The sequence below is a fragment of the Phodopus roborovskii genome, unplaced genomic scaffold (assembly GCF_943737965.1).
Source record: "Phodopus roborovskii unplaced genomic scaffold, PHOROB, whole genome shotgun sequence".
In the NCBI taxonomy this organism is placed as follows: Eukaryota; Metazoa; Chordata; class Mammalia; order Rodentia; family Cricetidae; genus Phodopus; species Phodopus roborovskii.
In genome coordinates, this window is record NW_026126514.1 from 17,393,825 (window position 1) to 17,463,322 (window position 69,498).

The 69,498-nt window shown below is 43.5% G+C and overlaps 5 protein-coding genes across 5 annotated transcripts; 2 read left to right on the forward strand and 3 right to left on the reverse strand.

Annotated features, from left to right (window-relative positions):
• Window positions 1-5,867: 5,867 nt before the first annotated feature.
• On the forward strand, window positions 5,868-12,492 carry Lrr1 (leucine rich repeat protein 1). Its single transcript, XM_051195924.1, has 4 exons — window positions 5,868-6,099; window positions 8,090-8,188; window positions 9,174-9,895; window positions 12,252-12,492. The coding sequence occupies exons 1-4, from the start codon at window positions 5,893-5,895 to the stop codon at window positions 12,490-12,492; spliced, it is 1,269 nt and encodes a 422-aa protein (XP_051051881.1). The 5' UTR covers window positions 5,868-5,892.
• Window positions 12,493-14,316: 1,824 nt separating this feature from the next.
• Rpl36al (ribosomal protein L36a like) lies at window positions 14,317-14,759 on the reverse strand. Its single transcript, XM_051195922.1, has one exon. It carries the CDS (start codon window positions 14,716-14,718, stop codon window positions 14,398-14,400), a length of 321 nt encoding a protein of 106 aa, XP_051051879.1. The 5' UTR covers window positions 14,719-14,759; the 3' UTR covers window positions 14,317-14,397.
• Window positions 14,760-15,989: 1,230 nt separating this feature from the next.
• Window positions 15,990-17,915, forward strand: Mgat2 (alpha-1,6-mannosyl-glycoprotein 2-beta-N-acetylglucosaminyltransferase). Its single transcript, XM_051195919.1, has one exon. The coding sequence runs from the start codon at window positions 16,402-16,404 to the stop codon at window positions 17,728-17,730; it is 1,329 nt and encodes a 442-aa protein (XP_051051876.1). The 5' UTR covers window positions 15,990-16,401; the 3' UTR covers window positions 17,731-17,915.
• A 3,153-nt stretch (window positions 17,916-21,068) lies between these two features.
• On the reverse strand, window positions 21,069-28,580 carry Dnaaf2 (dynein axonemal assembly factor 2). Its single transcript, XM_051195918.1, has 3 exons — window positions 26,701-28,580; window positions 23,988-24,134; window positions 21,069-21,620 (listed from the first exon to the last, which is right to left on the reverse strand). Exons 1-3 carry the CDS (start codon window positions 28,507-28,509, stop codon window positions 21,114-21,116), a joined length of 2,463 nt encoding a protein of 820 aa, XP_051051875.1. The 5' UTR covers window positions 28,510-28,580; the 3' UTR covers window positions 21,069-21,113.
• A 3,953-nt stretch (window positions 28,581-32,533) lies between these two features.
• On the reverse strand, window positions 32,534-60,133 carry Pole2 (DNA polymerase epsilon 2, accessory subunit). The gene is made up of 19 exons (XM_051195923.1): window positions 60,049-60,133; window positions 58,219-58,319; window positions 56,532-56,607; window positions 55,895-55,972; window positions 55,387-55,480; window positions 48,921-48,995; window positions 46,229-46,312; window positions 45,614-45,670; window positions 44,099-44,147; window positions 43,414-43,486; window positions 42,071-42,243; window positions 41,644-41,733; window positions 41,272-41,326; window positions 40,445-40,504; window positions 40,274-40,351; window positions 38,742-38,850; window positions 36,196-36,372; window positions 33,852-33,919; window positions 32,534-32,638 (listed from the first exon to the last, which is right to left on the reverse strand). Exons 1-19 carry the CDS (start codon window positions 60,114-60,116, stop codon window positions 32,620-32,622), a joined length of 1,584 nt encoding a protein of 527 aa, XP_051051880.1. The 5' UTR covers window positions 60,117-60,133; the 3' UTR covers window positions 32,534-32,619.
• Between the last annotated feature and the right edge of the window lie 9,365 nt (window positions 60,134-69,498).

Genomic DNA, 69,498 nt, shown 5'->3' on the forward strand with positions numbered 1-69,498 from the left:
GTTTAAGTGCCTGAATTTGAATAAAGAAGTAATATGGAATAAAGATTGCTTTGATGAGGTAATTTGATAAAACAGCAAACAGCCAATTTCAGAATGTAAGTAAATTTGTGACCAAAAAAAAAAAAATTGAAATGCCATGTTTCCACAGAAACCTAAAATTGTACATAGTCCTGAAATAAAAATTTTAACCATAACCAGATCTACAGTGTGCAACAATAAAGAAGAAAAAAGAACCCAAAGCCCTTTGAATAATAGCTCTTAGGAGAACTTAAAGAAAAAAACCTTAAAAGTATGCTACTTTGGGATTTTGGTAGACAATTCTTACGCAATTATTTCATGACGAAAGAATGAGTCACAGATGTCACAGATTTAAAGACCAGATGTAACCATTCTGTCATCAAACTCTTCAAACACACACAGAGAATTATCTTAACCCTTCCAATTCTATTTTCTTTTTTAGCTTTGATGACATGTAATACAACTAAGCAAGCATATGGGAGTCCCATATGAACTCAGTGACAGTGCTTGGCTAGCAAATATAAGACCCTAGTATCCATGCTAGACAAAGAAAATAAGAAAACAGTGCCAAAAGCATACAAGATTATGGTGTCTTATTTTTGTTTCATTTGTTTCTTTTGTTGCTATTAGTGGGGTCACTGGCTTTGCAAAAGCAAGTAGCATACCCTTCCTAGCTAGTGGACCTTTCCTGAAGAATTTGGCAGATCTGTTTATCAGCTCTCTTGGGATCCAAAGAGTATTTGTGTTGAGAGATTGGCTAGCATTATGGCAATAAATTCGTGCCAAATCTGGATAATGTATGCATGCAGGTTTGAGTGTACACACCTACCTGCCAATTTGCTGATAGCTGCCAAACTTTGAACTATTATATTGGCTAGACTTCATCATTCTAGGGCTGGAGAGCTCGGTCAGTGATTAAGAGCATTGACTACTCTTGCAGAGGACCCTGGTTCAATTCCTAGCCACCACATGGTGGTTCACAGCTGTCTGTAACTCCAGTTCAAGGAGACCTGACCTGACACCTCATACAGACACACATGCAGGCAAAACACCAAAGCACATAAAATAGAAATAAATCATTAAAAAGTTATGGTCCCTTTTTTGAGGGGTCTTGTATATGCTAGCCAAGCACTATCACGGAGTTCAAACTTTTACTTTCAGCAACAATCAGTGTTATCTGTGCTCTTAGATGGCATAGTAGTTTAGATAAAATCAGATCCAAAACCAATTCCTGCTGGTCATGGAATTAATCCCAGCACTTGAGAGGCAGAAGCTGGCAGATCTCTGACTTGGAGGCCAGCCTGGTCTACATACCAAGTTCCAGCCAGCCAGGGCTACATAATGAGACCCGATCTCAAAAATTAATTAAATTTAAAAATAAAATTTCAGAAATGTCAAAAATGATGCTCATAGTAAAATCCTGTTTCTTGGCCAGGTATAGTGGTATATGGCTGCCTAGTGAGATGCTGTCCAAGAAAAAATTCTTCCTCAAGTCAGGTGTGGTAGTACATTTGGGTAAGGCTAGAGGATCAAATTCAAATTTGAGTTCAAAGACAGCTGAGCTTTATACATAGTACAGGGTAGCCTGAGCTACATAGCAAGACCCTGTCTTTAATGATAATGATGATGATTTACACTTTCTAGAACTACTGACTATAGAATTAGTATTACTCAAGGTTCTCCAAAGGTGTATAGCTGGATAGTTAGATAAATGTTTGACATCCATATTAGTAAGGGAATCTATTATAAAAATGGGCTCACATACTACCTGCAAGTAAGAAACCCTAAGATGCCAGTAGCATGGCTCAGGCCATGTCCAAAGGCCTCAGAACCTGAAGGCTGGAGACTGAGGGTTTACTGTTGAAGGTTTACCCACAGTGAGTGTGAATCTTCTCCACTAGTTTACTCTCTTATCAGTCTTGTCTGGAAAAGCCCTCAGAAATACCCTCAAGAATAGTCATGTGATTTGTTTTGTTTTGTTGGCTTTTCAATACAAGGGTTTTCTATATAACCCTGACTGTCCTGGAACTCACTGAGTAAACCATGCTAACCTTGAACCCACAGAGATACACCTGCCTCTGACTCCCAAGTGCAGGGATTAAAGGCGTGGGCCACTACACCCCAGCAGTATTCCTTAATCCCGTCAATTGACATCCAAAATTAACCATCTCACATTTTTTCATGCAAAAAAATTTTTAAGAATTCCATTTAGTTACAGTGAGGAATCATGTACATGCTAATGTACAGTATCAATTTTAAATTAATTTTTTATATCATTCCTCCCTTCTCTCTCCTCCCTCAAACCTCTCTTGTGCCTCCCTACTTCCCAAATTCATGGCCTATTTTCTTTATTACTGTCACATGTATGTGTAAATAAATACATGAATGCAACTGCTGAATCCATCTACTGTTGCCTATACATATACGTTTTCAGAGAAGACCACTTGGGATTAGATAACCATTTAGAGGATGCATGCCAGAGGAAGACTGATTCTCCCTCAGCCGTCCTCATTACCTCGTAGCTCTTCCTCTAATGATTCCTTGTAAGATTTCCTTCATTCACATTGACATGTAAACTGTTGTGGCCTTTGTTTAGGTCTTGTTAAGGCAGCTATATTGCTTCGATTTCATGAGTGTAGTTTTCCTGACATATTTAGAAGACACAATCTGGAAGCAGATGTACTTGTCCTCTGGCTCTTAACATCTGTCTACCTCCCTCTTCTATAATGTTCCCTAAGTGTTAGGTGTTAGTGGTTGTGTTGTAGATGTATTAGGTGGGGTCAGTGGCTATCTTCATTTTGTCCAGCTGTGGCTTTCTCCAAAGATCTCTGTCTGTTGTGAAGAACATCCTTGATGAAGGGGAAGAGTTATGCTTGTCTTTGGGCATGCAGATAAGTGTTAGAATGAAGTTAGGAATTACACGGGTTTAGGACGAGGGCAGTAGTAGGTTGTCCTCTAAGATACATGACCTCACTAGCCTCAAGGAGTTGACTAAGTGTCCAGTACCAGGCAAGATTTCCCTCCAGTTGAATGGGACTTAACTTGTGTCCAATTAGATAGCTGTTGGTTATCCCCAAGATATAAGTACCACTATTACACTTTAGGGATATCTTGCTAGATATGGGGGGAAACTAAAAAAGCTTCTTTAATTTTTTCCAATTTTTAAATTACTGCTTTTATGTATTTTAAAATTCTTGTGTATCTGTGTGTTTGTGTGCGCATGTGTGTGAAGAGAAAAATCCTTCTTAATGACAGAGTACATGTCTAGCTGCCTCGAAGCCCTGGGCTCAATTCCTTTCACTGATTTCGTTTTGTTTTGTTTTGGTGGTTGTCATTGCTATTCAAAATAAATTATTTCCCATATGTTTTCACATAATATTTTAAAACTGGAATCCATTTAAAGTTTACTTTTCTGCCACACCCCCAAAGTGGAGGAAGACTGAATCAGACAGCAGAGACTAAATGGCTATCTACTTTTATAAGGAATATGAATTTAAGATGAGCCTGCTTTGATAGTTATTGATGTTTAATTGGGAGGGTTGTTTGTTGTTTGTTTTTGAGACTGGGTTTCTCTGGGTAGCTTTGGAACCTATCCTAGAACTCACCAGTAGACCAGGCTGGCCTCACACTCAGAGATCCCCCTGCCTCTGCCTCCTGGGTGCTGTGATTAAAGTTGTGCGCTACCACTGCCTGGTGTATAATTTAAATAGAATATCTAAATGTATTATTGATTTATCCTTTCTACAAATATGTTGTGCGCCTTAGTAAAAACACTAAGTCTTGTAGAAAACACTGATGACTCACAACCCAGGAAGCTCATAGTCCAGACGTTAAGACACACATGAATAACCATAGCCAGGTCTATTAGGATTCAAGGAGTTCATGTTCCAAGACAAAGGACTGCCCCAATGGTACACATAATTGGAAATAAGAATAAACACAATTTATTGAGAAAGATAAAGCACTATATTCCTGAGAATGTGGGTGGGCCAAGAAGGTGAGAAAAAAAGGCTTGGTTGTCATGGGCTTTTTACATGGGTACTGCCTGTCCCCAGTTTGAACCACCGGGGCTTTTTTTTTTTGCACTTTTCTGTTAGATCCATGAAGCCCAGGAGAAGGCCTTCCAGTCTTTCTTGGCAAACTGGTCATGCTCCATTTGCCTATGAAGCTCAAGTGGGGAAGGGCTCCCAGTCTTTGTTAACTGGCTTCCATCTTACCACAATCTAAACTAACCACCCCATCACAGTGAAGAATGCTGATTATGGATGCCGATGAGAACAGTCAGAGAAGGTGTCTGTTATCAACTGAATACCTAGGATATGCCAGAAACTCGGGAAAATAAATGAAAGGAAGTTTTAGGTGTAACTGGAGTTTTTAAGAAGGAAAACCGGTGCCAGTCATGATGGTGACAATACTGGGTGAAAAAAGGGTTAAGCAATCAAAACTATGAATGCATGAGGGAATACTACGTGAGTGTAGGGTGGGGGTGAGAATATATTATCTTTGCCTAATGTGTGGTTTTCAGGATTCGAAACCAACGTGTAGGTGCCCATAAAGATGGCTGCACTCTATCTTGGCACAAGGTCAGAGTTCAAAGCTGTCAGCAAGTCACAAGACCTAAAGGTCAAAGGTGTGGCTACAGAAGGACGTTTCAGCCATCTTAGTATAAATAACAACAGACCTGAATCTGAGGTGTGGCTATTCCTGACTGTCAAGGCTAAGGGAGAAGTTGAATCTCAGGTATGGCTACTCCTGAACTCAAGGCTAGGGAACAAGAAGCTTAGAGCTAAGGTGTGGTTATTGAACCCTTGGAATAAGTGAGGAAGAAAAGTCTGTTCCATATACATGATACTGTGTTCCACTTTTTGGATATGGTATATATGGTATATAAAAGTGGCGAAAAATAAACTCGTGGCATTTCAGTATTGACTGATCTGCCCTCCTGATCTTTATTCTGCCCCCCTGTCTTTATTGTCTATAGCTAGCCTTTCCCTCATCCACTCTCCCCCACTCAGGTACGGACTTGGGGCCGCTAGGCTGGCTCTGATTGCAGCCCCGCAGAGACGGCTCCCGACACAGAATTCAACACGCTATATGTAAACAGGGATGTTCATTGAAGGCTAAATCATAATTTTGCCACGGTTAGATTCAATTTCTGCACGCCATCCCACAATTTCAAAAGTGCAACTCAGATAAAATGTTAACTACGATGCCACCACTAAGGCAAGAGGGGTTTCTCAGGCGCCACTCCACCTCGAGAGCAAGCACCTGCCTAGCCCGGGATGGGTAAATAAAAAAGGGGGATGAGAAGTGAAGGTGGTCTCCACCGTCTTTCCAGGGCTGGGCAGCAGACCATAGCTACAAACTGAAGTTTGCTCCACGGGAATCGCTTTGCCGCTTGCGTCACCTAAAGCTCGGCTCCGCTCTGACTGAGGGTGCTGGCGACAGCACGTCCCCACTGGCGTGTGTCCCGAACGCGTGTCCCCATGACAGGTGTCCCCAGGCTTCTGTCGGAGCCCAGGGTGTGACCAGGGAACTGCAATAGTCACCCAAACAGGGACCAGGGCACACCGCCACGGCCGCGCCACCTGCCACGGGAGGCATGGTGCCCTCGGCGGCCGCCTGTCCGAAGACTGAGGGAAGGCCCTCCGGTGCGCACCGAGCACGCTGGGGTCCAGGCAGGCAACATTACGTAATGCCAAGACTGTGCATTCCACTCGTCCCACGGGGAACCTGGAGTGGAACTCTGGCGAATCACAAAGCCGGCAGACTCAGGCGAGACTTGGGCAGCCCCGGCGTGAGGACCCCGGAGGCCCCGCCCTGCGGGAAGCGCCAAGTTTCAAAGGCTGGCGGCCCGCGGGTCGGCCTGCAGAGATGAGGCTGCAGTGTGAGGTGGAAGTCCTTAGCCGGCACTTGCCGGTCTTGGGGCTCAAGAGCCGAGGCAAGGGTGTGCGAGCGGTGGTGAGCCTGTGTCAGCCGCCGCGGAGGGGTGGGCTGCAGCCCCTGGCAATGGCCGAGCCCGCCCGCTGCGCCTGCCTGCTGGTCTCCACCATGAAGGACAAGCACGGAACTCGCTACGAAGTAAGCGCCTTGAGCATTCACCCACTCCTTATTTCGCTGCGGGGTGACTTGGTAGACAGCCACACCGCCCGTGTACAAGTTTCTGACACGGCTGCAAAGCAGCTGATTTGAGGGTACAGAAAAGTGACCCCGCGTCATCATCTAATCAAGCATGCTTCCACAATATTTTTTCAGAGCTCTTTGTTTTTTTCCTTTAAAAATAGATGTCTTCAAGAGATGACGAAAAGAGGTTGGGGCTGTTGCTCATTTATGGAGAACTTGCCAATAAATAAATGAGGTTCTGGGTTCAGTCTGCAGCACACACACACACACACACACACACACACACACACACAGGATGCATTTACCAATGAATACCATCAAAACTTGAGTTTGAGTTAAATCTGACTTGTTGTTAGAGTTGTTTAGCTTTCTTTATGTCATAAATGCTTGGCCCAAGGTCCGGAGACTGTGTGTGCCTGTAGAGTGGAAAACTCTATAAAGTCTGTTCGATACTGAACCAGAGGCTTGAAAACAAGATGTATGCAATCCGTTTTCCTTCATTACCACACACTGCTATTTGCTGGAAAACAAGACATCTTTGTGTCCACTATGGAGATGAAGGAACGATTCATTACCCACCCACCCAGCTGATTTTTTAGTGCATAAGTTTTCTAGGCTTTCCCCCTTATATTAATAGTTCATGGCAAATACTTGAGGGAAGAGAGTTTTTTCAAGCTACCACTATGTAGCTAAGAATGGCCTTGATTTTCAGATCCCCTGCCTCTACCTCTCAAGTGCTGGGGTTACACCTGGTTTGTAGTGCTATGGTTCCTGGTAGGCATTCTACCATCTGTACTACATTTCCTTCCAGTGAAATGGTAAAGTGTCGTCTAGATTCTCCCCTCCTGTCTGGCCTGGTAAGAAGTCTGCTTCTGCTGTTGCCCCTCTTTTACCCTGTCCTCTCCTTCGGCCTTTAACCCCTGCACTTGAGAGGCAGAGGCAGGGGGATCTCTATGAGTACAGGGTCAGCCTGATCTACAAAGTGAGCTCCAGGACAGCAGCCAGGGCTGTTACACAGAGAACCCCTGTGGAGAGAGAGAGAGAGAGAGAGAGAGAGAGAGAGAGAGAGAGAGAGGGAGGGAGGGAGGGAGGGAGGGAGGGAGGGAGAGAGATTTTCAGCACCAGCACCAGTGCTATCAGTCAGCAGTCAGTGGTCTAGCTCAGAGGTTACCATAGCAATGAGACAAGCTTTCTGCTCTCATGGAGTTGCATATAATCTAGCTGAAGGCATGTCACCTGGAATAAGGGACTGAGGCTGTGAGCCACTGCTGGCACTTGTTACTGTAGCCATGTAATGGGGTTGGAAGAAAGGGAACATTCTCTTAAAATGAAGGAAAGACAGAGTAGTAACTATTCATCTGCTTTAAAAAAAAGAAAGAAAGCCAAGCTGGAGAGATAGCTCAGAGGATAAGAGCACTAGCTGTTCTTCCATAGTTCAATTCCTGAGTTCAATTCCCAGCAACCACATGGTGGCTCACAACCATCTATAAAGAGATCTGATACCCTCTTCTGGCAGAGCTTAGGTGTAAGTTTTGGGAAAAGAGGTAAAGAGACACAAAGACAGAGAGGACAGAAGAGAAGAGGAAGACAGAAAATGTCCTGTCTGCTCCAGGAGGACATCGGGAAAGAAAAGGGAGTATAAACGGGCAAGGGTCTTTCTTTAAAATGGGTCCTGCTGACTACAAAACCATGGAACCCTGGGCTGACCAGGATACTGCCTGAGTGAATTCTGCCAGGGGACAGGGGAGGTCAGCATAATGCCTGAATCCTTAGAGGATTCATAATTAAAAAAAAAGAAGCCAACCGAACAAAAGCTTCATAAAGCACTTAGGCTTTGGGGCTGAAAGCTGAACTAAAACCTGGAAGAAGACTGGCACGTTCTAGTTGCAGTGAGTGTTACTGAATAGTAATGACTATTTTTGTCCTCCCATGACTTTTGATTAATCAGCTGAAAGAGAACATTGAGCAGCTCTTCACCAGATTTGTAGATGAGGGGAAAGCCACTGTCCGGTTAAAGGAGCCTTCTGTGGACATCTGTCTGAGTAAGGTAGGATATTGTAAACAGTAAAATTAGGTATAGCTTCCAATGCTTGTAATCCCAGCACTCAGCAAGTGAAGGCAGGGGGATCTCCATAAGCCCAGGTCTAGTGTGATCTACATGTTAAGTTCTTGGCCATCCAGGGGTACACAGGGAGACTATATCCAAAAACAAAAAATAAAGACAAAGATTGGCACTTAAAACGCATCTTGATAGCCCACATAGCAATTAGAGACAGATTCTTGCAAGTGTATTTGTTTGTTTGAGATAGGGTCTTCGGTAGCCCAAGCCAAACTGAATGGCAACCCTGCCTCAACTTCTAGTGCTGGGATAACAGGCCTGAGCCACCACTCACAGCTTTCCAGTATGTCATTATTGCTGCTATTATTAATACATTGTCTTAGTCAGTGTTCTGCTGCTGTGAAGAGGCAACTCATAAACATTTCACTGGAAGCTGGTTTACAGTTTTAGAGTTTAGTTCCTTAACATCATGGCAGAGAGGATGGTGGAATGTCGATGTGTACTGCCACCGTATCTGAAGCCTTTACATCCTGATCACTGATATATAGTCAGAGAGACTGGTACTGAGACCATTGTGAGCTGCCTCATGGGTGCTGGGAACTGCACTGGGTCCTCAGGAGGAGCAGCAAGTGCTCTTAACTGCGGAGCCATCTCTCTCTCCAGCCCCACACTTATTTACTCTAGTATGTCTGTCCATGGGTGGAGATTCTGCCCTTCTACTATGTGGGTTTCAGGGATTAACTCGGGATGTCATGCTGAACAACAATCACCTTTCCCCACTGGCCTTCTCACTGCCCCCCAAAACTTTGAAAGTTAAATTTTAGACCAAGTACTAAAATATTTTTTAAAGCTGATTTCAAAAAACAATTACATAGCCTGTGCATGCAACTCTAGGATTTTTTAAGGGAAGAACTAACAAGCATGAAGTGCCTAAAATAGGATTTATAATTATGTAACTTTTAATGTTTTGCAGGCCAGTCCTGGCAATTTAAAGAGTTTCCTTTCAGCTGTGAGAATGGCTCATAGAGGCTGTGACGTCAGCATACCACTTTCAACACTCACACCAGTGAAGACTTCAGAATTTGAAAAATTTAAAACCAAAATGGTTATCACATCCAAAAAGGATTATCCTCTAAGCAAGAACTTTCCATATTCTCTGGAACATCTTCAGACTTCTCATTGTAGGCTTGCCCGAGTCGATATGCGGATGCTCTGCTTAAAAAACCTTAGGAAATTAGACCTCAGTCACAATTGTATAAAAAAGCTTCCAGCTACAATTGGAGACCTCACCCACCTTCAAGAGCTTAACCTTCATGACAATCTCTTGGAGTCATTTGCTGTGTCTTTTTGTCAGTCCACGCTCCAGAAGTCACTTCGGAGTTTGGATCTCAGCAAGAACAAAATCAAGGCACTCCCTGTCGAGTTTTGCCATCTCCAGGAACTTACAAATTTAAACCTTAGTGATAATGAATTGATTCATCTTCCTTTCAAGATAGGACAACTAACAAACCTTCGCTTTCTGTCAGCAGCTCGAAATAAACTTACAAATCTACCTTATGCATTTAAAATGCTATCCCTAGAGTATTTGGATCTTTTTGGAAATACTTTTGAAAAACCAGGAGCACTTCCAATTATAAAGCTTCAAGTACCATTAACTTTACTGGAGTCTTGCGCACAAACCATACTATCCAACAGGTAAGCCTTTGGTCATAAAATATAGGACTTTGGTGGCATCCAAATACTCTGATGAAACTCAGTCTTTTGGGGCTATTTAACTTTTAGATTTTTGGAGAAGTAAGGGAATAATGAGGGCATTTATGATGCTACAGCATTTGGAAGTCAGAGAAACTTGTGGGAGTGAGTGGGCTCTTGCCTTCCATGTTAGTTCCAGGAATTGAACTCGGGTCAACTGAACAAGCACATTCACCCACTGAGCCATCTCACCTGCCCCAACAGTCAAGTCTTGGTTTGTTGTTGTTGGTGTGTGTGCATGTGTGTGTGTGTGTTTTGTTTTATAAATTTATTTTTATTTCATATACAGTGTTCTGTCTGCATGTATGCCTGCAGGCCAGAAGAGGGCACCAGATTTCATTATAGTCAATTGTGAGCCACCACTATGTGGTTGCTGGGAATTGAACTCAGAACCTCTAAAAGAGCAGCCAGTGATCTTAACTGTTGAGTCATCTCACCAGCTCCAGTCAAGTCTTAACTCCTAATGTTAAATAATCCCAGGGTGGTGGCCCACACCTTTACTCCCAGCACTCAGGAGGCTGCCCAGCACTCAGGAGGCCGAGGCAGGAGGATCTCTACAGTCTGATCTACAAAGTGAGTTCCAGGACAGCCACACTGTTACACTGAGAAACCCTGTCTTGAAAAAACAAAAACAACCACCAAAAAAACCTCCTAACATTGTACACAGTCTGACCCCTTACTATAATGGCCTTCATGTTCTTATCTCTTCTTGGAGTCTCATAGCTCATTCTCTTACTTGGGTCTCTACATTCATGTTTTCTAGAAAGATCTTACTTGCCCAGCCTGTTGTGAGTTTTATTCTCTATTTTATTTATATGGCTTAATTATTTGTTGCTATTATAGTATAATAGTCCTTTTTACTTGCCATTTTATGTTTTCTTTAACATTTATTTGCTATCAGTTTCCCCACAAGAATGTAAGATTGGCAAGGGTATGAATTTTTTTTCCTCTATGTCTCCTACTTGTGTATTTAAATGTTTTACCTTTAGGCTGCAGAGATGAAAGGATGGTTCAGTGGTCAGAGAGCACTGACTGCTTTTGCAGAGGTCTCAGGTTTCCAGCACCCAATAGGAAAGCTCATAGTCACCTGTAGCTCTAGTTCCAGAGGATCTGATCCACTGTACACATGCTCGTGAGCATTCATGCACATACACGCATGCACATGTCTCCACGGGCACACATATATTGTAAATTCATATATTCCGGCAAAAACATATACATAAAATAAGTAAATCTTATTTTAAATATGCTATAAATATGCTATTTTAAATATGCTATATTCTTGTCTTATTAGACATCAATAGCTGGATGACTATGTAGCACCATTTCTCAAGATACAGTGCCCTGAACAGATAAAACAGCATCAGGTAGATCAGGTGAGGGAACTTATTAAGAGTTGCAAGTTCTTGGTGTATAACCAAAACCTAATGAATTTTCAGAGTGGGGGCCAGCTCTCTGTTTATCACCCAGAAGAAGTTTGAGGATTCCAATCTAGCACAATGGTGAAGTGTGGTTTGCTAAGCCACTCTTGAATTGGACTACTGGCTTCGCCCATTTGTATGACTTAAGCACATTGGTTAACTTCTTAATCTCATCTGAACTTGGAATAATAACAGCCGCTTTACAGAATTTTGAGGCTAAATGAGCTAATATTATTATCAGAACATTTTGCACATGAGGAACTCAGTAACTAATGGCTCTTTTAAAAACTCTTAACTCTAAACACTAACTGCAGTTGGTTTCATGAGAATGAACTCCATTGAATTGGCTTTTGTTTGATTGGCTCTTGTTTTTTGTTAGGCCTTGAGTTTAGGATCTTTCTCTTCCAGGCTCTAGGGAAATTGAGATTACAGCCTGTCCACCAAGCCTTGCTTTTTAAGATCAGGTCTCTTGCATTCAGGTTGACCTCAGCATGTTTTCCTTAGAGATGCTTCTGTGTGTAGGCCTGTCTGACCTGAGCTCCAATCTGCCTCAGCCTCCAGAGTAATACCTAGGAAAATCTAGCGATGTTTTGTTGTTGTCTTTGTCCTATTTCTTTTTTAGTTTTTTGAGACAGGGTTTCTCTGTGGCTTTGGAGTTTGTCCTGGAACTTGCTCAGTAGACCAGGCTGGCCTTGAACTCACAGAGATCCACCAGCCTCTACCTCCTGAGTGCTGGGACTGAAGGCATGTGCCATCACCACTGGGCTTTCTCCTATTCTTCAGATGGGAAAATAAAATAGTTGTACTGAGTCCTTTTTATTTCATTATAGTGTTCTAATGAAATCCAGAACATAGTAACGTTTGTTTTTCCCCATTAGGATTCCATATGGCCCTCATATCATCCCTTTCCATGTCTGTCGAGATTTGGATACTGCCAAAACCTGTGTTTGTGGAAGATTTTGTCTAGAGTCTTTCATTCAAGGAATTACTACAGTTAACCTACACTCCATTGCCCACACTGTGGTCTTGGTTGATAATGTGGATAGAATGGAAGCTCCTATTATCTCTTACTTTTGTTCTCTAACTTGTTATGTAAATTCCTCTGATATGTTAAAATAATTAGTGGTATAAAAAGAGTTCCTTAAATGTAGATGGTTGAGTATCTGTGATTTAACAGTAACAAAATGGAAATGGAAGCTTTTTGTATGTTTGCAAGGGGAAGAAAATGTATATTAGCATTTTCAACCATTTGACTCTGAATTTAATTAAAGCTGAACTTAATTTTTTGGAATGGATCAATAATCAGCAGTTAAGAACACATACCTAGCTGGGCAGTGGTGATGCACACCTTTAGTCCCAGCCCCAACACTCCAGGATTTCTGTCAGTTTGAGGCCAGCCTGGTCTGAGTTCCAGGACAGGCTCCAAAGAAAGCTAGGGAAGCAGTCTCCAAAAAGAAAAAAAAAAAAAAAAAAAAAAAAAAATACAAAACAAAAAACCCCCACATACCCTCTGACATTCTGTTCCCAGCATTCATATTATGGCTCACAATTGTATGTACTCTAGTTCCAGGGAATTTATTGCCCTCTCTGACCTCAAGTTTGGAGGAAGGCTACTGGAAATAATCCTGCCTAGTGTCGGCATTTTGCTATATGGCTTGGGAAGAATTTCTAGGTCAGTGGTTCTTGTTCTGTGGGACGGCCGTGACCATCTGGGGGTCCAACAACCTTTTCACAGGGGTTGAGTATTAGATACTTACATTATGGTTCACAGCAATAGTAAAATTGCAGTTATGAAGTAGCAATAAAATTTTATGGTTGAGCCCCGCGGTGGTGGCACTCACCTTTAGTCCCAGCACTCCAGAGACAGAGGCAGGCAGATCTCTGAGTTCTAGACCAGTCTGGTCTACAAGGTCTAGTTCCAGGACAGCCTCCAAAACCACAGAAGAAAAAAAAAAAAAAATTATGATTGAGTCACCAAAAGGAGTAACTGTATTAGAGTCAAAGCCTTAGGAAGGTTGAGAACCAGGGCTCTAGATTCTAAGTAATTCATCTTAAAATTCTCTCATTTGAAACTTTTTTCCTAGATTCAAACAATCATCATTATAACTTTTATAGGTACAAGCATGGTGGCTAACCCTTTAAGGAGACAGATATATACAGTCTGATATATATTTCCAGGACAGCAGAGGGTATGTATGGGTCAGTAGGAGAGCACTTATTATAATCAATGCCCTAGGTTTGACTCAGCAGCACCACCACCACCAATAAAAAGCTTTGAGATACATTGTGCCAATTATTTACTTTATTCTAAAGGGTATCTTGTTTATATGTGTCTGTGCATGTGCTTACTGTCAGCAAAGGGTGTTTGTTGAATCTCCTGTGACTATAGATACAATTGTGAGCCACCATGTGGATTCTAGACTCCAATCTGTTACAAGCAGCCAGGACTTAGTTACTGAGCAATTTCTTGAGCTCTAATTGTATCCCCCACCCCCAATAATTCTTTGATTGAGTTCAGGTTTTTATTCTTAGTTATTAACTTTCACTAAGGTAATTTTTTGAATGAGTTATTTAACATGTAACTATCCATGTTTGTCAGTCAACCAAGATCAACAAGTCTGAAAAATAATTAAAACAATTACACATTAGCTTGCAAGCTATTCTGAGAATGATAAAATCTTTACCACCTGTTCTGGGAAATGAATTACACATCCACAATATGTTTGGTGACCATTTAACTTCTTGTGGGATGCCTAACCTGGCATGCAGGAAGCCATGGGTTCAAACCTAGGGAGCACCACAAACATAGGGTATGGTGCAATTCTGTACTCCTAATGCCCTGAGGTAGACGCAGACCATCACTAAACACCACATTTGAAAACAGAAAAGCAAAAAAACACTATAAATATGCGATTCCACTTAGAATCAAATGGCACAAGGCTCAGGTATCAGGAACAATAACTTTATTTTCTAACAAGTCATTTTCCTACTGCTTCAGCATTTTCCTCTAGGAAGACACAAGTTTTAGAACTGGATCACTTGGCCCTTTCTCTTCTTGTCTCCTCCCAGTTCAAAATGCTTGCACCTCTTAATGGCCAGCATCCTCTTCGACCTGCAGTTGGGCTCCACACACTCAAGCCTCAGCACAATCTTCTTTGTGGTTTTGGCCTTCTTTCGGAAAATTGGCTTTGTCTGCCCACCGTAACCACTCTGCTTCCGATCGTAGCGCCGCTTTCCTTGAGCATACAGGGAATCCTTGCCCTTCTTATACTGGGTCACTTTGTGAGGCTGATGCTTGCCACATTTCTTACAGAAAGTCCTTCGGGTTTTAGGTACGTTGACCATCTTTGCAGTGGCGGTATCTGCGCGATGAAAACTGTAATACAGTTTCAGACATTGATTTCAAATCGCTAGAAGTTTTAAAGGATACAATTTCTAGGAATATATAAAAAGCAGTAATAAATGTGTAACCATGTGGGGCAGTGGTGGTGCACGCCTTTAATATCAGCGCTTGGGAGGCAGACTTATGCCTGAGAGTTTGGTCTACAGCGGAACCCGGGAAAGGCAGGGTCCAAAGCTACAGAGAAACCGTCTCGAAACACCAAAATAAAAAATAATGTGTAAACCCACACGAATAAACGGCAGTGCAAGTGCACACCAGTTTGAATACCTCAAGTATGGGCTTGACATGCAGCTCGGTGGTTGAGCACTTGCCTAGCGTACACTTTAATCCCCACCACTGCAAGCCTATGGGAAAACTATAGATTCTGAGACATAAAACTGTTACAAAAGCAGACATGACAACTTAATGTTAAGGGAGGCTGAGGTAGGAGATTGCTAGTTCGAGGTCGGCCTAAGCTCCATAAAGAAACCCTGTCTCCAGAGAAAAAAAGGAAACTGACACTTGGAGTAGCCGATACAGTTAGTCCAAGACAGACGCCGTTAGCGCTAGTAGCAGGCGGCGGCCGAGAAGCCGGCTTCTTTCGGGCTCCATTTTCTGGCTCGGGGCAATCTGTGACTGGCGCAATAAGGGATGCACCAGTTCCTAGGACCCGTCTCATTCCTTCTCCCGCACCACGTCGGGTTTAACCCTCTACTCCTCTAAAGAAAGCACCGTCACCCGCCAGCGGCCCAGAAGGCTGACGCGTCGTTACAGCCTGCGCGCGTGCCGTGCGGCCCAGTTCGCCGCCATGCCGGAGCGCCTCTTCTGGGGGCGCCGCACGGTGCTGACCCACGTCGTGCCGGGCAGCATCTGCCCCACTTCCCGCTCCTCAAAGAGGCCGGCCGCCCCGGCTCCGGAGGAAGCAGTTTGCCGCTTCGCACCACACTTACCGAGAGACCCGGCGTCCGAGACCACCGCCTCCAGCGCACGAGCCGAACAGGAAGAGGCCGGGCCGAGCGGAAGTCGGAACTGAACCTGAGCGACGGGACCATCAGCCAGTAGGCAGCGGCCTCGTCTGGCGTGCCGCCTCCGGACGCTTGTGGGAAGCGCCAACCACCGGCCGGCGGGGCGGGGCGGGGCGGGGCGGGGTGGAGGGTGTGGGCCGCGGGGCCTGGGCGCTCGCAGGCCAGTCGCGGCTTGTCAGGACGGTCGCCGCCGAGCGGGACGCGGCAGCGGCGCTCGGTGTCTGCATCCGGCCATGCGAGCAAGGATGAGAGCGCAGAGGACGCAGGGCCAGGCGCAACGCAGGTAACGGAGCCGGGCTGCGGCGACCGCGGCTGGCTCTCTTCCGGGATCCGGCGTGCTGAATGGGGAGGACCGAGGCGACGCTGAGCCGCGGCTCGTAGCGGCGGGGCGGCTGCTTGAGCTGCAACTGCCAGAGAGGATGTGCGGAGCCCGGGCGGCGCGAGGCAGTTGAGAGCCTTCGGGCCCCAGGACGCCGGGGCCCGGGATGAGTTAGCGAGGGCCACCGCGGGGGCCAGTTCCGAGGGCTGCAGGCCGAGGCGACGGCGCCGCCCGCCTGCCCGCCCCTTCCGTGCAGAGGCCGCCAGCTCCTTTCCGCGCCCGCGCTCCCGGCCCCGGAGACCATGAGGTTCCGCATCTACAAACGGAAGGTGCTAATCCTGACGCTCGTGGTGGCCGCCTGCGGCTTCGTCCTGTGGAGCAGCAATGGGCGACAAAGGAAGAACGACGGCCTCGCCCCGCCGCTGCTGGACGCGGAGCCCCCGCGGGGTGCGGGCCATCTCGCCGTGTCCGTAGGCATCCGCAGGGCTTCCAACGACTCGGCGGCTCCTCCGGTCCCCGCGGCCCCGCGCCCGGAGGTGGACAACCTAACGCTGCGGTACCGGTCCCTGGTGTACCAGCTGAACTTTGACCAGATGCTGAGGAATGTCGATAATGACGGTACCTGGAGCCCCGGAGAACTGGTGCTGGTTGTTCAGGTGCATAACCGGCCCGAATACCTCAAGCTGCTGCTAGACTCGCTTCGGAAAGCCCAGGGCATTAATGAAGTCCTCGTCATCTTTAGCCATGACTTCTGGTCCGCAGAGATCAACCAAATGATAACTAAGGTGAATTTCTGCCCGGTTCTGCAAGTGTTCTTTCCATTCAGCATTCAGCTGTACCCGAGTGAGTTTCCCGGCAGTGACCCCAGAGACTGCCCCAGAGACCTAAAGAAGAACGAAGCTCTGAAGTTGGGGTGCATCAATGCCGAATACCCTGACTCTTTCGGCCATTACAGAGAGGCCAAATTCTCGCAAACCAAACATCATTGGTGGTGGAAGCTGCATTTTGTATGGGAGAGAGTCAAAGTTCTTCAAGATTACACTGGCCTTATACTCTTCCTGGAAGAGGATCACTACTTAGCCCCAGACTTTTACCATGTCTTCAAAAAGATGTGGAAGTTGAAGCAGCAGGAGTGTCCTGAGTGTGATGTCCTCTCCCTTGGGACCTACACTACCAGTCGGAGTTTTTATGGCATTGCTGACAAGGTAGATGTGAAAACTTGGAAATCCACAGAGCACAATATGGGGTTAGCCATGACCCGAGATGCGTATCAGAAGTTGATCGAGTGCACAGACACTTTCTGTACTTACGATGATTATAACTGGGACTGGACTCTTCAATATTTGACTGTATCTTGTCTTCCTGAATTCTGGAAAGTCTTAGTTCCTCAAGCTCCGAGGATTTTTCATGCTGGAGACTGTGGTATGCATCACAAGAAAATATGTAGGCCATCCACCCAGAGTGCCCAGATCGAGTCCTTCTTAGTTAATAACCAACAGTACATGTTTCCAGAAACTATAGTTATTAGTGAGAAGTTTTCTACTGCAGCCATTTCCCCACCCAGGAAAAATGGAGGGTGGGGAGATATTAGGGACCATGAACTCTGTAAAAGTTATAGAAGACTGCAGTGAAAAAAAGAATCACAATTGCAAAAATGACAGTCTTCTGGTTTTTATATTTCTTTCAGTGGAATATACAATTGAATAAAGGGTATAGGAACTGGTTTCTGCTTTAATACACAGATTTTTCTTGTAAAAGGTATCCAAATATGTAGTAATCCTCTTCAGTTATGTCTGATTAAAATTTCAAACTGAAATTTTCATTTTGGGTCTTGGGTTTTAAAATTCAGTTTATCTGCTTAAAGGTAATAATTCGATTATTATTGATTAAAAAGAAATTTTATTTAAATTGCACCTGTTAATCTTTCTATCTAAAACTTTGTATACTTTTCCACTTTCAGAACTTATTTTAAGTACAGCAAGACTTATTTAAAACTGTCACAACAGTAAAAAGTATTACAATTAGACTATTAGAGTATTGCTGGAACAAACCCAGTGTCACTATTGACGTTTATTTGGAGGAGTTGTCTGTCTGGTTTAATCACTGAGAAGTTCCGTTTGTTGAACACCCTGTCAGAAGAGTCATTTCAGTATTAATGATTCCTGTGCTACTGTGTTAAGATTTGCCTGTGCTTTCAGCCTTCATATTACATGACTTATGTTGGAATGTATTTGGTTAATAAGAAAGTTTAAACACTGTTTTCACCTCAATGTAGAAATGCAGTGTTTTTGAATATTTTTTTTTAATTTTAGTGCTGCCAAAATAAAATACTCATGTTTTTCATAAAAAAGTTCCCTAATCATTTTGCCAAATGTTCTGTTTGTACCAGTAAAGGCATTCTAGGAGTTTTGAGCATTATATCTTAATATTTACTAGCTGTACACTGTATGAGTTTAAAATGAAGCTGGCTCATGACAGTGCATTCTCTTAGGAAGCAATAGTTTGGCTTTCAAATTAGCCAGGCATAGCTAATGAATAAGGAAAGCTGCTGAATAAGGGAAATACTGCCTAAATTGTTTCTGAAGGCCAGAAATGATACAAAGTTCAGTCTTGCCAAGGTGCAGCCTGTCTGTGCCAGCTTGACTGAGATGCTTTTAAAAGAACAGGCACAGTAGTAGGAAGCAAGGTTTAGATTACTCATATTTTGCATTACTTTTCTATAATATAATTGTATTCAGCCTTAAGTTACAGAGGTCATTTCTGTGTAAAGATGACTATTGGTCATTTGGACCAAAGCCTCAAAACTTACTGTTTTTATCAGTTTCGTACTGGAAATGTGGTTTTCTGTTACCTTCACATCTCAGTCTGGCACTGTATTGACTTCTTAAAGGTTTTACCATATTTGTTAACGGTGTGTACATCTATGGGTGTACACGTGTGGTACATGCTGAAGGTCAGAGGGTGTTGGTCCCAGGGTCAGGACACCAGGCACTCGTCAGGTACTTTTACCCACTGAGCTGTCTTAGTAACCCTCCCAGTTCTGCCTTTAACTGGGATTACAGAGCCTCATGCATGCAAGGCCAGGGTATACCTCAAGGTATAATTTCAGTACCCAGTACATAGTGCCTCAGTTGTATAGGGAGAAATGTAATCTGACTACTATCTGTCACCAGTTCAAAGGACTAAGGAAGTAGGTGTTTCCAGGAGTGTTCAAAACCTAGTCGTAATTAGAAGCCTTGTCTGAAACAGGAATACTTAGCTCATTCATGCCCTTGGGGCTAGTGATGACATCAGAGATTTTATGTTTTCTTTCATAATGTTCTAAAATACTTTTTGTGGGGGAAACCTAGGGTTTCCTCTACATTTTTTGTTGTTCCTGTTTTTTGTTTTTTTGAGACAGGGTTTCTCTGTATAGCTTTGGAGGCTATCCTGAAACTCACTGTGTGGACCAGGCTGGGCTCGAACTCTGCCTATTGAGCACAGGAATTAAAGGTGTGCACCACCCACTCCTGACTCCTATACCACATTTTAAGAGTTATAAATGGATTCCAAAATAATGGTTTTTCATGTAAAAGACAATTTCTCTGTCAGAACAAATGGCCAGAAGCTTTTTTGTTTTGTTTTAATTTCTGTTCTAGGGATTTTTTAAAGTCATTTTTATGTTTATGGGTATTTTGTCCTGCATGTGGAGCCCAGAGGAGGACATTGGGTCCTCTGGGATTAGAGCTACAGATGGTTGTGAGCTAACATATAGGTGCTAGAAATTGAACCAGGAGCCTCTGGAAGAGCAGCCAGTGTTCTTAACCACTGAGCCGTCTCTCCAGCCTCTCTAAAAACCTTAAATGTGTTATTTAAAACCAAAAGATGGATTTAATACATTAGCTTCTAAGAAATTATGTAAACTTGATTTTGAAAACGATTGCTTAAAAATGTCTAAAGTTTATCCCTGTGTGTTGTTTTGCCTGCATGTATATATGTTCAGCACATGTGTGCCTGGTGCCCACAGAGGTAGAATAGGGCATCAGATCCTCTAAACCTGGAGTTAGGATGGTTGTGAACTCTGATGTGTGTGGGAGGAATCGAACCTCTGTCCTCTGCAAAAGCAAGTGCTCCAGATTTCTCCAGCCTCCAAAGGGTTACTTTTATTTAAAAAAAAAAAAAAAATTGTTCTGAGACAGGGTCTCTCTGTAGCTCTAGCTGCCCTGAGGCACACCTTGTCCTCTAACCTCCATTTTCATAATGTGGTCCCCCACCCACCCTGAGCCAAAATAAAATAAAATGTGGGGTTTTGTTTATTATGTATACAGTCTGGGCCAGAAGAGGGCACCAGATCTCATTAATGATTGTAAGTTACTTTGTGGTTGTTGGGAATTGAAGTAGTCAGTGCTCTCAACCTCTGAGCCATCTCTCCAGTCCATTTTTTAACTGTTTTACTCTCCTTGAGAAAAATATTACTATTAAAAAAAAAATCACAAAGCTTATCACTATAATTAAGGAAACTGTTCAAAAAGTATCTCCTGTTTCTGTTTTGGTTTTTCGAAAGTGTTCTGGAACTCATTCTGTAGAATAGCCTGTCCTCAATTTACAGACTGTCTCTGCCTCATGATTGCAAGGGTTAAAAGTGTGCATCACCACTGCCTCCCAGTTTTGTTTTGAAGACAAGATCTCATGTATGGCTTTTAATTCAATATGTAGCTGGGCCTAACCTGAACTGGCCATGATTTCTTTGCTCAGTGCTCCCAGTTGGGATCATAGGGACCTCCTGGCTGCTATCCTCCCCACCATCATCAACTGTAAATGTTTATTTACACATCTATCTTTAAGTACCCATTTTCTGGTTTTTGGTTTTGAGGCAGGGTTTCACTGTGTAGCCCTGGCTGGCCTGAAAGTCACCAGGTAGGCCTCGAACTTACAGAGGTCTGCCTGCTTCTGCCTTTTTTATAGTTAAAAACACGAAGCTATTTTAGGTCCCAATTTTTATTACTCAACAGTTAAATTTCAAAATTATACACAATTAATCCAAGTCATACAGCAAAGAGTTCTGAAAACTGAATGCACAATGAGTTGTGTGATCTTTAATAATCTGCACACTACCATCCTGCATATTGGTTTCTCTGATGCTCTCAAAGTCAGCTCTGTTTTGAACTACCGTTTTGTCCAGTAATGAAGACAGGTGATCTCCATTTAATTGGTTTTCCTTGGTAATGACTGGCTCTTTTATATTTTCCTTTTCCTCTGCCGAGTAGGTATCACCGTTTTCTTTTATAAACTCAGGATTCGTTTTTGCCTCAGGTTGCTGAGGTTTTCCAGACAGCATAAGAGAAAGATCAGGACAGTTGTGTTGAGGGCTCACAGCTGAGCCACAAGAGTTTGTTTTTAGTGCTTCAACTGCTGCAGATGAATCAGAATCAGTTGTAGAGGTGGTAAAATGTTCTATGTCTCCCTTTTCACTTAGAGGATATCCTTCACTGACTCCTTTTTCCTCTTCTTGAAGCCCATCAGAACTACTACATTCTTGCAACTGTACCAAGAGAAATAGCAAGTTAGTAATTCTTTGAAATAACAGAAATTGAATCATAGTACTCTGAAATCATTTTTAAAAGTTTTATTTTGTGTATGCATGTGTATTCATGCATGATACAGCACACACAGAGAGGTCAGGGAGCATCTTGTAGGAGTTTGTTCTCACCGTCTATCACATAGGTGCTGGGACCAAAGTCCTCAAGCTTGCCAGTGAGTGCCTTTATTGCGTGTGTACACGATCAGGGTACACGGTAAGGGTGTTTCAAAGGAGAAGGACATTTTCTGGAGATTTTCCCCTTTCACCTGTATAATTTCAAATTCAGTTCACCAGGATTGCACAGGAAGCACCTGTATCTACAGAGCCATCTTAACTACAAACTAGCTTCAATTTTCTTTTTCTGTTAATATTTTGAGATAGAGTCTGGCTTGGAACTCAAGAGATCTGCCTGCTTCTGCCTCCCGAGTGCTGGGATTAAGCCACAATGATTTGTGGCTTTAATTTTCTGATTAAATCATTTCAATTAGGGATGGGGAGATGGCTCAGCAGTTAAAAACACTTGGGAGGGCCAGATTCAGTTCCCAGTATTCATATGGCAGGCAGGGAGCTCCCCTCTGGCCTTGGCAGGTACCACATCAAGATACAGACAAAACACCCACCCATATCTCCTCCCTCTCTTCTCCCCACCAACCTCTCTAAGGTTTCTCTATAGATCCCTGGCTGTCCTGGAACTCGCTGAGTCGATCAGGCCTCTGCCTTCCAAGTGCTGAGATTAAAGGCCTGTGCCACCACCTCCACTAGCTAAATTTCAGGCCTTTAATCCCAGCACCTGGGAGGCAGAGGCAGGCAGATCTCCGAGAGGCCAGCCTGGTCTACAAAGTTTCAGGACAGTCAATACTACACAAAGAAACCCTGTCTTGGGGTTGGGGGTTGCTCCTTAAAAAATCCTTTCAATTATTATTCTTATTCATCTCCTTCATGATAAAAGGATCAACCTTTTAAACATGTCCTGCAAATGTCTTTTAAGTCATTACTACAAGGGCATTGTTGAATTTTGTGACTTTCCTTAGTCAGGTCAGGAATACTAGTTCCTAAGTTGTTTTTGTCCATTATTGAAGAAGACCAGCAACATACCAAACTTAAGGTTCAGCAAAAAAAAAAAAAAAAAAAAAAAAAAACCCAAGGTAAATTCTATGATGTAATTTTTATGACTTGTGAGTCTCTATAAATCCAAGGGATCTGATGCTCTCTTCTGACCTCCATGGGCACCAGGAACACATATGGCAAGCAGACAAACTTGCAGCAAAACACTCATACACATTAGATAAAAATTTTTACTGTTTGTGTGTTCACATGTGTGACACAGTGCATATGCAGAAGTTGCTCCCCTATAAATATTTTTCTTGGATTAGCTAACAAACTAATTTTTTTAAACTGTCCCATTAAATTGTCTTTGGTGTATTTTTTTTAGCAGTAAGGCCATGATGAGTATCTCTTTGAGATTTGTGAGCCTTAAAATGCTTTTGATGTGGTGTTTCTATAAATATTATCCAGAATCAACAATTCTGTGGGGCTCAAGAGATGGCTCAGTGGTTAAGAGCACTGGCTGTTCTTCCACAAGAGCCGGGTTCAATTCCTAGAACCCACATGGCAGATCACAACTGTATGACTCCAGCTCCAAGGGATTTGGCACCCTCATACAGATAAACAGCGACCAAAACACCAATGCACCTGAGATAAGCAAATCTTTTTATGTTTGTTTTCCAAGATAGGGTTTCTCTGTGTAATAGCCCTGGCCCAACTGGCTTTGTAGACCAGGCTGGCCTTGAACTCCCAGAGATCCACCAGTCTCTGCCTCCCAAGTGCTGGGATTAAAGTCATGCATCACTAGTGCAGGCTAAAAATAAATAAATCTTAAGAAAAAGAAAAAAGATTCTGGGTTTCAAGTAACAGCAAGACAAATTGCTAAATTTGTTTAAGTGTAAAATTCTGAATCCAAGGTTCACTGTTCTACTGTTTAGTAGAATATTAAATTTATCTGATTTTTATCCCTTGTTTGTTAATTACAGTAAAATGAACACTTTAAAAATAATACAAAAATAAAAGAGTGTAGTTTTTTTGTTTTGTTTTGTTTTGTTTTCCACAGTGAACAAGTAGACAAGTATTACTATCAGCCAAGCATGGTGGTACATGCCTTTAACCCCAGCACTCAGGAGGCAGAGGCAGGCCAGGTCTACATAATGAGTTCTAGGATTAGAAAACTGGAAGAAGAAAAAAAAAAGTCAAGAATTGAAGTCACTGGGCCAACAGTCACTTTACATAATCTTGCCATTAGTCACTGTCCTTTAAACCCCACTGAAATATTACCTTTGCATGAATCTGAATCTTCTCATCTGTAACCTGAAGAACTTCAATCAGTGGCGAGGGCGCTGGGGACCTTGCCTGTGACAATGGGGAGTGCAGGATCTCTTCAAGAAACTCATTAACATTTTCTTCATCAAGAAACAATCTTTCCTAAAGTAGAAAGAGAAAAATATTCTACTTTACAGGTCACTGTAAGAGTTCTTACATAGTCCATTGTTTTACAGTTTTTAGTTTATCTCAGCAACTCTAAGTGCTATCTTGAAAAGAGGAACTCTCGTATTGTCCCAAATATAATAATATATAAGACATATTATATTCATGAGATCCACCTAAAAAGACAAAAATAAAAGTCTTGATTTTTTTTCTAAGTTTACTAAAGTAGAAGTGTTTGTGTGTTTTCCCTACCAAGATTATCTTACTTACAAACAGCATTTCTTTTTTTTCCCCAAATATACAGTGTACGAGGTAGCCCAGGCTGACCTCTGTGCACCTGCAGGTGACCTTGAACTTCTGATCCTCCTGCTTCTACCTCCTAAGTGATAGGGTTATGCATATATCATCATATCTGGTGCCCCTGGTATTTCTTAGGAACATTCCCTTCAAGGCTATAAATGCAATCCTATTTAGCTTCTAATAATTTCTAATGAACCAGCTAAGAAATATACAGAATATGCCTTTTAAATTCTTAACTATGCAAACTGAATGCAGTGGCACAAAACTGTATTTCCAGCACTTGGGAAGCAAAGGCAGGAAGATCAGATGTTCAGGGTCACCTTCAGCTACACAGGAATTCAAGGCTACCTTGGGCTACCTCAGACCCCATGTCTCAAACAAAATACAGAAAAAGTTCTTGGCCACTTAAGAACCAATTACAAAATTTATTTAAAAGAAGCATATTTGCCAGGCATTGGTGGAGCACACTTTTAATCATCCCAGCACTTGGGAGGCAAAGGCAAGCGGATCTCTGTGAGTTCAAGACCAGCCTGGCTTACAGAGCAAGTTCCTGGACAGGCTCCAAAACAATACAGAGAACCCTGTCTCAAAAAAACAAAAATAAATAAGACGCACATTCTATTTATTTTTAAATTTCTGAAGCAATGTCAGGGTCTAACAAATCATTCAATGATGACTTTAAGAAAAACTACAGCGCTCATTGCTAAGCATAGCATCACACACTTCTACTACTAGTAATCAGGTAGCAGAAGCAAATGGATTCTGTGAGTTCTAGGCTAACCAGCCCAGCCAAGACTACATAGAGAAACACACGTCTCAGAGGAAAACAGAGAAAGAAAGACACTCAAAAAGCCAAACACACATGAAAATGTGAGCGCAGGCTTTTCAAAGAAGTCACCATATGTTTTAAGCATTGATATAGTGTGCTACTCAATGTATATAGTTATTTATATTTTTGTGAGCCTATCCTTTAACGGCTGAGCCATCTTTCCAGCCCTAGTTATTTAAAAGGAAGTAGATTTTAAGACAGTAACAGATTTCTTAACTATTACTAGAAAATTTAAGCCTTATCGCCCAAATCTAAACACAATATAGTTTGTTTATATACATGTCAAGCGAGGAATAGCCATTTAACAATATTTAAAATTATTTATTTCATAAGATCAGTTTACTGTTACCCCAAATAAGACTATCCTCTGTGGTTTTATATAAGTCACTATTATAGTTAAAAAGTAAAGATTATTATGTGGTCTCTTTGCTTAAACAATATTTTATTTTGCAAGTGAACCACTGAATTGGAAGAATTTTACATTTATAACAATTACCTTCTTATTACTTGAAGATTCAGAATCTTATATTCTAGAAATTATTACTGAAGCACCAATTAAAAGCATTTTTAAGCTGGGTGGTGATGGCATATGCCTTTAATCCCAGCACTCAGGAGGCAGAAGCAGGTGCATCTTTGTTCGAGGCCAGCCTGGTCTACAGATGGAGTTCCAGGACAACCATGGCTACACAGAGAAACCCTGTATCAAAAAAGAAAAGAAAAACCACTGTAGCTGGACATGGTGACACACGCCTTTAATGTCAGCTCTTGGGATGCAAAAGAAAGTGGATCTCTGTGAGTTCAAGTCCAGCCTGCTTGGTCCACATAGTTTCAGGATAGCCAGGGCTATGTAGTGAAAGGCACACTTTAATCAAACGCCAGCCATGGGCTAAATACTTAGGGGTCCTAACGACAACTGAAACAGAATTTTTCTGTGTAATTCACAGCACCCACTAGAAGGCAACCTCACTGAAATTAAACAGCTTCAATAGGAAGTAAGGAAGGAGGAGATTAAGGCCTTGGGCTAACCCTCTGAGCTTAATCTCCAACCGCGGCATAGGATGTAAATTATTTCCTCTCCATAAGTATTTTTATCATTACCTGCCCAAATTCCTAAACTCAGAAGAAAGTGATTTTCGACATAAATCCTTTTGAGAACGGAAAGACAGGACCCTCAACTTTTGCATATAATGCCAGAGGTCTAGGAAACACTGCGCTTTCTAGCCAGTCGATGGACCCCTAGAAAACGGCTGCATTACGGACAACCCCGAAGACATGAGGTTCATCCTTCGGATATGTGCAAACTTCGCTTTGAGAACGGACTTAGCACGCACCATCTTTCATAATATGAAAAGATGAAAACATTCCTTTAGGTGCCTGTAACAAAATAATAATAATTACGTAAGATAGAGTATTTCAAATAGTGAAAACGGTTACCTCCAAAGAATCGGTGTTGACGCCACAATACCATTCTCGCCAGTGTCCACGGCTCTCCGGAGATTTTGCCAGTACTATCACTGCATTGTTTAAAGAAATGCTAACCGCGGGTTCTTTGGTACTCAACTTATTCTCTGGAGCAAACTGCAAAGTGAAGGAATAACCCGAGTCTTGTGTGGAGAAGCACAATTTGTACCGGAGGGGGCTCAGGTCCCCGTGAAGACTTTGCGGCTGAATCCGAGGCACTTGAATGAGCAAAGTCAAGGAGTCTTCGTCCTGATTACACTGCAAAGGAGGGCACAACGGTTCGGTGCTCTCGGTTCCGGGGCCACCCATGGCTGAGCCCGAGGCGTCGTGGCGGGTCCCCTCGTGCTGCTCCCTCGTCTGGGCACTGAGGTCTCCGCACAGTCCCGGTCTTCCCGCACGGGACCCGGTGTCGCAGCCCGGGAACGTGGTGCACGCAGGAGGAGGCCCTTCCCCGAGGCCTAGGGACGCCACCGAGTCCCCACCGAGGTCTCGCTGCCGCTCGGGAGCCAGCTGCCCTTCGGCGTCTGCAGCCCCGAAGCCTGGGGCTCCCACAGCGCTCTTGTCCCCGCAGTCAGCTCGGGTCCCACCCGCCGAATCTTCCCGCGCCGCAGCAAGGTCGCCCTCGGAAGCGCTGGCTGCGCCGTCAGTTCCGGCCTCGGCCGCGGACACTTCCGGCGGCGGCGCAGCGAGGTCCCGGCGCGCGGTCGCCAGCGCCACCGGCAGCGTGACCACCAGCTGCCGCCGCGCCTTGTTGAACTGCGCCTTGCCGCGGCCGTCGTCCACCGGGTAGGGCAGCGAGAGGCGCAGCCGGTAGTCGGGGCTCCTGGAGTCCAGGCACAGCAGCTTCCCCTTCACCTCCAGTTCCGCCTTCTCGGCCGAGCGCAGCAGCGGCAGCTCGATGGTGACCACCAGCTCGCGCGGCACCGGGCTCGGGGCGGCGTCGCGCGAGCAGCGGTAATCCTGGAGGTCCACGTGGTGGCGCTGCACCACCGTGCAGCGCGGCTCGGTGGGCTCCGGCCGCTGCTGGGCCTGGGGTGCCTGGGGAGCCAGGGCTGCCGGTGTGCGAGCCGTGCTCTCCGCCGCCGCGGGGTAGCGGTACGGGTACGGGTACTGCAGGTCCGGGAGAAGCCCGGGAGGCTCCCCGTCGGGCCCGGCAGGGGCGCCCCCGGGAAGGGGCGTGCGGAGCACTGCGGCCTCGGGCAGCCCCTTGTACTTGATCTTGAGGGTCTTGGCATTCCTGCGGTCCAGCTTGACGCCGAACTGCTGCTCCACCGCCTCCAGGGCGGTGGCGTCCAGCATTTCGCGGAATCGCCCGTGCCTCCCGGCTAGCGCTAGGGCGTCCGGGTGGAAGACCACGTCGTAGACCGTGTAGCAGGAGCCGCTGCGCCCCGCATACTTGCGGCCCGGCGCCAGGCTGTAGGGCAGGGACCAGTGGCTGCCGGCTGCCGTGCCGCCGCTCCCCGGGCCCGGCCGGCTGCTGGGCGCGCCTACCAGCGAGTTGCTGCACACGTTCACGAAGCAGCGGTGCTCCCCGTCCAGGCTGGTTCGCAGCACGTGGCCCGGCTGTGGGTGCACGAACCGCACCTCCACCCCGCGCTCCCGCTCCAGCGCTGTGATCTCCTCCTCGTAGCGCCTCCGGTTCTCAGGGTCTGTGATCTCCGAGGCGTACTCGGAGAACATTCGGCGGAACTCTGGGTCCTGAAAGGCGGAGGTGAGCCGCTGCACCTCCTCTCCGCTCAGATCCAAGTCCTCCAGCGCTGAGGAGGCCTTCGTCTTGGCCATGGTGCCCACTCAGCCCCTCACCCGGGCCTGGTGAAGGATCAGCCCGAACCGGAGTGTTAAGACTAGCTTCCAAGTCTTGTACCTGCAGAAGTGACCAGCCTAGGAAGGTAACGGCCTAATAGCCCGGCAGCGCGTGCTTTGTTGCCATAGTGACACCTGGGAGGAGGGGCGGTGATCTCCTGGAAAGGCTAGAAATGGGCTGCTTCTTCAACCAAGCAGCCTTTCTAACTGCTGCCGGTTTTAGTCTGCTGTGCCAAGATACACGTACTTTGCAGTCTATCATGATTAGCTGTCCTCATTTTCAGCACTGTCTTCATCTTACTAATTGTTCACTTTCACAGACAAATGAGAAGTTTCCTAGCCAAGGCTACAATTCACAAACCTTTTATCTGGCCCTTCACACTTTGTGAAACTGACGTTTAAACCCTAATTTTTGTTCTTTCCATTTCAGGTATCCCACCTTATAATTAGCCCATAAGGACTTTTTGGGGGCAAAAGATGGACTCTCCAAAAAACAATACTAAAGCCCAGTAAAAAAAAAAAGTTACTCACACTTCATAATGTAAATATAAGGGCCCATAAATCACTTAGCAAAATCTCGGACTTTGTTCTGATCAGTTTCCTTGGGTTGAGAATAGAATTAAAATTGAACATCTTTTTAAAGCCACATATCCTTAGATTAATTCAGCAGTTTTTGTGACTCTGTAAGAAAGAATATAAGCTCTACAAGGAATTAATGCAACAGGTGTGGTAGTAATACAATGGAATCCTATGCCACTCGACTTCATAGCAATTTCTTTTGTTATGGGGCTAGGGACAGGAGCCAGGACCTCATACCTGTAGCATGAGCTCTGCCACCGAGGCACACCCCCCTCCCCCAAGTCCAGAGAAAGGTTATGGATTGATTCCCGGATCGCTTTTGTGTGTGCAGCATTTAGCACAGTTTACATTGGCATACTGTAGTCACACGATCTTTGCCAGGTTTTTCTCTTAACTCATCCTTTTTTGTGTGTGGGGAGAATATCCTAGGACTGAACCCAGGGTGTGCCACAGAGGGTACAAGCACTCCTTCACTGAGCTGCATCCCAAGCCTTCCGTCTGTTCTTTTAGTTGTTTCTGCACAAGTCTGCTGTTACATGTCCCAAGACTAGGGTAGTACCTTGTCCCCATTATGCAGTCTCTTTCACAAATACATTAATATTATATGTACTCATGGACATGGGGGCACACAACTCTAATACCAGCAGAGGAAGGCAGATCTGAGTTCAAGGCCAAACTTCAATCTAAAAAAAAAAAAAAAAAAAAAAAAAAAAAAAAAGAATTGAGATGCCTTCATAGATCTTACTTTGGGGTGAAACCATTAACTTCAAAATTAGGCCTTCATTCCTACCTGGAGCCTCTCCAGGGACACAGCCCCTGGAGAACCACATATTCTATCTCTCCACCTGAATGCTTGATAAGTACCTCGGCAGATTGAGAACAGTAAATACCACCACCTCCCCAGCTTTCAGGCCTAAACCCTGATGTTATCCTTGATTCCTCTTTACCCATCCTTCACGGCCACTCAGCTGCCAGTCCTGCCCTGTCCCACTGTAACCCCAATTATCTGCTGTTTTCCATGTCTGGTCTGAGTCACTGTGTCCATCACAGCCCCCTGTAATAAACTGCTTCCCAGCTGCTCTCGGGCCATTTCCTACAGCCTATCTTCACACGGTTGTCTTGGTGTCTCTTTAAAGTTGCCTTTGCATTTGTTTATTGTGAAGACCAGTGGAGGTCAGAGAATAACTTAGGGAAGTCCATTTTCTCCTTCTACAATGTGTGATCCCCAGCAGGTTATCAGGTTCCACCCACAGCAAGGGTTTAAGCCACTAAACCACCTCACAGACCCTTCCCTGCCTTGTATCTTTAAGCCAAACCCATTTCTGTCACTGCAGTTCTCTGTGGCGATTTAACACCCAAGTCTCTCTCCTGTGTTCTTAACTCTCTCACTACTCTGTAGTCACCGTCTGTCTCCCTCTGGTTTAGACTAATGGCAGAACACCCTTGACTCCCAGAATTTAAATGTCAGCTTAACTCCCACTGACATGTTTCTCCCACCTCCAGACACCCCATCAAAAATTATCCTATTTAAAAGTTTTTCACTACAGGTCCTACTTGGTACTGTTTTAGAGAGTGGCTTTCCTCATTAAAGGTAAGTTTCATGAAACCTAGAACTCTGCTGTTCTGATGAGGAACTGGATTCCCTGGTACCTAGAATGCATTAGCTCTGTATATAATGCATGCCTATACAGAGGGAGGAAAAGAGCAAGTTTAACATGTAAAGGCTGATCCCAAAGTACTTCTGCGGGAGAATGAACACAGAAGAAAATGGGGTGTGTACCCAAATAGTAACAACCATTTCTTTTTTAGAAGATTTATTTTCCTGCCTTTGATCCTAGCACTTGGGAGGCAAAGGCAAGCAGATCTCTGAATCTGAGGCTAGCCTGGTCTACAGATAGAGTTCCAGGACAGCCAGGGCTAAACAGAGAAGCCCCGTTTGAAAAAATAAAGATTTATTTTCTCTTTTATTTATGGGTTTGTGTGTGTCTATGTGTATGTCTACACACTTGTATGTGGTACCCATGGAAGCCATAAGAATGTCAGAGCCCAGGAGCTAGGATTACAATTGTGAGCCTCTGATGTGGGTGCTGGGAAATGAACTCTGATCCCCTTGTAAGAGCAGCAAGTACTCTCAGCCACTGAGCCCTCTCTCCAGCCTCTAAAGATTACTTATGGTGAAATTGCAGGTTATAAAACATTTTTAAATTTATGCTTATTTGTATTTTCTGCTTTTGCTATGGATTTATTTGAAAGTTTTTTGTGTGTGGGTGGGGGGAAGGAGGGTGTTGGAACAAGGTGTCACTATGTAACTCTAACAGGCCTGGAACTTGCTACATAGTCCAGCTGGCTTCAAAGTCACATACATTCACTGGCCATTGCCTCCTGAGAGCTGAGGTTAAGGGTGTGTGCCACCATCTCCAGCTGAGATAAAGTTTTTAAATACCTTCTAATTTGAGTTTTCAAACTCCAAGTCATCACTGACTGAGGCAGATAGGTAAGTCTTGGGAGGTCTTTAAGGCATGTGACAGGATGCGTAAATATCCTCAAGAATTCATAATGTATTGTAAGTCACCCTTATACCTTATACCTTTAAATTTCACCCTTGGACTTCCCTCTCCCAAACCCAGTATTTTTTTGTTTGTTTGTTTGTTTATTGTAAATTATTCTGTCTTTGGAATTATTATAGCAGCACAGAAAAGTGAGGCACATGATTCAAAGTAAACTTTGTAGTTCCAGGTGTAGCTCAGTGGTAGAGTGCTTGGCTTAGCAGTGTGTGAGGTCCTGGGTTTGATTCCCAGCATAGCAAAACACTGAACAACAAAATCCTTATGCTTTGTAAGTATAAAAACAGGCTGGAGGGATGGCTCAGTGGTTAAGAGCGCTGATTGCTCTTCCAGAGGTCCTGAGTTCAATTCCCAGAAACCACATAGTGGCTCACAACTATCGATGATGACATCTGGTGCCCTATTCTGGCTTTCAGGCATACATGCAGGGAAAACAAATAAATAAAGACCTAAATAAAGAAAAACTATGGGAATGACAGTTAAAATTTTCCATTGCTAAAAGGATGGATAATTATGTAGTAAATATATAATACCCCAAAGCAGAGTTTTCTCAACTTTGTAAAAAAGAAATTTGTGAAGAAACAATTCAAAAATCTGTTAATATACGATTAGAGTTACTATGGTGTCAATAACCCAGGTTAGAGTAAAAAGATTCACAAATTTTAAATACTGATTTTTTAAAAATGAACTGAATTGTGCCTAGCAAAAAAAAAAAAGGAAGCAAATGCAAATTTGTAATTACATTATATTTTAAACATACCTGCATGCTTTTAACACTGCAGAGAAGATACTTTGTCTATAAAACTTTCTGAAATGTATCATAACATCAAATTTTCATAAAATACAACTTGTGCAGAACATTTTAAGGTTTACTATAACTTTATTACAATTTAATATACATATTACACAAGATAAAAATAAGAAATTTCATTTATCCTCTTGAGTTTCAAAATCCCTGAAGTTTGCTGAAATAGAAAAGTAAAATAAAATTATGCATTATTATTTTTATAAATACACGCGCATTGTTGCAAATTCAAGAGGAAACCCAAATTATGTCTCACACCCAACTTGTTCTCCTAAAAGGATACATCTTTATAAAGGTAGTCTAATAAAAAAATAGCAAGACTTGTTGCAACTTCCAAGGCCAGCTTGGGCTACACAATAAGTTCCAGTCCAGCTAAGACTGGCTCAAACAAAAACACAAGAAATGAAAGCTGAGTGTGATATGACACACTTATAATTCCAACATTCCAGAGGCTGAGGTGGGACTGCAAGTTCAGGCCAGCCTGTGCTACCCTCAAAAAACATGGGGTGGAGACATAACTAATTGGTAAGACACTTGCCTAGTATGTCCAAGACCCTGAGTTCAAACTACAGCACAATACATTGGTGGGTGGGAGGGATGCATGATTTAAAAATGCACTCAAAAAACTGAGTGTGGTGGTACATGCCTTTAATCCTATTAGAGCTAATAGCTACATAATGATTCTCTCTCTCTCTCTCTCTCTCTTTTCCCCTTGGTTTCTCTGTAAGCTTTGGAGCCTGTCCTGGAACTCGCTCTGTAGACCAGGCTGACCAAAATCTCAGAGAATCTGCCTACCTCTGCCTTCCTAGTGTTGAGATTAAAGGCATTAGCCACCACTGCCTGGCAAAACTGTCCTTTGGAAAAAAAAATGTGGCTAGGGAGTTGGAAAGGTGGCTTAGAATACTTGATGTTCTTGGAGTAGACAGTTCAGTTCCCAGCACCCACATCAGGCAGCACACAAATATCTATAATTCCAGGCCCAGGAGACCTGATGCCCTCTTGTGATCAGGTGTTCTTTCCTAAGATCTTTGAACCCCATCACTACACATATCTAGCTTCTGTCTACTTTGCTGCCAGTGTGGTTTGCAGAGGCTTTGAGAAACAGCCATGTAGAGGATAGGACTGACCTATGGGAAGAATAGGAAGCATCCTCAGGTGTCAACATTTGTGGAAGCTAGCCCACCTATACAGCCAACTCAAGAAGCCACTGGAAAAGTTCTTATCAACAGAAAGAAACCAAGCAAGAACTTAGCATTAACTACTGTTCAGTCCGAAGCATTCCCAGTGGGCTACTGCAGACATGCAAGGAAAATATAAGCTATCTATCACATATGACTTCCAGCAATAGCAAAGCAAGAGAAAGCCATGCTCACCTGTCTTCCACTGTCTTGCTGGAAGGGTAAAAAACTTTGAATGCAAATCCACTTCTTGGAAAAGAGCCCTTTGGAGACAAAAAATGTCCATAAGTGACTATTTGGCTTGTAAAAAAAGAATCTCATTTCTTAGTCGAGATTTGAGACAGATGTTAGCACAGTTTTTTTTAGAGGTTACTATAAAATGTCACAATCTAGTAGCCTTTTAAGTTGACCAGTTTTATTCCAACAAAATGTCTCTGGAAATGCTTTGGCATGGTTCCAGTCAACACGGAAACAAGTAATACTATAAAATATTAAACGTGTAGAAGACAGACCTTGTGTCCAAGGAATTTTCCCTGCCTTTCCCCTTAGTGAGGGGTTGACAGGATCCCAGTATGCCCCCAGCACCACTGAGCAGGAACCACAAGCAGCTGTCTATGATGAAGTCCCAATGTTACCACAAACACTTGAGCTTTTCAGTCTGTCTGAAGCCATGAATCAATGCCTGGCCTACAGCAAGCAAGATAAAGAACAGAATGGGGCGGGGGGGGGGAGTTGGCTCAGCAGTTAAGCACATACACTGTTCTTTGAGAGGATGCAAGTTCAATTCCCAGCACCCACTTCAGGTGGCTCACAACCATTTCCCCTTCAGGAGCATCCAACACCCCTGGTGTCTGTGGGCACCTGCACTCAAATGCACATAGCCACACAGACACCATACGAATAACTTAAAAATTAAGAATTATCTTTTTTAATAAAAAACAATGAAGCAATATCAAAACCAAGTTTTGAACCTGACCAAAAGGACTGAATAATATAAAAAGGGAATGATGATAGAGGGGGTTGTTCATACAGTTCAAGGTCAAAGAGTAGGAAAACACATTGGTAAGGTACGTTTTAAAAGTGTCAACTAAGAAAATGTCCAAAGATGTAGCAACTATCTAAAGAGAATAACCAATGAGGAAATAGCCTCAGTGTGAAAGGATATTTGAATGTAATGAAGACAGAGGGGCTGGAGAGATGGCAGAGCTGTTAAGAGAACTGCCTGCTCGTGCAGAGGACCCAGATTCGGTTCCCAGCACACATGGCAGCTCACAGTCATCCACAACTCCAGTTCTAGGGGATCCAGTACCCTCTTTGGACAACCTCAGTCACCAGTCACACACATTGTGTACATGCACACACAGAAGCAAAACATTTATACATATAAAATAAATCTAAAACAAGAAAAAGACTGAAAACTGAACCACAAATTGATGCAGTGAAGCCAGTGAGTTAACCTGAGAGAAGGCTGATCTTTAGAGAGTAATTCTCAATCAGAGACATTCAGCAAATATCTAGGGGTACTTAAGACTGTCACAAGTGAAAGATGTAAGCAGCATCCAAGGGGGGTAGAGGCTGCTGCTGAGCTTCCCACAGTGCACATGAAAGCTCCGACAACCAAGAATTACTTGGTCCAAGATGCAAAAATGCCAAGGGTGATGATTAGCCCTGTGTAGAGAAAACCACACAAATGCACATTTGACAAAAGTAACCAACCCAAGTCATAATGCTTCTAGATGTGACCCAAATGAAATAAAGAAGTATTAAGATTTAAAATCCACAAGAATCAGTTGCTGGTACTGGTGGTACACACCTTTAATCTCAGCACTGGGGAGGCAGAGGCGGGTGGATCTCTGAGTTCAAGACCATCCTGATAACAGAGTAAGATCCAGGACAGCCAGAACTATACAGAGATACCCTATCTGGAAAAAAACAATGAAAGAAACTACAATACTTGATAGTTACATCGCATACTGAGAATTTAGGAATCTACTATGTATACCAAATTATATCAGTGTTTGACTATTTTATCATGATGATTTTATTCTCTATAGAAATGTGCTATAGGGCACAAAGTGGCTCCACAGATAAGGTACTTGCTGCTGAGCCTGACAACCTTGGTTCCATCTTTGGGACCCACATGGTGGAAGGAGAGAACTGACTCCCACCATAGCATACAGCCCACACACACTCACACGCACACATGCACAAACACATACACACCCACCAACACACACACACACATGCGCGCGCACACATACACACACAGACACACACACACATACCCTGCCCCCCTACAGACACACAGGCATACACATAAAGACACACAGAGACACACAAACACACACCCTGCCACACACACACATACCCTGCCCCCCTACAGACACACAGGCATACACATAAAGACACACAGAGACACATACACACTGCCACACATAGACTCTCTCTCACACACACACACAGAGAAATAAAGAAGTAACTTTTAAAGTTAGAGAAAAGAAAAATGTGCTGCACTCTACACCATCCATGGCATACTTACAGGGTTTATGCAGAGGCAATCAGTGTTGGTCACCGTGAAAGGATCATACTTGTCTGCAATGACCAGCAGATCTGGCACAGGGTACACTCTCAAGGCGTAATCATATGCCCAGTGGACGGGGCACACATAGAGAGGCAGAGGAGTCAGGTGTCCCTGAGATAAGACTGTCTTCACGAACTAGAACAACACAAACAAAGCAAAAACAGTTCGTCAGTGAAAGCAAGAATAGTGAAACAAGTAGTTTTAAATGGTTTCCGTGAAGACCTGGAATATTTACAAAACAAGGGAATCACAGAGCACCAACAAACACTGCTTTTAGAATGAAAGTATCACACAATCTAGGGGAAGAACAATTTAAGTTTTCATCTAACACCACTTATCGTATCACCGACCCTCCCTTTAGTCATTATGAATTAACCATACATATAATAAAGTTACTTCCTAATTCAGTTCATTAAGGAAAAAAAAAGGGGGAGGGGAAGTGAGGTAATCTGTACTCCCACTAATTAGGAGGCTGAGTATTGCCATGAATTTGAGTCTAGCCTAAGCTTCAGGAGGAGACCTTGTCTCAAAAAAATCTAAAATTACAGTAACAACAACTTGATAGTGGTGGACGTGTTAGCCTGTTGTCCCAGCTATAGAGGAGGTTAAGAGAAGTTATTTGAGCCTATGAGTTTAGGCCAACCAGGGTAACTCATTAAGACCCATCTCTTTAAAAAGGGAAAAGAAAAGAAAGGAAGGGAGGAATGGAGGGAGGGAGGGAGGAAGGGAGGGAGGGAGGGAGGGAGGGAGGGAGGGAGGGATAGAGGGAGGGAGGGAGGGAAAACCGGGCTGGAGAGATGGCTCAGTGGTTAAGAATAAACACATGGTGGCTCACAACCATCTATAATGAGATCTGATACCCTCCAGCCATGCAGGCACATATGCAAGCAGAACACTGTATATATAATAAATAAAATAATAAATAAATCTTTTTTTAAAAAGTCATGCTAATGTATGAGCCAAGAAAACATATTTATTAAAAAGAAAAATCACAACTGCAACAATTTTGCAGGGCTGCTAGGATTTCTCAGTGGATACAGGGCTTGCCACCCACAATGTAAGCCTGGTGGCCTGAGCTGGGTCCACTGAGCATGGGAAGGACAAAGAACTGATGTCACAGACTCTTCTCTGGCCACCACATGCGTGCCATGGCATGTGCATACTCCTCTCCCCCTTCACCACACACACACACAAGTACAAATAAAAATAATACCCTCATAAGTCATGAGTCAGCAGCAAACACCCTGGGCTACACACACACACACACACACACATACACACACACACACAACAACAACAACAACAACAACAACCTTCTTGTAACAATAAAAAACCTTCTTGTAACAATAAAAGTGATTTAATTCCATACCTCCCAATGACAACTGTATATTTGGGAACTTTGAATTTACAACATAAACACTGCATGTCCTCCTAATATGGACACACCATATGAAATATATAATAAACATGAGAAATATGAATATTTAATAAAAATAATACTATGAAGTAAACCTAAGAGTTTCTTTTTTGAAGGGGAAGGGGGTTATGGCAGGGTTTCTCTGTCCTGGCTGTCCTGGATTTTGCTCTGTAGACCAGTCTGGCCTCCAACTCACAAGATCCTCCTGCCTCTGTCCCCCACCCCTGCCCTGCCGAATGGTGGGATTAAAGTTGTGCACCACCACTGCCCAGCCAAACCTAAGAGTTCTAAAGGGAAATGAGAAGCTTCAAACAAAGTCCCCACTTGCTCTGGCCTTCCAGTTCTGTCCCTAGGCTCTTCAGTAGACAGCCACAAGCACTCATGTAAGAACAGGGTTCCATTACTACCTTAACCACAAGGATACATCAAAAGCAAAAAGTAAGTAGCTCAACAAAGTTTATAAAATGTAACATTTCAAATAGCTCAATAAAAGCTGGGAAGAGGGGGTGTGGCACATGCCTTAAATTCCAGCACTCAGGAGGATCTCTGTGAGTTCCAGGCCACCCTGATCTACAGAGTGAGTTCCAGGACATCCAGAGTTATGAAGAAAAGCTGTCTTGAAAAGCAAACAAACAAAACAAAACAAAACCAAAAAAGCCCACAATAGTTGAAGAGAAGGCTCAGTGCTTAAGCAATCATGAAGAACCAAGTTCAGACCCCAGCGCCCATGTCAGACTGCTTGCTAACACCTGTAACTCAGCTCCAAGGGACCCATAGTCTACTCTCAAAGATACACACACATAAATGACAAAATTAAAAAACACTTCTTTTAAAACAACCAAGGATTGGAGTGCTGACTCAGTGGTTAAGAGCACTGTGGCTCTTCCCAGAACCAGGGTTCAATTCCCAACTCGCACACGGAGGCTCACAGCCCTCTGTAACTCCAGGCTCAAGGGAGCCAATGCCCTCTCCATTGATATCAGGCACAAACATGGCACACACATATACATGCAGGTAAAACTCCCACATACATAAATTAACAAATAAATATAAAACAAGAGGTAGTTTATCAAAGAAGACTACTTACATGAGTAGGAATATCCAAATTGCTACTAGGAAAACGGACACAGTTTCTACACATTTTATTCACTAAGTCTTCACGAAAGATAATAATTTCTTGTGTACAGTACTGAATTCTGAAATAAAGCAGTAGTTGACTTCCTCAGAAAAAAAAAATAGCTTTAAATGTCTTTTAATATCAATATTCCCCCACTGTACTTCTCAATGGTCACCACAGGAGAAATTCACCCAGTCTATCTCATCTGTTCTCCAGTTTAATAATTTAGAGCCGTCCCCGTGTATGTATGCGTGTGTGCACACTCTCACATGCACACTGCTATGGTTTGAACCAAGCCCTTTACATTTCCCATGAAAGCACTCTTCCACTGAGACACGCTCCCCATCCTCTAAGCTCTTATTATGTGCCCAACACTATGCAAAAGATAAGTGAACAGAACAGAAGAAAAAGATACCAACCTTATACACTTTACATTCTTATGGGGAAAGAGGACGAAGAAATTAAACAGACATGATAATGATGTGTGTTGGAAAGGAGAGAAAAGTGAAGAGGGATCATACTTGGGAGGAGAGGGTTTAGGAGGCTAGGGTATTAGGACAGGGTTAAAGCTGAGAGGCTCCTCAGGCACAATGACCTAAGACATCCGGAAGAGAGGCACTGTAGGCAGGGGAAGAGGCATACCACAGCACCTAAGACTGCAGTGCGCCTTGCATGCTTGGGGTGCAGAGACTGGTGGGAGAGGAAATCAAAGTGGAAACAGGGCATGTCATGCAGGGAGGGCAGGACTACCTCTGCAAGCATACGGGCTGTTGGAATAGCAGGAGAGACCCTATTTTTCAAGACAGGAGGGCAGCATGATAGGGTTTCTTGTGTTAAGGGCAGATGTTATGAATCTCCTCCTACATCTCCCAGAATCCTTTTTGTCTCCTAGTCCTGCCTATCTTGCCTTCCTATTTGCCAAAAGTGCTTTATTCATTAACCAATAAGAGAAACACATTTACAGAATGACATCTCCCATCAGGCAGACTACACAGGGGAAGGAATAGAAGCCAGAGACCAATTCAGAGGCTATTGATCCAGATTAGAGAAGACACCCAGTCGTAGAGGTCAGAGGTGACCCTTGAAGTTGCTAGGGCTAACTCAAAAGTGTGTAAGAGGAACTTCTATGGTTATGGACTGAGCAACTGGAAAGTAGGGTACCCCAAAATGAGACAGAAAAGACCCCAAAGAAGGCAGGAGATGATAGCTTGGGGCAAGATCAGAGTTGTCATTTATCTACCAGACACCCAGAAAAAGATGACAGTGGACATCTGGATCCACAAGGATAGGGTTCATGAGAAAGCAGAAAATACTGTTGCCAACACAGAGACCATAAATTTCACTATTAGTTAAGTATCTGATTATAGTTAAAATACTTTTTCAGACCTTGAGGCATCTGAAGTCGAATTTTCTTTTTAGATTTACTCAACTTTCAGAAATAAATTAGAAAAATAATTTTTAAGTGAAGCAAAAGAAGTTTAACACAGAATGCTAGTATTTACCTGCAAGGGTTAGTGGTGAAAACTGAAAATGGTACCCTTTGTCTGAATTCCTGTGTGATGCTCTCAGCAAGCGGGGGCCTATAAAAACAATGTGATAGAGGGTGGATTTATCAATGTTACACAAGTCTCTTAACTACCAAAAAAAAAAAAAAAAATGTGAATCAAGATTACCTTGGTAAGATGGAACCAAATCCAGGGTCCTCTGGACCAGGTACAAATACAAACCGGCTACTGCAGGAAAATCCAACATCAGCCATTAGAAACAAGAACTCGAGACACCGCCAGGAATCAAAATTAAGTCACTGCCTTCAGCTGAATCACAGACTGTTTTAATAGTGTAGCCTGCCCTGAATCTGCAATCCTCTTGCCTCAGTAGTTGCCATTGTGTCTACCTACTTTTTAAAAATTTTATGCATTTTAATAAATTGCTACAAGTGTCCAATCCAAAACTATTATTAATAGTGTAGAATCCAGTGTTGTACATTTGCACTGTGGCTGGTGTAGCTGGTGTTCTGAATCTCACTTGGATGTGAGTGTGTGTACATGTATGTATGTATGTATGGGTCTGTGTCTGCTATGGCATACATGGGTCTCGGGAATCAAACTCATTTACTAGGTTTGGCAAGCCCCTCTACTCACTAAGCCTTCTTACTAGCCCACCCACATTAACTTATCTTTACAGAGGCACATGGGGCCATGGACAATCATACTGAAGGTCCATCTTGAGGCAACAACGTCACCAAAGCTACAAGTAAACTTGCCACTCTCCCTTCTGAGTTTCGTTTCACTATAAATCCAGAGAGTAGAGTAACACACATGATGATGTGAGGATTTTATCCCAGGATCTCTCAACATTCTCAACTTTTTCTTTCTACGGGTAATTTCTTTATAATCACTGATATAAACTTCATAATTCTTCTTTAAAAAAAAAAAAACAAAAAACAAAAACAAGACTATTTTGGATTAAAAACAAAAAAGGTAGCCACAGAGAACTTTACCTTTGGTGGATACTTGGGTATTCACATATTATGTCTGCCAAAGACTTTAGAGAGTCTAAAAAAATTTAAAGATATTTAATTTGTATATAACCATAATGTTAAAGTTGATTTAATATAACCCTGTTTCTTTAATTAAAATATTATGCATAATTTATCATTATAGTTTATATAAAATAGAAACACTTAATTTCTTTTTGGTTTTTAAAGACAGGGTTTCTCTGGGTAGCTCTGGCTATCTTGGAACTCACTCTGTAGACCAGGCTGATTTCAAACTCACAGGGATGGACCTGCCTCTGCCTCCTAATTGCTGGGATTAACAGTGTGCCCCATCGCCCATCTTAGAAACACTCTTATAAACAAGATCTTCAATACCTTTCAAAGCCTGAACTTGATTTTTTCCATATGGTGCAGATGAAAAATTACCACACAGAATAAAGCAGGTTGGAGGTGCTGGCGAATAACCTAGAGAATAAAAGAACATACCTTTTCAAGGCTGAAAGTTTCATTTTATTCATTTAATTATTTTTGACACAGGATCTCACTAGCTAGCCTGGAATTCCCGGAGACCCACCTGCCCCCCCCCCACGTGACTAGATTAAAGGTATATGCCACCACATCTGGCTGGCTTTAACAATGAAAGCTTGGGGGTTGCCCAGACTGATCTCTAATCATGGCTCAAACCCACACCTCAGGCTCCCATGTAACAAGCCCACAGATGCACTCTCCCACACAGAGTGACAAACATTTAGTTCCAGGACACAATCCCTCGGAACAAGAGAGAATACAGAAATGTATGTACCAGAGAACATTATGTGAAGCTTCTCCAGCACCCGCACTTGGTCCAACCACACATCAGACACAAACACAAACATGGCGTCCTTGTTCTCATCTTCCAGCTGTCTCAGTTTTGCAGAAGTCTTCACAGATGCATTAGAAGGCCCTCCAAAAAAATTAATATTTCCATAGTACGCCCTATATAATTACAACACAGTTATCTTCTATAACATGTCTGTTCACCGAGAAAGTAAAAATTCCAGATACAATAATTGTGCAACACAGTATTCCAGAGATGAAGTATGTTGCCTGCAAATTATTTCAAACACTCACATACGTGGAAACAGGTTATAAAGGAATATCCAGGATGCATGCTTCAAAAGCTGTCCTCAGAGCAGAGGCAACTTCCATTTTAATCAGATCAGCTGCTATTAGCTAGTGTAAGAGACTGTCAAGAGACCCACAAGGCAGGGTATACTGGCAGTCTTCACAGGAGGGGGTGGGGCCAGTAAACAGAACCCAGCTGAGATGCCAGACACTCTGCTCACAGCTGTAATAACCCTGCTGCAGTTACAGTGAGAGGTGTAAAGTTAACCGGGAAGAATGGGGAGAAAGGACTCCATCTATCAGTTATGGGGAAGTCACCTTCATACTGCAATGAAGCTTTTCAGCAGGTCATCCTCTCCTGGTTAACCTCCAGGAGAGGTTAAAGCCACAGTGCACTTCAGCGCCTTCAGTGTTGAGGGAGCAATTTGAGTCTCCTCTCAGTTGCTCCCCTAGCTGCCCCCACCCCCACTGGAGCTCCCTGCAGCTCCCTGCACCACCCCTCTGTGTGAAACAGGAGGAAGGTGTTACCTTCTACCTTGGCTTCCCAAATGCCTGGCAACTCATTTCGTTTCATTGTCCTGTACACACTGAGCCACACTCTGCACATTGACAGAGATTTGGACTAGATAATGAGGATTATTTATACAGGCAATTTATATAGATTATATAAATAATAGCATCAAGTATAGGCTCATTAAATTCACTTTTCTTTTTATGCCCTTATAGTCTATTTTTTCTTTATTTTCACTTTAAAATTTTTATTTATTAGTATTTGTGTGTGTGTGTGTGTGTGTGTGTGTGAGAGAGAGAGAGAGAGAGAGAGAGAGAGAGAGAGAGAGAGTGCATGCCACATGAGTAGAGTGTACCTGAGGGGACCAAAAGAGGGCATCGGATCTCCTAGAGCTAGCACAGGTGGGTTTCCATTGCTTTTTCCCTATCAACCCAAAGTCTGACACCTTCCAGTAACTGAGATAAACTAAGTTACATTCACTGTTGCCAGTCTACAAATTCCTGTGGTGTAGAAATCAAACACTTTAATACCTTGTGGTACTAGAGGGCTCGGTGGGTGGAAATCCAAAGGCATTGACATGAAACACTTGATCTTCAAACCAACCTTAAAAAAAAAAAAAAAAAAAAAAAAAAAAAAAGGTAACAAATCACTTTTATCTGTTCAGTTACACTATTTTAAAAAGACAGATTCATGCCACATAAAGCAATGGATTAAACTACAGAAGTCACCAATCTTACAGAGATATCCAGCTCCAGAGCCGCGGGCAGTCCAAATTTTATAAGTAAAACTACATTAAACAAGCATGACTCATCCCAATAGGCTCATCTTTTAGGGTGGGGTGCTGGGGAAGTCCCACCACAGGTTGGAGCACAGATCGAGCAGCCAGAAAGATGAGAAATGACTGAGTGTGTTATCCTATAAGAAGCGCCAAAGAGTCAGTTTTACCAGCGGTGACTCACGCACGCATCACACGTGTGCGCATCAGTGGTTTTCAGTACACACCCGCAGTACGGCTTTCTCCACTGTCTAATCTCAAGGCGTTTTCCTCAGCCCTGAAAGCTTCCTGATAGCCTGCTTTCTTAAGAGTGACCTGCTCATCTTGACGAGGTCACACGCTTATTGTGAATGTCCCCTAGAATTACAAGGTGTCTTCCCCAAGCAGAAAGAGTTTTACCGTCCAGCAAGGACATGACAAGGGCGCATGCACTTACTTACCTTCAGCCAGGACAAAGCACGCCTCGGTGTATAAGCCGCTGTGGAACTGGTGCGGAGCAGCTAAGGAATCGTTCAACACTGTGCTCCAAATAGTAGTAATAGCAGTATGCAACCCGAGCCCCACGGCTCAGCAGGCTTTGCTGTGTGCTTTGGGATTTCTCTCAGGGGGTTGTACTTGTGTTGGGGAGGGGGAGGTTGAGGAGGGCTTGTTTGTTTGTTACAGGGGAAGGCTGAAACATGTAGCCCAGGCTGGCCTTAAAACTCAGCTTCCCAAGCACTAGGATTACAAGTAAGCACCCATGCTCTGCCCTGAAAAGATTTTTTTGTTGTTTTTTCAGAGACAGGGTTTCTCTGTGGTCTCCAACTCACAGATATCCACCCGCCTCTGCCTCACAGATGCTAGGACTAAAGGTGTGCACCACCACCGCCTGGCCCCTGAAAATATTTTTAAATAATAAACTGCAGGTCTATTTACCTGATGGCTCAACAGATAAAGGCACTCACTGGCAAGACCAAGTTCAACACTCAGCACCCACAATGTAGGAGAGAACAAACCCCTGCAAGTTGTCCTGTGATGTCCATATGCACTATACATGGATATACATTACACACACACACACACACACACACACACAATGTAATTTTAAATAATTAACTGAAAACTTCACAATAACATATAGGTCATTCTTGGCATGTTACAAATTCCTACAGGGATTTCTCCAGATATCCCAATAAGAAAGACTTTAGTCTCTAAGAGTATGTCTGCATTCCCATGTTACCACCACATAGAAGTTATACTGGAGACCCAGAGACAAGTTTAAGAATGATATAAAAACAATTTCTCCAGTTCATAGAACTTAATAATTTGATTTACTTATCTATTTATTATGCTTATAGTGCTATGAAGGTGCTCTCCCGAGGAGATAAACTCCCAGGCCTGTAGCAGAGTTTTCTTATTAAAATTTCAAAAATGTATTACTTTATTCTGTTTTATGTGTAAGGGTTTTGCCTGCATGTCTGTACCTGCGACCAGAAGAGGGCAGCAGATCCCCTGGAACTGGGATTATAGGTGGAACTGTGGGTGCTGGGAATTTAACCCAGATCCTGTAACAGCAAATGCTCTTAACTGTTGAGCCACCTCTTTAGCTATTCTTTAGATATTCATTCATTCATTCATTCATTCATTCATTCAAAACAGGGTCTCACTATGCAGCCCTAGCGGGACTAGTGCTCACTATGTGGACAAAGCTGACCTTAAACTCACAGATATTGGCCTGCTTCTGTCTCTAAAGAACTGGGATTCAAGGCATGCGCCAACACACCTGGCTCAGAATTTCTATTTTGTTTTTTCAAGACAAGGTTTCTCTGTTACAGTCCTGGCTGTCCTGGAACTCTCTGAGTAACAGGCTGGTCTCAAACTCACAGAGATCTGCCTGCCTCTGCCTCCCAAGTGCTGGGATTAAAGGTGTGTGCCATCAAATCCAGTCAGAATTTTTATTTTTTCTTTAAGGATATAGCTTTACTAAGATCCAGCTGTACTGTTCCAGTAGGATCTTCCAGGAAAAACTTCCCCTAAAACAGAATTAAATGAAATACACTCACGTTTATATAAAAATGACTACTATCACAAATAACTAAAATAGTACCTAGTGTGACAACAGGGAGAAGTGGACCTGTAGGTGTGAGTAATACCTAGTCCACATGTCTATGTCTATTTCTTAGCAACCTCAGACTAACTACTTACCGGAGACTCACAAGTACTGAGAACGACCGTTGCAGACCACAGGGTGACAAGGAAGGCCCTGGCTGGTTGCCATTCTGCCTCACCAGTTGCCTTAGGCTAAGAGAATGACCATCCATCTCCTCCAGGGCACCAGGATGTGGTCAGCAGCTTGCTCATTCAGAAAGGTAGCATCAGTTCAAGCAGAGGCCAGGTGGAGTCTACCCAGAGGCCATGCAAATGGAACACCTGGTCAGTCTTCCCCACTGACAACCACAGAGTGGACAGAGGTGAAGAGGTCAGCTCCTAAGCTTTCTGTGCTGAAGGCGTTCCTGTGTGTCTTATGACAATGCAACACATCACCAACTCAAGTCCAAAAGTAAAAAGCAAGCAAGCCAGTCTTAACTCACCTCTTTCAGCTGGGTTATCATTCCAAGGACAATCACATCGCCAACTTTGGTTGTACTGCCCAATAAAGTTTCTATTGTTTTAAGCTAAAATAAAACAGAGTAAATCCTTAATGATTAAAAGCATATTCTAATTTCCTCACAGATAAGTCAATGCTGAGTGCAAGTTTACTACATACAGCTGCTCTACAGCAGGAAAATTAATCTGCAAGTTGGGTTTCATCCTACAAAAAGCTAAAATGTCCACTGTGTAATGAACAAATAAAACGTAACCAAAGAAGTCAAACATAGGGATTCATGCCTACAGAGGAGGAATGTTGTGCCTGAGGCCAGTCTGGACCTCATGTGAGTTCCAGCCCCTCATCCCCCCCAGGCTACAAACACATAATCTTAAAATACACACACTTTTAAGACAGGATTTCCTCTATAACAGTCTTGTTATCCTGGAACTCACTTTGTAGACCAGGCTGGCTTTGAACTCAGACAGATCTGCCCAAGCCACCATGCCCAGCTTCTCCAAACACCTATTAAAGAAGAATTAAGTTGCTTACAATTTCCTGCAAATATATACAATATACAATATAAACAATGCTTGATATTTCTGTTCACAGTTCTTAGACTACAACATGGACATAGCTGTTAGACAACTTTCACAACCTCCAGACTGGGGTTCAGTTTCCAGTACCCACATGGTGATCATAACCATCTGTAACTCCAGTTCCAGAGGATCTGATGCTCTCTGGCCTCCAGAATACTTGCTGCTCTTGTAGAGACCTGAGTTCAGTTCCCAGCCCCCCTCATGGCAGCTCACAACCATCTGTAAGTCCAGTCCTGGTGGATCTGACACACAGCATCTTCTGACCTCCTAAGGCATACATGGTACACATATACACATATAGGTAAAACACACATACACATAAAAATTAATTAAAAATCTGTAAATAAAATAAAAGAGTTGACACTTGGAATTCCATTTTCAAAACAACACAGTACAAAGACATAGCAAAATACTGTTGTTTTTAGACGCAAACCCAGGGCTCTAGATATAATAGGCAAATGTTCTATCACTCAGCTCCACTGGCCTTCCAAATATATATTAAACACACTATTTTTGTAGTTTATAAAAGGAATTTCCCCTGGGCTTCTATAAATAGTCTATTTGGGTTCTGCTTGCTCTGAAGTGTTTCTAAAGTAGGAAAAAAACTGTCGCAGGCATAGAACTGAACAGGATGATTGAAAATAGCAATACATTAGTCAGCCATGTAAGCCTCAAGTGTTTTGACAGAGGAGAGGAAGTACTGCATCTGGGCTGCCGACATCAGAAACCTAACAGACAGACAGACTTTGGTAGAGAAATGTGAGCCATGTCAATTTCCAAGATGACGCAAATTACGCTGTAATAGTGTAAAGCGCAGAAACTGTCAAGTACTATTAGTGTTTTCTCTTTGTGTGGCATCACTTGTTAGTTTTTGTTTTCTTGAAACAGAGTCGGCTTCGAACTCACGACAGAGCTGAGGATGAGCTTGAATTCCCCACTCTCGTGCCTCCAGCTAAGTGTGAGGATCACAGGCCAGCACCACCACACTCAGCATTGGTTTAACGTCATCCAGTGTTACTGTTTCTGTCTCCAGCAGACTCCTCAGCATAATGAATTCTTATCTACCAAGGCAGGGAATCCAATGAACATTGAGTGATGGGGCTGGGCTTCTTCAAAATCCATTTAGACCCTCAGGAAAATGGCAAGGCCTGTACCTAAGCTGGGCCCTGAGCACTAGAAGAAGGGAGAGCCACAGACAGACTGACAGCGGCCAGGCCAATGACAGAGCGGTTTGGGAATCATCTTCCAAACCATAAAAGTGGAAGGCGCACACAGGCCAGCCCCTCTCCACTCTAGTTACAACTGTAGGGTCCATCTGTGTTCTCACACTCACCCCTCACTGCTTCTTCAGTACACTGGGGGTGGGGGCACGAAAACCAATGTTCCTTTGATACAATGGATATGGCACGTTTTAGACGAGCAAGCCTGTGGTGATCAAGAGAAGGATGGGCAACAATCTGTATTTTGACTGAGGGCACGAAGGGTAATGAAAAGCTGGTCAGAAAGTCAGTGCAGAGCTCTGGAGGCCAGAGACTATGTGGATGTTTCCCTGGAACCAGCCTGCTCCAAAGATGAAGTCCCTTCTATTGGAGAGATACAGAGCCCACAGCAGTAGGCATGGCCCTCACCAGCACCAGTTATGCAGCCGTGCCCACAAGCCAGTCTAACAGGTACATGAGTTATTTTCATTTAAAAGCCAATGAATTAACCAGGCATGATTCATGCCTTTAACCCCAGCATTGGGAGGCAAAAGTATGTGTGTCTGGGGCCAGCCTGTCTACATAGCAACTGTCAGGCCAGCTAGGGTACAGAGTGAGACCCTGTCTCAAGAAAAAATTTTTTAAAAAAATTCAGTGAATTAAAAGTAGCTAGCCAGGTAGGATGGCTCACTGGGGAAAAGCCCTTGCCACCAAGCCTAATGACCTGAGTTCAATGCCCAGGTTACACACTGTGGAACAAAGAACCAACTCCTGTAAGTTGTCCTCTGACTTCCACATGTGCCACATAGCACATGACCACACACTACGAAAAAGCAGCAAGAATATTACTCATGTATTGATATAAATAGCCCCTAAATAATTAAGACAATGCTCAAACCTGGAATTTGCTTCCACTTTCCTCGGGGTGTGAGCCTATCACCGGAGGAGTAAATAATTCATGTCTGTGCGTCCTCTGTGAAAAAGAGAGAGCCTTATGAAAGATCCATTAATACACTGAAGACAAACACTGTCCCTTAGCTGTTACAGCTGTCACTTATTTGGAACACATTTGAAAACCTGTATTAATTAAACAGCATGCAAATACCTAGCAATTCCCCCAATGCAAACCGGGGGCCTTGCACCAGGTAGGCAACTCTACCATTGAACTAAATCCCCATCCCCTACAGCAACTCCTAAAACAAAAAGTATTTAAAAGCCTGAGCTTACAAGCTAGTAAGAAAGAGAAAAGCCATCTGTGGAGGTTTGAAAGAAAATGGTCCCCAAAGAGAGTGGCTCTATTAGGAGGTGTGGCTCTGTTGGAGCAGGTATGCCCTTGTTGGAGAAAGTGTGTCATGGTGGAGATAGACATAGAAATCTCATATATGCTCAAGTCATGTCCAGTGTCTCAGACCACTTCCTGTTGCCTGTGAGCTGAGATGTAAGAACTCTCAACTACTTCTCTAGTACCATGTCTGCTGCATGCTGCCTTGCTTCCCGCCATGATGATAATGGACTGAACCTTTGGAGCCACCACAATTGAATGTAAGAGTTGCCATGATCATGGTGTTTCTTCACAGACATAGAAACCCTAAGACACCACCAAACAACACAGTACTGTAAGGGCTGGTTGTAGGCTAGGTCAAGGAGATCATTTAACAAGACCCAAGTGAGAGAATATGGAAGGAAGAAGAAGGCTGAGACAAGGCACTTGGGCCCATGAAATTGGGATAACCAGAGAAAGAAGGCTGTGGGAAGCTCTGTATGAGTTAATTCTCTCATCCACTGCTGCAACCCAAAGTCTGGCAATAAGAAGCTTAGGGGCTGAAGGATTTTACTTGGCCCACGGTTGGGAACCACGGTTGAGAATCACATTCCACACTACCCATGGAAAAGTGCAGGGGAAATACCAGGCTCGGCTGCTCAGCTTGCTTCCTTGTTTTCCCTTGTATTTGGTCCAGTGGATGGAGCTGCTCAAGCTGGGACTACCCTCACAAACTCACCCAATGGTATTCTTAAGCATTTCTTCATCCAGTCCAGGTTACAATTAAGATTAACCATCAGTCTACAGCCATGCCACCACGAAACACACAACCTTGTCAGAATTAACTACCCTAGACAGAGCTTAGTGTGAGTGAGCACTTTTAGATGAGGTACAGCAACTATTTAGGGAACTGGCCCTCCGTTCCCATCAATTCATGCACTTTGGGCAGGCTGCTGCCCTTGCCCCTTCTGAAGACAGACAGCACAGGCATAAAAGACAGAAGCAGAGACATGGATTGAAAGGAAAAGCAAGTGCACTAAGCTGGGCCAGTAAGAGACATTGAAGACTTTGCCAGGGCTGCAGGAAAAGAGGGATCTTTCTGACAACTGCTATGGCTACTAGTGGCCATTTTTGTTATTCCATAGGACTTATTTGAAAGGGTAATCTTTTTTGCAAAAATGGTGCACTAGGACCTAAACCTGGCAACACGTGAGGGCCAACATGGCACCCATCTTTTGTCCCTAGAGCAGGCAGTAAAAGGATAATTAAAAAAAAAACAAAAAACTGAGATACAAAAAAGACAGATGTCCCATGGTGTGGGATGAGCACCTGGATCCAGCCAGGCGTGCAACCACAGACCTCTAGTCTTCCTGTAACACAGGTCAAACTAATATAGTCCTTCTCTGGTTTTAGTCACTTCGAGCTTGTCACAATCACAAAAGACAATTTATAGAAGAGTTTGGGGACATGGCTCAGCTGATACAATGCTTGTTTGGCATACACATAGCTCTGAGTTCACCCCTAGCACCACAGAAAAGTTGACCATGGTGGAACACCCCTGGATCCCAGCACTCTTGATGCTGGGAGGATCAAGAGTTCAAGGTTACCCTACACAATGCGTTTGGAGCTAGCCTGAGAAACGTGAGACCCTCTCTGAGAAATATTCTGAAGCACAGTAAGAGCAAAATCAAATTTATTTCTGGGAAAACAAATGCAATGCAAATGTGAATGGGCTTCAGTTCATCTCCTCTACCTCACAATTGAGGAACACAAAAGGAAGGGCTAGGTGACAACACTGTGGCTTGAAACATATGAGGAGGACCTGGGATGCTTGCACAAACCTATAATATCAATACTCAAATGACTGAGGCAGGAAGATCTTGAGTTAGTTGGAGGTCAACTGAGGCTACACAGACCTTGAGACCACCCTACATGCATTCAACAAAATTGTATCTCTGACATACAAACAAAACAGAGAAAGAGAGACTGACAGTTGTTAACATCTCGGTAAAAAGCACTATGGTACTGGGCATTGGTGGCGCATGCCTTTAATGCCAGAACTTGGGAGGCAGAGACAGGAAAATCTTGTGAGTTCGTGGCCAGCCTGGTCTCCAGAGCTAGTTCCAGGACAGCCAGGGCTACACAGAGAAACCCCGTCTCAGAAAAAGGGTGCTGTGGTATAGAAAGGGGGGGGGGATGTATGCAAGGCAAGGCCAATTCAAGTAAGTTACACAGAAGGCATATTGCTTGATGGGTTTGGATGATGGGGGATGTCCTTCTGCATATATGTTTCTCTTATTGGTTGATGAATAAAATGCTATGTGGTCAATAGCCAGTAGAGGCAGGAAGATGGGCTAGGCTAGGAGACGAGGAGAGTTCTGGGAAAGGTAGGCAGAGAGGTGTCACAAGGATGCCATGGAGGGACTAGGAGGATAGGACAAGCCAGGTGTTCTCCATTAAGATTAATAGAAATGGATTAATAATTAAGAGAGAGCTAGCCAGTAAGAAGCCCTAGCCACCAGCCAACAGTTTAATAATTAATATAGTGTCCGTGTGTTTATTTGGGGCTGAAGAGGCAGTAGGCTGGCGGGACAAGAAAAACTACACCAACATTTGAATAAAGAACAAACTGCATCCAAATGGAGACCAATAAAGGTTTCAAATGGCAAGACATTTCATGTTCATGGGTTATCAGAATTAATATTGTGAAAATGGTTGTATTACCAAAAACAATCTAGAGGTTCAATATAATCCCCATCAAAATTCCAATGGCATTCTGCATAGAAACAGAAAAAAAAAAAAAAGATCTACAATTCTATCTCTGAATAGCAAAAGCAATCCTGGGCAAGAACAATACTGAAGGTTATCACAATAACCGAGTTCACGCTATGCTACAGAGCTATAGTAACAAAACCTGCATGGCACTGGAACAAAAACAGATATGCCAATCAATGCAACAGAATCTGGGACCCAGAAATAAACTCATGCAGCTACCGACACGTAATTTTCAAAAGGTGCCAGAAAAACACCTTGGAAAAATGAAGCCTCTGTGACAAATGGTGCTGGAACTGGGTATCCACACAGACAACGAAACCCATTCATCTCTCTCATTTTGTACAAAAGTCAGTTCACCATGGATCAAAGAGCTTAATCTAAGAGCCTTTGAAATCACTAGGGAAACAGAAAAAAATAAAAATAAAAACACTTCTAGACATAGACAGAGGCAACGACTTTCTGAATCGGACACCAATAGCTCAGGTTTATAATAACCAGATCTAAGAAATGGGACTGCATCAAAATAAAAGGGTTTGGCGGTGGCTTGGGAGGGAGGTAGCCCAGTGAGGAAGTAGCTGCAGAAGCAAGGGGATCCGAGTTCAGATCCCCAGCACCCAGCTGAAAAGCTCGGTACGGCAGTGCACACATCTAACCCAATGCTGGAGAGGTGAGGAGAACGGAGACAGGGGCACCACCTGGCCATGGTGGCCACCACCCCAGCTGAAAAGCAGCAAGCACCAGGTTCAGTGAGAGACACTGAGCAGAGAGTAAGCCGGAGCCACAGAGGAGGACACTGAGTGTTCCATTCTCTGAGTTCTGTACTTAAGTGCATGGGTACACACCCTACACACCTCCACACGCGTGGGCGATGTCCTTCTGTATGATGTGAGTATGTTTCTCTTATTGGCTGGTGAATAAATGCTGATTGGCCAGTAGCCAGGCAGGAAGTATAGGCGGGGCTACCAGATGTGAGGAGAATGCTGGAGAGAGGGAAGCAGAGAGGGACAGACAGGAGCAGACAGGGAAATACCATATAGCCGCCAGAGAAACGCCATGTAGCTACTGGAAAGGTGGGGCACCCAGGCATTCTCAAGTAAGATAAGGCCATGTGGAAATACATAGATTAATAGTTATAGGTTAATAATTAAGAGAGAGCTAGCCAAATAAGAAGACTGAGCCATCGGCCAACAGTTTATAATTAATATAAACCTCTGTGTATTTATTTGAGACTAAGGGGCGGCAGGACCAGATGGGACAGAAACCTCTGTCTTCAACACACACACACACACACACACACACACACACACACAGAGAGAGAGAGAGAGAGAGAGAGAGAGAGAGAGGGAGAATCGTGCTGCACGACTCCTGATATACATAGGAAGGAAGTAAAGTCAGCATACACACACAATAGAATATTATTCAGCCACAAGAAAAAACAAAGTTATTTTCAGGATAGTAGACAGAGATAGAGACCATCCCACACTAAAACCAGACTGAAAAGGACGAAGTACTGTATTTACTAATATGTAGACTCTAGATTAAAAAAAAAAAAAAGACATGAAAATAGAAGAGGGGTCATGAAGGGGAGGAGGACGGGAGAGAGTACGAGAGTACATGTCACAATAAAACCCATATTTTATAAAATAATAAAAAAGAAGAAAAGTTTCAAAAGGACGGAGGGATTGGAGAGGGGCTTTCCAAAACTGGGGATCTCACAGTGGGTTTCGGAAGAGGGTAGCTCAGCCGACAGGATAATCAAAGTGGCAGACATGAAAGGAGGAAATACAGATGAGGCCCAAACACGCGATGGAAGACCTCAACCATCAGGAGGAACTATTCCATTATTCCATTCAACGGCAGTCACCATCTTCCATGCAAAACCATGGCAGGCAGAGCTGCAGCTCGGGGCGATGAGATACCAACATCGAGTGTGACAGAAACCCCTGAAGACAGGTACCCTCAGACCCAGCTCTTCAGCCTCTTCCAGCGCCTACTATGCCTGTCATACCCCCACCCCCAAACCCTACACTCCTGCCACTCGACACCACCCCAGTCCTCCCCTGACCCTCTGACCTTCCTCCTTTCGCCTTCCTTTCTCTCGGTCTTCCCTTACTGCAGATGCCTCCTAAACCCTTCTCAGCAACCCAGCCCTTGCCCCACACTGCTGATCTGCATTTATGTATCCGCTCCTTGACAACCATAATTCCCATGCTTGAAACAGAATCGGCCATAACCCCCAGACAACCTCTTTCTTGTTTAGCAGTACTCTGTTTAACTCTTGAGGTTCAAAACCTTGCTCACCTTTTTTGTGGTGGTTGGGACTGAACCTAGGGTCTCATATATGCTAGGCTTCACTGAGCTGTAGCCATGGGTATTCTTGCTTTGTATTTTGACACAGGGTCTCATGAAGTTGCCCAGGCTACTGAACTCACTCTAGTTTAAGTAGACTTTGTGTAAGGATTCAGGCGTTGTGCTGGCCTGCCCCTGTCATCTGGCAGAATACACTCAGGCAGTACTCTGGTCAGCCCAGGTGCAAAGGACCCATTAAAAAGAGAAAAAAATAAATAAATAAAAAGACCTCTGCCCAGCTATGCTTTCTTTCTGCTCTCTTCTCTTCCTTACTCTCTTTCCCTCTGTTCCCTTGGGGCAGACAGGACTTTTCCCGTCTCCCTCTTCTCTTCTGACCTTCCTTTGTCTCTGTCTCTTTACCTTATTTTCTTGCCTCCCCCTCAATACAACTTCCAATATGAGTCACGTCTACAGGTCTCTGTTTCCCCAGCCACCTGCCATTCATCACCCGACCGGGGACCAGGGACCAGGGACTAGGATCCTCGCTGTCCCAGCAAAGGATCAGGTACCCTGAGATCCCAACCCAGGCTGCAGTATTCCTAACACTTTGAATTTGTAATTCTCCCGCTTCAGCCTCCCATGTAGCTGGGACGGCAGGTAACTCAACTTCTACACAAGCCTCACTTGCTTACTGTTTCCTGTACAAAGTCCATTTTCCCTTGCTGTGTCCTTGTTAACAAGGTTACCATGCGTGTCCACAGTACCATATGAAATGCCACAGTGTCCGTGAAGCCCTCCTTGGTTCTTCTACTGAATACATTATATATCTTTTATAGCAAATAATAAAGTCCTACTTTTGCTTGAAGAGAATATAGTGTGGGCTTCAGACAAATCAGACAAGCTGGGTCTGAATCCTATCCCCAGCCTTGAATGACCAACTTTAATCTACAACATTGCATCCTTTAAATATCCTTGAGATTTCTCAAAGCTCTTTTTTCTCACCAGTCTACTGATGTTCCCCAACTCCCAACTAACTCACCTGGTGTAAAATAGTGTATCGTTCCCGATACAGCTCGGCTTTATCTTTTGCTGTTCCAAATAAGGTTGGTGCAGCATGATTAGTCATTGAGAGCCTAGAAGAAAAGGAATGTCATTTAAAGTGTACACACACACACACACACACACACACACACACACACACACACTGTATATAATGTTAATATAAAAGTCAACCAAAAGTGAAACATAAAATTATATTCTTTGTGAAAAAATATATAATTGAAATTAACTTAACCAATAAATAGAAAGATGGCCCAGTGGATAAGAGCACCTGTTGCTCTTGCAGAGGTCCTAAATTCAATTCCCAGTATCCATATGGAACCTAAAAACTAACTCCAGCTCCAAAAGATCCAGCGCCTTCTTCTGAACTCCATGGACAGAAGGCACACGTGTGGTACACACTCGTATATTCAGGCAAAACACTCATACATGTAAAATAAACAATCTTAAAAGAATTAAAATCAATAAACAATACGTGGAACACTTACGGAAGAAATTTTTTTCTTTCCGAATTGTATATAAAATGTGGAATATCAAAAGCTCCAATGATATTGAAAATATGCTCTCTGAAAAACAGCCCATAAAACACCGATATTAAAATACAGATCAACACTAATAACTCATACTATAACCTTTTGCATATTTTTGCATACTCTGCACATTTTCTGCAAGCCATGTACCAATTTTTTATAGTGTCACAAATAAAAGGATAAAGTTTTTAGCTTGTACATCCTACTTTCAAGAGATACGAAGGCGACAGGTGTGACGGTGCCCTCTTCCCATAACCCTTGCACTAGGAAGGCCAGCAGTGAGACCTGTCCCAAACAAACCACCAAGCAGTAAGTTAGACTTCTGATGGTCAATTTAATTCATTCACAGCACACAGACTGTTAAACAGACTGGGAATACACCATGTCAGTACTAAACAAATGCTACAATATCACTAGAAAAAAAAAATAGTAAAGACAGATCATTCAGTCATCAAATGTATAATGTAGGCTATCGATTAAAATGAAACAAGTAACAATGGCTTCTTCTGTAGATCTACTGACCACTAATTGCTTTCCCTTGAAGAGAAGCACTTGGCAACCCTCCCACAGGAAAATGTCAACTTTACCCACATACATAGTCTCATCTACCGACTGGCTGCACTCCTGGACTGCCGCTTCCACTACAGATCGTTCGATCATGTTTGATGACACTGAAAGAGAGGTTCAAAGTCAATGCTTAAGACAGGAATAAAGACTCAGGGATAGTAGCACCCACCTATAAGTCTAGCACTTGGGAATAGGAAGCAAGAGGAGCAGGAGTTCAAGACTATCCTGGGCTACATAGGAAATCTGTGGCCAACCTGGGCTACATGAGACCCTGGACATAATAGCACACAGCAGTAATTGCAATACTTTTGAGGTTCACACACACACACACACACACACACACACACACACACACACACACACACACACCATCCCTCTCAACATACCCATTTCTCATTAATGGGAGAGCAATTCTGAGTATTAGCCCAAGGACACAACTAAAACAGTCAAGAAGGCAACACAAACTCAGGCCTGATCAAAAAGTGGTCACACTATTTCCAGGAAAAATACCATATGTCATTAGAAACTAATATATAATGACTAATAATAAATCATTATGACTAATCCTAAATCGTTATCGTAAAGGAGGGAGTATTCTAAAGGAAGAGTGTAGGAATTTGAATATAACTGGCCCCCATAATCTCATACGGAGTGGCACTACTAGGAAGTGTGGCTTTGCTGCAGGATGTATGTCACTGTGAAGGCAGGCTTTGAGGTTTCCTATACTTAGGATACCACCCAGTGATTCAGACAACTTCCTGTTGTCTGCAAGATGTAGGACTCTCAGCTTTCCCTCCAGCACGAAGTCTGTCTACATGTCATCATGTTCCATGATGAAGATAATGGACTGAACCTCTGAAACTGTGAGTGAGCCCCCTCAATTAAATGTTTTCCTCGTAAGAGTTGCCATGGACATGATACTTTTTCACAGCAATAGAAAACTAACACAGTGTTTAAAATCTTGCCTTTAGAAGTGAAAAGAGAACAAAAATCTCTCCTGTATCCATCATATCACCTCCTACATCACCGAAGATGTGATGTAGAAAGAGATGAGAGAGGGCTAAAATTCCTACCCTGTGGGCAGTAGAAACATTGTAGCATCTCTCCTTTGTAGGTTGGTACCTATGGTAGCAGATGAATTATTTAACCAATAGAACATGGAAATTGTGCCTTCTCACTTTTCTCTTTCCCTCCTATTTAGGAGTATATAACTTAATAAGACAGTCACAGGTGTTTAGAGAGAATTAAGTGACCACTAAGGATCAGGTCAGGATTGGCGACGTGATCAGGTAGATAAAGGCACTTGCCACAGAACTCTGATGACATGAGTTTGATACTCAGACCCATGTGGTAGAAGGAGAGAACCCACTCCAAAGTTGCCCTCTGGCCTCCATATACGTACTGTGGCATAGGTGTACGCACATACATGCAAAATAATAGTAATAATATAATTACTTAAAGGACAAGATCCTAGTTGAATAAAGGAAGAGGGTATGGTAATCCCACCTCCCCAGGGGTATTAGAAACTACAAAAGGGCACTTAAGGAATAGAATATCCTGAGGTCACAACTGAACTAACTTTTTGGGAAAAGATACTACGATGTGTATTTCTCAGAACCCTGGGATATCTTAATGGATCCTTGGGTTTCCATTTAAATCTAAATGTGAGGACACAAAGCGATAGCAATTTAAGCATCACCAGAAATGTTACTTACAGGGCTGCTTTTCAACTGCATCGATGATCTTTTCTAGGGTCTTTTCAAGCTCTAATTCAGTAACAGACTGAAGAGCTTCAATGAGAAACTTAGTGGCTTCACTAGTGAGAGAAAGGAAAGACAAGGCTGATAATTTCTCAACATTCAGAAAGTGCCCATTCATTCCTCCCTTCAAGTGGTTCTCATCTTGCCTATAGTTTCTCAACAAAACTCTCCTTCCAGCCCTGGCTAATAAAACATTTTTGTTGGTTTGTGTTGGGGTTGGGTTTTGTTTTGTTTTTGAGACAGTGTTTCTCTGTGTAGCCCTGGCAATGCTGGAACTCACTCTGTAGACCAGGTTGGATTTCAACTCACAGAGATCCACCTGCCTCTGCCAACCAAGGATTAAAGGTATGTGATACCACCGACAGCTAATAAAACTGTTTTGGTTTTTTGAGACAGAGTTTCTCTGTAGGTTTGGAGACTGTCCTGGATCTCTTTCTGAAAACAAGGCTGGCCTGGAACTCAGAGATCACTGCCTCTGCCTCTCGAGTGCTGAGATTAAAAGTGTGCACCACCACCGCCCCACTGATAAAAGTGTTTTATGTGATGGTGGTGGTGGTAACAAACTTTTATTTAAATTTCATAAAACTCAAACTTTATAAAAAGCCAACATAACTGAAAACTCAGTCCTCCCTCTAAAGCCTGAAGTATCAAAGCTTGAAATAATTAATTCAAAAATAAGCAAATAATTAAAACAATGAATCCCTGTAAGCAGATCATGCTAAAATACCTTTTAAATTTTTTAAATGAGCTGGAACCCTGGACATCTGAGATGACCCCATCTTGACTGGAGTATATGAAACCCAAAGCTGAAACCCCTACATTTCTGGCCCACATAAAATGTAGGCTAAAGCATGAGTGTGGTTTTGGTCTCTAAGTTACAGGCAATAGACAAACTAACACACTACCTTTCCACAGTTAAGCTCCATGGTGCTTAATTCTTCTCATGGCACTTTGAAACGAAAATATTTGAATGTATGTCTCGCTGAATCAGTCAATGAGCTTCTAATAGCTTAATAATAGTTCATTTTTAGTGAAAGAAGAGCTAAACTGATCAATCACTCACTTTCTCCCAGAGTATGCCCAGATTGAACCTTGAACACTAATAGGCAAAATGTAACGTTAAAAGTTCCATAAAGCTCACAGTTATGAAAAACAAAAACAAAAAATTGCATGTACAAGATTATAAAGGCATACCGAGCTCAGCGGGCACTGACAACGTATAGTGTATTATAAAATGCAAACACAATGTAATAAGCGAACTCTTGGAGGTGTTCATTCTATGGAGCTAAAAAGACTCATTATAGCCAAGAAAACTGTCTTTTGGGCAAGTTGTAAAGTAGGAAATCTGCACACACACACATACACAAGACTAAAAACACGTTTAAAATCTATCCAGTCTTTAGTTATCCAGGCAATAATGCGAATCCCAAACGGAGACGGGTGGCCAACAGACACTGAGACGGATTTACCCAGGTCTCTCCTTTGACGAGTCTCCCTGTAACCTGCAGAAGTAATACTGTAACGATTCGCATCCCACAGAGGGCGGGGACCTCTGCTGATCTGAGGTCCTCAAGCCTCGCATCTTCCGGGGCTCAGTTGGGCCCCGGTGGCGCAGCTCCACCCAGACTGGAAGTAACATTTGCACCCGGCGCGAGAGTCGCGGGCAACCGGGGAGGCTCTGCAGCCTCAAATGCGACAGAACGACCTCTCCTCTTACAACAGAAGGTTCTAAGGGTCTCTGCACGCCCGGGGCACTGCGGCGGGACAGGTTGCCTCGCGACTCACCCCCTGAGCAGCAAGCCGCGCAGCTTGAAAGCCGAGACAGCGCGGACCCGTAGCCGCTCCGGCGCCATGTTCGCGATTTGGCGCCACCGCCGGGGCCCCGCCCCTCCTAGAATAGACACGCCCCCTTAGCCCGCCCTCGCCGGCGCGCCCCGCCCCCAAATCCTTGGGTTTTTCTCCCTTCACGTGGCAAGCTCCTAATCATGAAGCAGGAATCCACCAGCGTGCCCGACTTGCCTGGGGAGTGAAGCAAGAGTGATCTAAGTGGGAACAAGCTTCCTTTGTCCCAAGTGCATTTTTGAACATTCTGTTTTTGCACATTCATCTACATTTTCTGACTCTAGCCAAGCCTTTCGCACCCAGAAGCTTCTCTTCCGAGGCTGTGACAGGTGCAGGACAGCCCTGTTTACAGGCTCTACACAAACCCTGGGAAATATTGTGTCTTCACTGTTTCCCCCAGAAAGTACGTACTCTCTCCATCACTGCCACCCAAGCAAGGTTTTAGTTGAGGGCCTCTTCACAATGTGCTCTCATTAGCAATTTAAATGTATTAATTGATGTGTTTCACACATTAATTAGCAGTGTCCCACTTTTTCCACCAGTCTTTTTTTTTTTTTTTCAGAAACAAACCAATTATAAACGGATGGCTTGAGGTGAACCGTCCAACAAGTAAACTGAGTAGGCCACATTTAAAAATGTTTGCTCTTGCTGAGTGCCGTGACCCATGTCTTTTAATCCCAGAATTCAGATAGAGGAGGCAGGCAGATCTCTATGGGTTCTGGGGCAACTTGTTCTTCATAGTGAATTCCAGAACAGTTAATAATACACAGTGAGACCTTACATAAAAATAAATAAATAAATAGTAAAATGCTTGTTCCATTGAGATGAATAAACCATGGAGTGCTTATTAGTGAACATGCAAATGTATGGGACACACGGAAGCGTGGGCATTTTGTCACAGGCTATAAATCCCGGCACTCAGAAGTGAGAGATACAATCAGGAGTTAAAGGCCAACTTCCATGCCATAGCAAGTTCAAAGCAAGCGTGGGATATATGAGATTTAGTGGGAGGAGGGAGGCAAATAAGCAAATAAATAAACAAATAAAAATGTAAATGATTTCTAACTAGCAATTATCCCTAGTTAAGAACTTTCTAAAAAGCGAAACAGTAAAAAGTGTATGTATATTTGTTGATTTTACATTTTAAAACTTTTAGCCAGGTGGTGGCACATGCCTTTAATGGCAGGGAGGCAGAGACAGGAGTATCTCTGTGAGTTGAGGCCAGCCTGGGCTACAGAACTAGTCCTAAGACAGCCAAAGATACACAGATAAATCCTGTCTTGAAAAACAAAAGAACAAAGACAAAAACAAAACAATAACAACAACAACAAAAAAAAAAACTTTTGGAAAGTTAAACTAGCCAAAAAGTGTAAGCCCCCAACTATGGTTCTTTGAATAAGAAACCACCATGGGTCCAGGCATTTGAGCACTTGGCTCTCAGTTGGCTGTGCTGTTGGGGGAGAGTCAGGTGGTGCAGCCTTGCTTTGACACTATGTAACAGCACCTAATTTTTGGTTCTCTTTCTCTTTGTGCTTGAATTTGAAGATGGGAGCTCTTAGCTTCCTTTCTCCGCTATTGATGCCATGCCACCTTGCCTTGACTCAGGGGATAAAAGTGGTTGCTTTGCAACCCTAAGGACCTGAGCTCTAATCCGAGGAGCCCACATAAAACCAGGTATGGTAGGAGTCTGTGATCTCAGCATCCGTACAGCCAAATAGAAGGTGGAGACAGTAGGCTGTCTGGAAGAGCTCATGGGCCAGCACCAACAACAGTGAGCAACTAAGAGACCCTGAATGAAACAAGGTGAAAGACAAGAACAGACACTCTAGATTGTCTTCTGACCTCCATATGCATGATACCTTGGCGCGCGCGCGCACACACACACACACACACACACACACACACACACACACACACACACACGAAAAATTAAAAGAATTGTCTTGGGGTGGCATTTATGCCCCACCAGGATTATGCTATATGCAGTTCTTCCTGGGGTGAATTTATTGCTGGAACACACCCTGCATGCCAGCATTGGAGAGTTCTACTGAGAGCAAACTCTAAATGCGGTCGTTTGTGGTTGGGTGACACAGGAGCCTGTAAAGTTGCCTATCTTGATTAGGTCTATGAGTATCAAACAGTACAGGGGCTATGATGAAATCACAGAAACCTTTAAGAAGTTGGACAGGGCCAGGCAGTGGTGGCGCACACCTCTAATTCCAGCACTTGGGAGGCAGAAGCAGGTAGAACTCAGTGAGTTGGAGGCCAGCCTGGTCTACAAACTGAGTTCCCGGACAGCCAGGACTGTTACACAGAGAAACAAATAAAACAACAACAAAAACCAAACAAACAGAATAGAAGTTAGACAGGGTAGAGATCAACTGCCTTTTCAACAGCCAAAGAGAGGCTGTGAAAAGGCAAGATGGCTCCTGGAGTGAGAGCGGTTTACGGAGAGTTGAATGCAGCAGTGACCTTTGTACCCCATGTCACTCTTCACAGAACAGTTAATACCAATGATGGAATCTCTCCGTATTGTACTTGACCTTGCTAAATGCCTTTTCTGTGGTCCTTTAGCATGTGTATCCCAAGACCAACTCACATCCACTGGTAGAAAGGACATTTCACCTTCAGATGCCCCCAACAAGGTTATCACAGAGCCACCCCAGGAACAGTAAAGACAGATACCAAAATAATACAGAGATATGAGATGGTGACCTTACTTTGTTGTCTTGCCTATTTTCACTAAAAAGGTTTCATTGTGTAGATGAAGTGATGCAAAACTCAGTATTTCTCAGATTTAGAAAGGCATCTGAGGGGCCGAGTGCTGGCTCAGCTGATACAGTGCTGGCCACATAAGCACAAGGACCTGAGTTCAGATCTCTTGCATCCACATAAAAGTTGAGCATGGGGCCAGGTGTTGGTGGCACAAGCCTTTAATCTCAGCACTGGGGAGGCAGAGGCAGGTGGATCTCTGAGTTCAAGGCCAGCCTGGTCTACAGAGCAAGTTCCAGGACAGCCAGGGCTACACAGAGAAACTCTGTCTTGAGGGGGAAAATGTGGGCATGGAGGTGTTATGAGTAGTTTTCCCAACAGCCTGGTCCCACAGCTTGGACAGCTCCAAATAACACAAAGAGACGCTGTATTAGCTATAAAGCTGTTGACTGTTACTAGCATTACTTATTGGCTAGCTCTGTCTTAAATATTAACCCATTTCTATTAATAAGTATTTCCACATGGTCTTATCTTACCAGAGAGAGAATAGGGAACTATGTTCTCTTGGTCCTACATGTTGAATCTCCTACCTCTTCCCGAATCCTCCTTGTCTCCTAGTCCCTATCTTGCTTTCCTATTGGCCAACAGTGCTTTATTCATTAACCAATATGAGAAACATATTTACAGAATGACATCTCCCATCATGAAGGCATGCCTGTAGGTTTAGCACTGCGAGTAGGGCAGACACAGACGGATTCCCAGATCTTCCTGGGCAGTCAGTCCAGCCAATTGATGAGCTCTGGGTTCAGTGAGAGACCCTGTCTCAAAAAATAGGGGGCAGGGCAATAAAGGAAGACACTCAACATCAACATCTATACATACACACATGCATACTTGCCCATTCACACTATATGCATACAGAGTTTTAAAAAGTAATAATAAAGAGAAAGCCATCTGAAAGACCAGGTGAGGATGAGGCTGGTGGTACAGGCCTTTAATCCTAGCACTTTGGAGACAGAGGGAGATGAATCTCTGTGACTCTGTGAGTAGGAAGCCAACCTGGACTGTATAACGAGTTTCAGGATGGCCAGGGATACACAATAGAGAGACTCTGTTTCAAAAACCAGTATGATGAGGATAGGAGATCATTCTACCTTACATGCAGTGGGCAGGCACAGTTATATAATTCTTGGGAGTATTATGGCCTGCTAAGAAACATATGACCCCAGACAAAGTTATTAAGAAAATCATAAGGACTCTGAAGCGGTTCTGCCCGACAGGGCCTACTCAGGTGACACCATGGTGGCATATTGGCCACAGGCTGGTCTCAGCTACATCCAGTTCTCCCAGATCTTCACAAAAGCAGTGAGGGATACCCGGAAGACTGAGTTCAAAGCAAATTCTGAGAAAACTTCTGGCAGCAGCATAAAGACCGTGATGGTAGAGAAGAAGTAGTTGACCCTGGCTGAAGCATGACCTGCTGAACTTTCAAGGTGAAGATGTGGGTACCTATTTATTATGTTATGGCAGATTGAACTCAAACTCACCTCCTGGGCACAACACCACCTTTCTTGTTGATAATTTTACATGCCAATAAACTGACATGCTTCACTCTCAAAAGAAAGAAAGAAAGAAAGAAAGAAAGAAAGAAAGAAAGAAAAAGTAAAAGAAAAAAAGAAGAAAGCTTGTATGCTTAGATGCATATAAGAGGTCTGTGGCATATAAGCATCAGGAAAGGCAATCTTTAAGGGCCTCATCCAATCCAACAATATGAATAAATACCCCAGAGACTTGATATTTTGGGGCCACTCATTTCACAAATACTGGTGTGCATAATTGAGCTGAAAATAGCCAGCTCAGATGGTACTTCCACACTGGGTTACTAAAACAGCAGTTACAAAAACTTGAATGAAGATATCCTACAAGTGTAGAGCACTCCCACAAGCCACAGGATATCAAACAAACAAACAAACAAAAATACCAGTGTTGGGCCTGGCCTACCACTTCATGACTTGTTCACCAAGGATGCCTCTAAAGTGCCCCAAACAATGCAAACTAACTGCCACTGTTTTTGGTTGCCCACCAGAATTAGATAGTGTGATGGCTATACCATACTTGCTTGTCAACTTGACCACATCTGGAATTAACCAAGATCCAAAAATGGAGGGGACACCTGTGGGAGGCTTTTTGTTTGTTTGTTTGCTCTTTTGCTTAATTTGAAGTAGGTAGATCCACTTCTACTGAATCTTGAGGCAGGATGACACACCGGTAATCTGGCCACACCTTTAGTGTAGATCCTCCTGGAAGCCTATGTAAGCACAAGGAAGAAGGAAGCTTTTGCTCTTTGCTGTTTGGAGCCTTTGGCAGGCCCCTATAAGTGAATCATGCTTTGAGATTTTGGAGCTAAGCTTTAGCATCATTGCAGACAACTATTCTTTCTTTGAAAGACAGCTCTTGGCCTGCTATTGGACCTTGTTGGAAACTGAAGTTTGACAATGGGCTTCCAAGTTACCATGTAAACCAAGCCCATCATGAGTTAGGTGTTATCGGACCCACCAAGCCATACAGTAGGACGTGCATAGCAGCAGTCTGTTATCAAATGAAAGTGATACACATGTGATCAGGCAGGATCAGACAGTAACTTACCTGAGCAGGTCCTGAAGGTACAAGCAAATTACATGAAGAAGTTAGTCAAATGCCTATGGTTTCTACTTCCATTACAATGCTGTTTGCTGCTGAGCATGCACCTATAGCTTCATAGGGTGTTCCCTATGATCAATTGACTAAGGAAAAGGAGACTAGGGCCTGGTTCACTGATGGTTTCTATACATTATGCAGGCACCACCCAGAAGTGGACAGCTGTAGTATCCTGGGACAACCCTGAAAGACACGCATGAAGGGAAATCTTCGCAATGAGCAGAACTTCAGGCAGTACACATGGTATTACAGTTTGTTTGGAAGGAGAAATGACCAGATGTGCAATTGTTCACTGATTCATGGGCTGTAGCCAATGGACTTGAAAACAGCATGATTGGAGAATCGGTGAGAAAAACATCTGAGAAAGTATGTGGCTAGATCTCTCCAAATGGGGGAAGGGTGTGAAGATACCTGTGTTCCATGTAAATGCACATCCAAAAGTGACTTCAATAGAGAAGTTCAATAATGGATGGCCCATTCTGTGGCCAGGCAGTTTCTTTCCCCAGCCATTCCTGCCATTGCCCATTGGGTCCATGAACAAACGGGGCCACTGTGGCAGAGATGGGGATTATACATAGGCTCAACAACATAGACTTCCACTCACCAAGACTGACCTGGCTACGGCTCCTTCTGGGTGCTAGATTCACCAACAGCAGAGACCCATGATGAGCCTTAGATGTGGCACCATTCCTCAGGGTGACCAGTCACCAAGCTGGTGGCAGATTGACTACATTGGACCACTTCCTCCATGGAAAGGACAATGCTTTTGTCCTCACTGGAGGAGATTCTTATTCTGGTTATGTGCATTTCCTGCACATAATGCTTCTGCCAAAACTACCATCCATGAACTTACAGGATGTCTTATACACCATCATGGTATTCCACACATTAATGCTTCTAACCAAGGAACTCACTTCACAGCCAGGGAAGTAACACTGGGCCTACAGACTTGGAATCCACTGGTCTTACCTTCTTCCCCACCATCCTGAAGGAGCTGGCCTGATAGAAAGATGGAATGACCTTTAAGACACAGTGGCAGCAGCATGGGACAGGGTTCTCCAGAAGGCAGAATATGCTTTGAATCAGCGTCCAATATATGGTAGTTTCTCCCATACCTAGAATCCATGAGTCTAGGAATCAAGGGGTGGAAAGGGGAATAGTTTCTCTCCAGCACTCCTAGTAATCCCCACCACCACAGAAAAAAATTACTTTCTGTTCCTGTAAACCTTAAGTTTTGCTGACTTAAAAGTTTTGGTTCCAGAGGCTCAAGCACTCCTGTCTGGAACCACAACAAACATTCCATTGAACTGGAAACTCAGACTCCACTCTGGTCACTTTGGGCTTCTGATGCCTTTAAACCAACAGGCTAAGTAAGGAATAACAGTATCAGGAGGGGTGATTGGTCCAGATTACCATGGGGAAATTGGATTACTTCTCACAATGGAGGTAAGAAAGATGATGTCTAGAGTGTAGGAGATCTTTAAGGTGCCTCTTGGTGCTACTGTGCCCTATGAACAAAGTCAATGGGAAGTTACCACAGCCTAATCCAGGCAGGATGATAAAGAGCACAGACCCATCAGGAATGAAGGTGTGGGTAACTCCTCCAGGAAAAGAGCCAAGACCTGCTGAAGTGCTTGCAGAGCATGGAGGAAATACAGAATGGGAAGTGGAGGAAGTAGTTATACATACCAGCTAAGACCACATGACCATTACAGAAACAAAAATTATACTTAACATGAAAGTTTCTGTTGTATTTTGATAAGAATACATTTGTACAAATGTTTGTGTTTTCTTTCAATTTCTTTATCATGTGATGTAACATCAATTAAGATGATATCAATGGTTATGATATTTAAGTTTAAGATAATAAAAGAATGTCTCTCAAAAAACAATGCCTCCTATTCTAAATTTATAATGCATTTTCAGTTGTCTAACAGATAGCTATATATGTTAGGCATAATTATGCCCTAGTTAAATAGATAATGTTATTGTAATTGTATGTGGGATAATTATATTATGTTTAGGCGTTATGACCTGGTTATTGTTTTCATTTGGAAATTAATTATGACATAAGGAGATATGATTGTGTGTCTGGTTGGCAAGGGGTGGATTATGATGGCTATTCTTGGCTGTCTCCTGGACTACACCTGGAATTAACTAAAATCTGAAAATTTAGGACACACCTGAGGGTTTTTTGCTTAATTTGAAATTGGTAAATCCACTTTTTTTTTTTTTCTTTTTTGATACAAGGTTTCTCTGTGTAGCCCTGGCTGTCTTGGAACTCACTCTGTAGACAAGGCTGGCCTTGTACTCAGATCCACCTCCCTCTGCTTCCACAGTGCTGGGATTAAAGGCATGTGCCACCACCACCACCAGGCTTGGTAGATCCACTTCTAATGGGAGATGTTATTCTGTAAATATGTTTCTCTTATCGGTTAATGAATAAAGCACTGTTGGCAAATAGGAAGGCAAGATAGGAAGGCAAGATAGGCAGGACTAGGAGACAAGGAGAATTCTGGGAGATCTAGTAGGAGATTCAAGATGTAGGGACTTGAGAGGAAAAGGTCCGGACCCTCTCTCCGTGCAAACTGTTAGATTAATAGAAATGGGTTAATATTTAAGACACAGCTAGCCAATAAGAAACACTAGTAACAGGCCAACAGCTTAATATCTAATACAGTGTCTCTGTGTGTTATTTTGGGGATGACGCAGCTCTGGAACCAGGCTAGAGGGAAAACCGCTGGTAACACACTTATAATAGATTTTGAGTCAAGAGGGCATTCATCTTTAATCCTGGGTCTTGAATTGAGAAGATACACCTTTTATGTGGGCCACAACTTCTGCTGGAAACATATATATATATGAAAAAAGCTTTTGCTTTTTGCCTGTTTGTCTTTTCCTTGCTAGCAAATCCATTCCTTCACTAGCATTGCAGCCTACTTCCATAGAATTCCATTGTCTAATAAAGACCAGCTGAGACATTCAGCCTTGTGGACTGATCACCTACTGGATTCTTAGACTTTTGGTTCAGTTAGCCATTGTTGGAGTAGTCTGAAGCCATTTTAATAAATTCCCTTTTTATATAGAGATTCATTCTATAATTTGTGTCACTCTAGGGAACACTAATACAGACAAAATTTTCTACTGCCAAAGTCACCACATTCCCCCTTGGTGGAAGGACATGGAGAAATCAATATGGGATTGAACTGGCCCTTCCTCCCTCTTGGCTAGCTGTCATAGTTCTGGAAGGCACTATGCAGGCTGGTTAGGGGAAAATTGTAACCTTGTTCTCACTTGGCTGCAGTTCCTGAAGGCTACAGTATCAACAAGTCAGGTCTGATGTGCCCACTGGTGAAACTATTATGGGTACAAGCAAGTATTTTCTAATTGGATTCGTGGATCTCACAAGAAGTGACTGGTGTCTGAGTCTGTAAACCTGGTCAAAAGCCCATGGCTGAGGAGACCATAGACTTTATTGAAAGCTGCTGCTGTTCCTTTGCTAAGTGATAAGTGTCTGTCTAATTGCCTTCTAAATATTTGTGTTTATGCTTATCCATTAGTGCAGCTGTCATCTTTGGTCAATAAAGTTTGTTTTATAGCAGGCAACAGTTACTGCAGAGACTCAACTGGCCCAGGTGGTTTAGAATGCCCAGCCTGAACGGGACATCTATGCAACCTATCCAAGTCTCAAGGGACATCCTGGAGGAGGGAGGCGGGAAGATGGTAAGAGGTGGAATGTTGTAGAAGGCTATCAGCACGGTGATTATAATGGGGTGGGGGAGGGGCTCCCTGCCACCAATGGATTTATAGGCAGTTAACAGTTGCAAGGGAAGGAAGATTCTCAAGCTCCCATCCCCCAGCTTTTGTAGGCAATTAACAGTTGCTAGGCAGAGATATTTTATTCAGTGGCATAGCCCCTGCTCTTGAAATGGTAATTAAACTAACTCATTGGTTCATCAACTGAGATTTGAATGGAATTGTTTC

What these genes read in the sequence shown, in the direction of transcription:
- Dnaaf2 (XM_051195918.1), bottom strand. Translation starts at nt 28,509, where the DNA reads ATGGCCAAGACGAAGGCCTCCTCAGCGCTGGAGGACTTGGATCTGAGC. An exon ending in TCAACACCGATTCTTTGGAG is followed by an intron (nt 24,135 to 26,700) that starts GTAACCGTTTTC and finishes TTTCTACTTTAG; the next exon opens with GAAAGATTGTTTCTTGATGA. An exon ending in AGATTCAGATTCATGCAAAG is followed by an intron (nt 21,621 to 23,987) that starts GTAATATTTCAG and finishes CTCTTGGTACAG; the next exon opens with TTGCAAGAATGTAGTAGTTC.
- Mgat2 (XM_051195919.1), top strand. Translation starts at nt 16,402, where the DNA reads ATGAGGTTCCGCATCTACAAACGGAAGGTGCTAATCCTGACGCTCGTG.
- Rpl36al (XM_051195922.1), bottom strand. Translation starts at nt 14,718, where the DNA reads ATGGTCAACGTACCTAAAACCCGAAGGACTTTCTGTAAGAAATGTGGC.
- Pole2 (XM_051195923.1), bottom strand. Translation starts at nt 60,116, where the DNA reads ATGGCGCCGGAGCGGCTACGGGTCCGCGCTGTCTCGGCTTTCAAGCTG. An exon ending in TCAAGTTCAGGCTTTGAAAG is followed by an intron (nt 41,327 to 41,643) that starts GTATTGAAGATC and finishes AAATTTTTTTAG; the next exon opens with ACTCTCTAAAGTCTTTGGCA. An exon ending in TTTGGTTCCATCTTACCAAG is followed by an intron (nt 40,352 to 40,444) that starts GTAATCTTGATT and finishes TTGTTTTTATAG; the next exon opens with GCCCCCGCTTGCTGAGAGCA.
- Lrr1 (XM_051195924.1), top strand. Translation starts at nt 5,893, where the DNA reads ATGAGGCTGCAGTGTGAGGTGGAAGTCCTTAGCCGGCACTTGCCGGTC. An exon ending in TGGACATCTGTCTGAGTAAG is followed by an intron (nt 8,189 to 9,173) that starts GTAGGATATTGT and finishes AATGTTTTGCAG; the next exon opens with GCCAGTCCTGGCAATTTAAA. An exon ending in CAAACCATACTATCCAACAG is followed by an intron (nt 9,896 to 12,251) that starts GTAAGCCTTTGG and finishes TTTCCCCATTAG; the next exon opens with GATTCCATATGGCCCTCATA.